Genomic DNA, 72,089 nt, shown 5'->3' on the forward strand with positions numbered 1-72,089 from the left:
GCATTTGCTGCTCAGCCACCGGTGCTGTCTCAGAGACTCCGTCCTCCCCACTTGCTGGCTCTTTTGCCTTATTGTACTCAGTATTATTATTTTTTTGAGGGCAAGCCATATCTTACCATATCTTAATAGGTCATTAATAATCAACTCATCTTTAATGAAAGGCGGGACATTTGAAAGGATAACTTTAGTAACAGGGGAAGCTAAAGGTAAAACGCTGACAAAACTTTCTTTGATATACAAACCTTCTTCAACAATCCTGTTCCCTAACAGTTCACTACTAAGAAAAACAACGATGGCTTTATTCATTCTTGCAGCAGAGTTTATATTTCCATACCCTATTTTCTCCCCGACAGCTAACAAACACTCCTCCACTGTTACTGAACTGTCTGGAATACATTTAAATCCGTTCCTGCGGGTCAGCGACCCAAAACTTCCTGATTTGGAACCCATGGCGGCTCCAAACCAGGAGAAAAAACTCAAATTAAATAATACAAATAAATAAATAAAACTGAACGTGTACAAAATGAATATAACTTCACGCACAGTACACACCACTCACTCTACATAAGCCCCTCCCACGATCCCACAGTCCTGAGAGAGAGAGAGAGAGAGAGAGAGAGAGAGAGAGAGAGAGAGAGAGAGAGAGAGAGAGAGAGAGAGAGAGAGAGAGAGAGAGAGTGTTTTAGTGGGAAATGTTCTTGACTCACTCTGATAAGGCCGAGTCTCAGGCAGTAATTGTGTGTGCTGCGCTTATTCTTCAAATAATGTATAGAAAATACGCAATGCAAACATTTTTAAATATCATGTTTACACAGATAACCATGAATAAAGTAAAATAAAAGAGCACAGATTGCGTCTCGTTTTGTTTCAATTTGGCAAATGGAAAGAAAATGGATTCGGAACTAAATCTACTACGGTGGCAAATGCTGTTCTTTTACCTTCGGCGAAATCTATTTAGATGATGTTTCCCTTGTCTGTAATGTAATTTTAAATTAGTGGACTATATATAACAGCACACACGCGTGAATAGAATTATATATATATAATATATATATATATATATATATATATATTAATATATTTAATTACATGATTTATACATAAAAATACTCCTAAAATGTGATGAAATAAAATATGTTGGAGAGACTGGAACAACTTTATATAAAATAATTCAGAACCACCTTTCATTAATTAGAAATAAAAAAAATGAATGAACCAATAGTACAGCACTTCACCAGTCAAGGACATGACATAAATGATGTAAAGTTTGTAGTATTAGAACAGCTAAAATTAGATAATGCGACGTATAGAAGAATAAAAGAAAGTAAATGGATAAATAGACTGAACACAATTATGCCAGCGGGACTCAACAGAAAAGAATGAACTAATTCCAATAAATACATAGCAGTTAAAAATAATTAAATAAACAAAATTAATTCAAAAGTTGTGCATGCTGATGCGCTGGGGAGACCATATCAAGGCTGATCCTAAGAGCCAGCATTGCATGATAATATAAATATAGGTTTATATAAAATAATGTTAATTAAAATTAATATAGATTTATAGATATAAGTAAAGGTGATGTCACATATAGAACACCATTACATCATGTAAGAATAAATCATGGATTTGAATATAAACAATAACAAGTAGTTGTCATGCCGTCAAACACCTATAAATACCTCCAATGTTTTGATTCAAACACAGGCTCCCTTGAGAAAGATATGTACAACATATCGAAACGTTGGGCAGCTGGCTCTTTATATATATATATATATATATATATATATATATATATATATATATATATATATATATATATATATAATGGGAATTAAATTCTTAATACTGAAGTGTATTATTTTTCTCAGTAACAGTCGGCGAAATTCACTGCTTAACCTGTTCACGAATGATTGGACAGCTGTCAGATCTTTCACTTTCCCATTGGCTACTCACTCACCTTCATTTTCATGAAGAATACCGTGAACAGCCTGTGCTTGCTTATGATTGGACAGCTGCGTAAAACCTGGCAGATATTTGACTTTCCTACTGGTTAAACTTACTGTCTGTACCAGCAACTGTAACAGACACAGTTTATGTCCCACCCAGCTAATTTATGATTGGGCTACCGCAGAGAAAATGCAGCTATTCAATATAGTCTACAAGCACAGCATACGGGAGCAGCACGTTTAACAGACTGTTGACGCTTTTGTTGGAAAACGCGTTTAAAGCTGCACATTCTGTGAATGTTTTTAACCCAAAGCTTAAAAGTAAGGCATGTTTGCATTATATTGAACATAACACGAAATAATAAGCAAATAGTTCCCATGTCTGTGTACAGAATGATGCAGTCATCGCACCACTTGTAAAGAAGCATTGCAGTTGATTGGAGCACAGACACTACAGCGTGTTCAAACTCTTCTAATTTCATTCCTAACTTGTTGATATGCGAGCTACACTGCATGTGTGTGCCATCCGCGTCACGGTGACTGTCTGTGCATGTCTCTTTAAGAAACTGCAGCCTGACTCACTTCCACCGTCAGACAGGAAGTACATCTTAAGTGATAGCGTAGCTGCTTTGTGACAACAGTTACAGTTTATTGTTGATGGATTTTCACGCTTCAATGTTTTGCCGTCCACGTATGTCGCAGAGTATTTTGGTTTAGCAACCTGATGCAAATTGGGGTAAGTAGCTTAAAACCGCATTTCATACCAAAGGCTGCTCCTGGTCGTTTTTTGCACATTAATTCAACCTTTAGACAAACAGAATCGATGACAAAGATGATGTATTGACTATTGTATTGAATACACGTTTAATAACATCAAGGAATGCTGAGCATAGAGATATAAACACTGTAGTGTTGTAACAACATCCGAATGTCAGCTACCCTGTGCTATTCGGAGGCTAATGTCAACCCCACGCTCAGAACTTTACACAGCAGTACTATTACACATATGTCAATCTGGAATTTGCAGATCGTTCTACACCTCTGTTATAAACGCTACACAATACAAAGAGGTGTATTCTGTGATAATATGGGATGGTTCACGCTGTGTACTACAAACTTTAATCAGTACTTTTATAGTTTCTTATTAATATTATTTGGGACTATTTGGAATATTCCTAGCGCTGTGATACACACTAATGTCACAGCAGCTCGACTGAGCTTCCAGAGTGAGCGGATGGTCAGTGTACTATCCGCAGAGCGTTGTACTTTCACGCTGCGATCTGGACTCGGGTTTAAATATAGTTTAATTGTATCGGACAAATCCGCCTTGGCATAGTTTAATGCGGGGTACGGCACACTTCTCACACACTCAAACACAATTCTACCAAATTTCTCATCCTTGACCGTTGTTATATTAATATAACAATTCGAAACTTATTTACAAAAATATAGTAAAACAAAATACACCTGTACCGTTATAATACATACAACTACGGTTCACGTTGCGCTCGCGCAGTTTCTTTTTTATCCCCCCCCCCCCAAAAAAAAACATAAAGGAAAAAAACTATTCTTAAACGGGATGCCTTTGGCAAATGTGGCAGATCATATTTTAAAAACTTTTTCCCCTTCAACAGAACTAATTGAACTAAACGGCATCATTCACGCCTCTTTTACTAACACCATTTCTGTCCATACGCAACTTCAGTCCGTGCCACGTCATGTGCGACATATACATAACTCTTAAACTTAACCCCTACACCAAACCCTACCCCTAAACATAACACATACAAATTTGGTAATCTATTTGTATGTATAATCAAGCAGGTATTACTAACAATTAATCAACTCCCTACACACAAGTACTTAGTACACAAGTATCGACTGATGATATATAGCTAAACTTTTAACACCAACAGTTAAGGTAATGGGATGCTATAATTAAATGTACCAGATGCCAAACTTTGAAAATTATCAAAGAATACAATTCAGTACAACTTTGACACATTACAGAACTTTAGGAATCATTAAACTTAAAAAATTCAGTAAAATGATTTTATACTCTGACGCTTGCTGTTAAGGCATTGTAATAATGTGCCATTGAAATGAATACAAGTTCTTAGCTGCTCAGTAACAGACAGGATCTCCAGCCCTTACTGACGAAATAGAAGACAATTAAAGAATGAGGTGACTTTGTTTTAATTTGTTTAACTTCAACAATTTAAAGCACAGAATGCTCCTTCTAAAGTTTTGGTGGTCTGAATAAAGCTGTAAGCTTCATTTGCCTCCGTCTGCTCGTCCTTTTGTCAGCTAAATAACGTAATACACCACAGGTGCGTTTGGTTGATTAGGCAGTACCGTTGATCAAAGATAGGATAATTATCTGTACTGTACTAGAAAACGATTGAGGGCGAACTAGATCTAGCGGGTTTCTATTTTGCATAGATGCCCGCTGGAACCTTGAAGTGCTTAACTGTGAATTACATTTTAAAATCAATCCGCGTATAAATACTGGCTTTTTCCCTTAACATTTTAATCTACAACTAATCTGATAACATAAAAAGCTACTTAAACATTGACGCTGGTCTACAGACAAGCGAAGTCATGTCTGTGACAGGAGACGATAATGAAGGTCCAATTTGCAGCTACTGGACAGCAAATCAACAGGGAAGACACGACTGGTCCACAATTCTGTCATCGGCTGGATCCAAACAACACCCTCCCTCAAAACCAGCCAGTCAACCTCCCAACCCTATTTCCGTTCTTTCGCACCAGCAAATCCACTCCCTGCCAGCTTGAATGACGCCCCGCCTCCAACAAGAAGTTTCAAGTCAAACTCAATACTACACGGAATATCAACAATTCTACATGTCCAGATACGTTATATTAAGAAAGCGTAAGACCCCAATAAATAAATATGTTGGCAATAATAACGTTTTCTCTACGCGTGTGTCGTTTTTCTGTTTTAATTAATGGTAGGGACTATTTTCCTCAGCAGAGTGTTACCTGAAGAAATATCAGAAGTTCAAGGTAAATATAGTTTTTTTTTTTTTTTTTTTTTTAAAAAGAGAAAATAAATAAATAAATCATTTTCTAATAGCGATAAAGCCCTCTCGATGTTGGCTCTACGGTGTGGCAGGTTACCTTGACTTTCGTTAACGCCCTCTTCTATGGCTCGGGACGCATAACTCCAGTCGCGGTCATCTACCACACGGCAGAGCCCGCATCGACGGGCTCTATCGCTTAATTCTAACCGTTTGTTTCATGCCTTCTAAAGGCTACTACAGCCAATGTTCACCACCTGAACTGAAAGGTAATATGCAGTAATATTTTAACCTATATTTCATAAATAAATACATGATTTCTATGTTTTCCTCACTTTTTAAAAATGACTTATTAAAGCTTAACGACAAAATGTTGCAGAATTTTCTATTTAAGGGTACCATAACCGTGTGGTGTTTGAAGATGTTCGTCTTGAAATAATTCTGGGTGTATTGGACCATTGCTGAAACATTTGCACACATGCTGTGAAAATACTTACTTTGACTTGTTGATGTTGCGCAACATACTGTGTTTTTTGTTAACACTGTTTAGACAAAGTAAAGGCTGTAAACGTAACAGTCTACATAAGCAATGTAACCTGTCAAAATATAATTGCAAGAAATCCTTCTTTAATGGCTCTTGAATGAAAGGTTTGGAAGTAGGACATGCTGGCTGGTTCTAAATGTTTATGGACTGGAAATAGACGCTCAGTGGCTTCACACTGATAGCTTTTAAGGCTGAGGCATGTCGATAGTCAGTCCTGTGCATTGTTTTTGTGTAAAGGGTTTAAGCAAAGGAAAGCTCTTTTTTTAAAATTTAAATTTAGAAGCTGCAATTCTTTTTTTTTTTTTTTTTTTTTTTTTTTTTTTTTTTTTGCATTAAGCGCAGAGTCTGCATGCGATTGAGCTGACCTTCTTCCATCTGCCCCCACCCCCTTTGAGTGTTTACTGATGGGATTGGATCTGTGCAGGAGTCTTCAAAGTAACAGAGCAAGTTAAGAGCGTTGTTCTAGAATTACATAAGAACATAAGAAAGTTTACAAACGCGAGGAGGCCATTCGGCCCATCTTGCTCCTTTGGTTGTTAGTAGCTTATTGATCCCAGAATCTCATCAAGCAGCTTCTTGAAGGATCCCAGGGTGTCAGTTTCACAGCATTACTGGGGAGTTGGTTCCAGACCCTTGCAATTCTCTGTGTAAAAAAGTGCCCATTTTCTGTTCTGAATGCCCCTTTGTCTAATCTCCATTTGTGATGCCTGGTCCTTGTTTCTTTTTTCAGGTCGAAAAAGTCCCTTGAGTCGACATTGTCAATACCTTTTAGAATTTTGATTACTTGAATTAGGTCGCCACGTAGTCGTCTTTGTTCAAGACTGAACAGATTCAATTCTTTTAGCCTGTCTGCATATGACATGCCTTTTAAACCCAGAATGATTCTGGTCGCTCTTCTTTGCACTCTTTCTAGAAGCAATATCCTTTTTGTAGCGAGGTGACCAGAACTGAACACAATATTCAAGGTGAGGTCTTAACAATGCATTGTACAGTTTTAACATTAATTCCTTTGATTTTAAATTCCACACTTTTCAAAATATATCCAAGCATCTTCTTGGCCTTTTTTATAGCTTCCCCACATTGTCTAGATGAAGACATTTCTTAGTCAACATAAACTCCTAGGTCTTTTTCATAGATTCCTTCTTCAATTTCAGTATCTCCCATTTGATATTTATAATACACATTTTTATTGCCTGCGTGTAGTACCTTACACTTTTCTCTATTAAATGTCATTTGCCATGTGTCTGCCCAGTTCTGAATCGTGTCTAGATCATTTTGAATGATCTTTGCTGCTACTACAGTGTTTGCCACTCCTCCTATTTTTGTCATCTGCAAATTTAACAAGTTTGCTTACTATACCAGAATCTAAGCCATTAATGTAGATTAGTAATAGCAGAGGACCCAATACTGATCCCTGTGGTACCCCACTGGTTACTTCACTTAATTTTGAGTTTTTTCCTCTAATCAGTACTTTCTGTTTTCTACATGTTAACCACTCCCTAATCCAGTGGTTCGCAAAGTAATTTGGGCACGGGCATAAATTGGTCTTATTTATCTGTTTGCGGGCTCGCTGACTATTGCACTGCCTTCTCTAGACATACACAGTGTGTGTAATTATATATATATATATATATATATATTATATAATTTAGTTTTTTGTTTTAGCATTCTTGGCTCACTCTGATAAAGCCAAGTCCCAGGCAGTAAGTGTGCGTGCTGCGCTTATTAATTAAATAATTTACATAAAATACGCAATGCAAATATATTTAAATAGCATGTTTGCACAGATAACCATGAATAAACTAAAATAAGAGGATAGATAGCATCTCGCTTTGTTTCAATTTGTCAACAACACTGTTTTAAAGATCGCTCATCTCCAGAGGCTAATAAGAACATAAGAAAGTTTACAAACGAGAGGAGGCCATTTGGCCCATCTTGCTCGTTTGGTTGTTAGTAGCTTATTGATCCCAAAATCTCATCAAGCAGCTTCTTGAAGGATCCCAGGGTGTCAGCTTCAACAACATTACTGGGGAGTTGATTCCAGACCCTCACAATTCTCTGTGTAAAAAAGTGTCTCCTATTTTCTGTTCTGAATGCCCCTTTTTCTAAACTCCATTTGTGACCCCTGGTCCTTGTTTCTTTTTTCAGGCTGAAAAAGTCCCTTGGGTCAACACTGTCAATACCTTTTAGAATTTTGAATGCTTGAATTAGGTCGCCACGTAGTCTTCTTTGTTCAAGACTGAACAGATTCAATTCTTTTAGCCTGGCTGCATATGACATGCCTTTTAAGCCCAGAATAATTCTGGTCGCTCTTCTTTGCACTCTTTCTAGAGCAGCAATATTTTTTTTATAGCGAGGTGACCAGAACTGCACACAATATTCAAGATGAGGTCTTACTAGTGCATTGTACAGTTTTAACATTACTTCCCTTGATTTAAATTCAACACTTTTCACAATGTATCCGAGCATCTTGTTAGCCTTTTTTATAGCTTCCCCACATTGTCTAGATGAAGACATTTCTGAGTCAACAAAAACTCCTAGGTCTTTTTCATAGATTCCTTCTCCAATTTCAATATCTCCCATATGATATTTATAATGTACATTTTTATTTCCTGCATGCAGTACCTTACACTTTTCTCTATTAAATGTCATTTGCCATGTGTCTGCCCAGTTCTGAATCTTGTCTAGATCATTTTGAATGACCTTTGCTGCTGCAGCAGTGTTTGCCACTCCTCCTACTTTTGTGTCGTCTGCAAATTTAACAAGTTTGCTTACTATACCAGAATCTAAATCATTAATGTAGATTAGGAATAGCAGAGGACCTAATACTGATCCCTGTGGTACACCGCTGGTTACCACACTCCATTCTGAGGTTTTTCCTCTAATCAGTACTTTCTGTTTTCTACATGTTAACCACTCCCTAATCCATGTACATGTGTTTCCTTGAATCCCAACTGCGTTCAGTTTGAGAATTAATCTTTTGTGCAGGACTTTGTCAAAAGCTTTCTGGAAATCTAAATAAACCATGTCATATGCTTTGCAATTATCCATTATCGATGTTGCATCCTCAAAAAAATCAAGCAAGTTAGTTAGACACGATCTCCCTTTCCTAAAACCATGTTGACTGTCTCCCAGTACCCTGTTACCATATAGGTAATTTTCCATTTTGGATCTTATTATAGTTTCCATAAGTTTGCATATAATAGAAGTCAGGCTTACTGGTCTGTAGTTACCTGGTTCAGTTTTGTTTCCCTTTTTGTGGATCGGTATTACGTTTGCAATTTTCCAGTCTGTCGGTACCACCCCTGTGTCAAGAGACTGCTGCATGATCTTGGTTAGCAGTTTGTAAATTACTTCTTTCATTTCTTTGAGTACTACTGGGAGGATCTCATCCGGCCCAGGGGATTTGTTTATTTTAAGAGCTCCTAGTCCCTTTAACACTTCTGCCTCAGTTATGCTAAAGTTATTTAAAACTGGATAGGAACTGGATGACATGTGGGGCATGTTGTCAGTATCTTCCTTTGTAAAAACTTGTGAAAAGTAATCATTTAACATATTTGCTATTTTTTTTTCTTCATCTACTATTTTGCCATTTGTATCTCTTAAACATTTAATCTCCTCTTTGAATGTTCTCTTGCTGTTGTAATATTGGAAAAACATTTTGGAATTGGTTTTAGCTCCCTTAGCAATGTTTATTTCTATTTCTCTCTTGGCCTTTCTAACTTCCTTTTTGACTTGCGTTTGCAGTTCTGTGTACTCTTTCTGTGTACTTTCTTTTTGGTCCTTTTTTAATGCTCTGTAAAGTGCCTTTTTTCGCTGAATATTTTTTTTAATTGATCTATTAAACCATTTTGGCAATTTAGTTTTACATTTAGATTTGTCTACTTTAGGGATATAATTGTTTTGCGCCTCTAGTACTACATTTTTGAAGAACAACCATCCTTCTTCTGTGGGTGTTTTCTCTATTTTACTCCAGTCTACTTCTGTTAGTCTCTGTTTCATACCTTCATAGTTTGCTTTTCTAAAATTGTAAACCTTAGCTTTAGTCATTACTTTTGGGGATTTAAAAAACACTTCAAATGAGACCATGTTGTGGTCTGAGTTTGCCAGTGGTTCTCTGACCTCTGTTTTAGTTATTCTATCTTCGTTATTTGAAAAGACTAAATCAAGGCATGCCTCCCCTCTAGTGGGTGCCTTGACAAATTGTGTTAGGAAGCAGTCATTTGTCATTTCCACCATTTCTATTTCATCCTTCGCGCTACCCACCGGGTTTTCCCATTTTATTTGGGGGAAGTTGAAATCCCCCATTAGTATGGCTTCTCCTTTGCTACACACATTTCTAATGTCATTGTATAACAGATTATTGTGCTCACCGTCTGAATCTGGCGGTCTATAGCATGCTCCTATTATTATGCCTTTTGAATTTTTGTCTGTTATTCTGACCCATATTGATTCGGTTTTATTTTCTTTGTCCAGGTTTAACACCTGGGCTTCAAGACTGTTTCTTATGTATAGCGCTACCCCTCCTCCTCTTCTGTCCTGCCTGTCTTTCCTATACAGTGTATACCCACAAATATTATATTCGTCCCCATCACTCTCAGACAACCAAGTTTCTGTAACACCTATCACATCATAGTTACCTGTTAGTGCAGTAGCTTCAAGTTCTAGAATTTTGTTTCTGATACTTCTAGCATTTAGATAAATACATTTAATGGTTGTCTTACCTGAGTTGTTGTTCTTGTTTTGATGCGGTCTCCCTTCTGTTTTTTTGTTGATTTCTCCCCCCTTCCTTTCTAGTTTAAATGCTTCTGAACCTGCTCGAGGATCTTTTCTCCGAGTAGACTAGTTCCCTTGTTATTTAAATGCAGTCCATCCCGTCTATACAGATAGTCCTCGTTGTAGAATGTGGTCCAATGATCAAGATAGGTGAAGCCTTCCCGTGTGCACCACGTCTTCAGCCATTCGTTTTGATTAATTATTTCCAGCTGTCCATATGGTCCTTTGCAAGGTGCGGGTAGTATACCAGAAAATACCACAGTTTTGGTTTTCTCTTTTAATTTCCTTCCTAGCTCTCTGAATTTGTTTTGCAGGGATTTTGGTCTGTCTCTTCCAATGTTGTTTGTACCGATGTGGACGACTACTACCGGGTCGTCTCCTGTTCGTTCTAGGAGCCTGTCCACGTTCTCAGTGATGTGCTTGACCGAGGCTCCCGGAAGGCAGCACACTGTTGTAGTAAGGGGGTCCAAACTGCGAATTGAACTTGCTGTGTTTCTCAATATGGAGTCCCCAACAATCATGACCTCCCTTCTTTTTGCTGTCTGGTCACCACTGTCAATAGGGTCCTGGATGTTGTTCCTTTCATTCTCTTGTTGTTGGTTCTGCTCATCAAAATTCTGAAGTGACTCAAATCTGTTGGTTGTTTTGATTTCTGGTGGTTGTGTTTGACGAAGTTTCTTTTTTTCCCTGCTTCTGCCTACCTGAACCCAGCTGTTCTGACCTTCTATCTCCCTGGTGGCTTTCAGTCTGTTAGGGGTGATGCAGACTTCCATGAATTGTGGGTGTGCCAGTTCCTCAAGATCCTGTTGCTGTCTCACTTCTTCCAGCTCCATTTCTAGCATACTTACTAGTTTATGCAAATCCTGGATCGCGCGGCACTTTACGCACACTTGGTTTAGCTCCGCTGGGTTTTCTCGGATTTCCCACATCAAGCAGGTGTCACAGATTACTGGCTTGAAGACCATGTTGAGGTTTTTTTTTTTTTTTGAAGTTGAGTTTCTTCTGCAGCCGTCAACCTGCTTTCAAACTGCTTCGAAACTGCTCTGTACTTTTCCACGCTGTACTTCTCCCACTCGCTGTCGCTTCCACTCGCTGTCGCTGGGAAGACTGCCTCGTTTAACTGCGTTGTTCTGCTGTGCTGTCGGCTCCTCCCCTCGCCCGTGTCTCAAAACGGCGCTGAATTTGAATCAGCTGCTCCGAGTTTCAGCTTGTTTGTTATCAGAAAAACACACGCGGCTGTGTTTCCCCAATGTCCTCTGTTTTCTGATTAAAGCAATTCAAGATGCAATTTCTCCTTTCTGCTTCGAAACTGCTCTGTACTTTTCCACGCCTGTACTTCTCCCACTCGCTGTCGCTGGGAAGACTGCCTCGTTTAACTGCGTTGTTCTGCTGTGCTGTCGGCTCCTCCCCTCGCCCGTGTCTCAAAACGGCGCTGAATTTGAATCAGCTGCTCCGAGTTTCAGCTTGTTTGTTATCAGAAAAACACACGCGGCTGTGTTTCCCCAATGTCCTCTGTTTTCTGATTAAAGCAATTCAAGATGCAATTTCTCCTTTCTGCTTCGAAACTGCTCTGTACTTTTCCACGCTGTACTTCTCCCACTCGCTGTCGCTTCCATATATATATATATATATATAATGTGTACACACATGTGTATTTATTTTTATATAATATATATTATATATATAGTGTGTGTGTATATATATATATGTGTATGTGTGTGTGTGTGTGTGTGTGTGTGTGTGTGTGTGTATGTATGGCATGCATGCATAGACTGATGTAATCAATTTAATATGCATAATAGTTTAAGTTTACTAGCAATGTTACACAGTAATGCACAGCTACACATGTATTTTTGTTTTTTTAACCTTCCATAACGTCAGTGAATCGATGCAATGGCTTTTTTGGAGAACGATATATTGATAAAAAAATTAGGCATCACCCCAGCCTTAATACCTTTGAAAATGCACTGGAGTGGAAATCCTTCCTCATCTGTCAAACCAGAGGGGAAGTGTCTTTGCACAGAGCTCCATGCAGGGGTGTAACGTATTGAGAGGAACAGTAGTTCCTTGTACAAGTTAGAAAAACTTGTTTGAAACTACTGAGAGTCTCTTTACAGCTCCAAGAGTTTTGCTGTTTTCACCATGTTGCAGCAGCAAAACTAAATCACTTAGACCATCTGTACCAGTACCAAAAGTCTGAAACTTTCTTACATTAAATGTGAAAAAAAAAACGTAAATACGTCTTATATACAATGAGATATAAGTCGTCAAACTAAGGTAACGTTATTCTTCCTCTTCCGTTTACTTTTTTAAGAATGACTATTCAAGACTATTCAAACAGAAAAGCTAAATAACTTGACATCTACCAGTCACATGATTCCACATGTTGGTCAACGTCAAAATAAACCAGGGAATGCAAGCAGTTTGATATCCACACCATTTATATTTAACAATGAATTTATGTTTTAAAACACATATCGCACAAAAATTACCATTTGAACTTGCAACATGACGTCTTTGAAGAGTACACAGCCTTAACCTGCTGCGCCACTGCACTGTTGTTGAAATGCGTACATTTTTTAAGCTTACAGCCTTGCCTGACCAGCTTTTGTTGAAAACCTGAAGGTTCTGCTCAATTTCAAGAATTGCTTTATTTCCTGTTTGAAAATATCTAGTTTCCTGTTTGGTAGATACCATAGAATGGAATTGTACACAAAAGTGGCATGTAGCTTCCTTGTCTAAATCTCTGTAAGGAATACTTTGTTGGGTAGTAATATATAATATATAAATTATTAAATGCATAGAGGAATAAATATATTTCAAAATAAATATTTTTAAATAAATAAATGTAGAAATTAATGTTTATATTATAAATGTATAAATAAATTAATAAATAGCAAGCCAGAAAAAAATGTAATTAATTGATTTGGCTGATGCTTTTATCCAGAGCAATTGACATTTGTAAACCTATACAAAAGTATGTTTCATGTCAAAAAAAAAAAAAAAAAAAAAGCTACGAGACATTAGCGCTTCTTCACTTGTAGCATATGTGGAATAGTGGTTAGAGCACTGTGCTCCTGACTGGATGGCTGCGAGTTCCATCCCAGGTCGGAGACACACTGCTGCTTAAAACAAACAAAAAAAAAAGACCAGCAAAGAAAAAAAACTGACAAAATGCTGTGGCAAAGTGGTAATTATTCAAACAGGTGTATAGCAGGTGCGGTGCTGGTGCAGTAATCCCAAGAAACAGACAACAAAGTACAGGTGAAATGGTTTGTTTTTAATGGTTTTATAATCCAATGCCCAGTACTGAAAAGGGTTGCAGTCCCGCAAATAATAAGCACAGTACTAACACACACAGGATCAAAGTGAGTGCTCTCAGTGCTTGTGGTGAAGTACAATATAAATACGTGCTACAGTGGTGAAGTGTTGTCCGGGTTTATTGCTGGCCTATAGTAACCGCTCCGGAATGTGTTAGCCGTCTATAAACACACAAGTAACAATTATAGACAAGGCAGACAAAACAAACACGATTATTTATTTTGCACACTGCACGGGTCCTTCCAGGTTAGGTTTCGTAACCAAAGCGAAGGAACAGACTACGAGTCTCTTATTTATAGACAGTAACACGTTTAAAGCTTGGGACTCCCTGTCTGTAGCTTGGTGTTGTTTACATTATCTTCAGCATATTTTAAGTGATTGAAAGCTGAAATTACTTTTTTAAAAACACACTTTTCTTATACCAATACAGTATTGGTGAGCGATAATCAGTTTGTTTGAAAACCAGCCTTTAATCACTGATAATGGGTGCACAGGCGGCAATTCCACGAGTGCTGTGGGGCTCAAGCACCAATGGGAGAAAATAAGGTCCTGCACAGTGCAAATAAATCACCTGTTCTGTCAAATTATAGTGTGGATGCTTCACAAGCATCTATATAATTTAGTGGCGAGAGAGAATGTATGCATGTTTCCAGTCATACGTGGCTTTAGAAGACATCATCTTCTAGCCAGATTTGTGCCATAGCCTTATGTTTTCGCATACTGTCATTGATTTGCCCCATTGCCGTTGTGCTTTTATGCATCCAGAGCAGGTTAAACATTAGAAAAAAATCACTAATTTTGCTTCCCTTCCAGCGATTTCAGTTGGGCAGTGTGATGCCTGCTCGCAAAGATTATTATTTTTTTTTTTTTGTGGGCAGTGTGTTCCGGACTTAGTTGTTGTGTGTGGTGTGTGTTTTTTTTTTTTTTTTTTTAAAAAACCTGTTTCTTGTCTGAAATTAAAGTTATCCCGAAGGTGATTGGCTACTCTTGTAATTCTGCTGCAGGCCTGTAAAATGGTCAGATGTATGTACTACTGTAAAATGACCAGCCACTATGTAGAAAATGCATAATTAATTTACATTTATTTAGAACACATACTATTTTATGTATCCTGATTGGTCCAAATGAATACATCTTCAGCGATTTTGGACTTTTTTAGATTCAAATTGAATGATTCTGACAAAGTACCATTCTGTGTAAACATATTTATCAGCTGAGACACCATCATCCCAATGACTACAGTAAGTGTGGTGAAAAACAACCATCCGACAAGCCTGCTAAACATTCAGCCATTGAAAACCAAAAACAAATCTATCTCGCAATCATTTTCTAATGTTGCACCCTATCAGCCAGAAAGGACACGACTGAAACGAATTACCGATGCAGTAAACTCATTGCAAAATATATGGTTCCTATCAACACTAGTTGAAAATGATTGTCAGGAAATACCAACTCCCAAGTCAGAAAAAAGCAAATAGCCAAAGAGTTAACCTACATGCAATTATTTTCAAATACCCTTGGCCTGTTGTCAAGCCAAACCACTGAGCCATACATTAGCCTAACTGTACACTACTTTGATCTTGATTAGAACTTATGCAGCCTTTACAAATATTGTGGTTTCCTGATGACCACAGTGGGGAGCAATCGCACTGATGCTCAGTCTGCCTGGGGCCTGAGCGAAGAGCAGCAAATCTGCATCACCATAGATAGTGGATCCAAATGTCCTTATTCAAATTATGAAGAGATGTTAATATAAACTGTCTACCTGCAGCAAAGTGTGCTATGAGCTCCCGAAAATGCTGTTGGCTTATAGTGCTGAGACTGCCAATGCTTTTTTACTGTACAAAACAACATTGGTTTGAGAAAATCATAACCACTGCGTCCTTAACTGAAATAATAAAATAATAGCTCAAATACCACCATCCTACTTGGGGTACGTGATAAGAAATACTACTTGGTGTTTGGTTTTCAGTGGTCCAATGGTCTGAGTGTGCTTGTCCCTTTTCTCTCACTCCAGACTGCCGTTCGGTTTGTTTTTTTTTGTCTTTTTTTGTAATTAAATTTTTATTGAAAAATTCATATACAAAATAAACAGAACTGTTCGGTTTGTTTTTTAATTTTAAATTGTTTCTTCTAGAAGGGCAAGACTGGGGGAATAGCAGAACGATAGTTTTATTGATTGACCATCCGCCCAAGACCTCCCGACCACTTAGAGAGGGAGAGATGTGACGCACTCTCTCAGCCAACCTCTCTGTGTCATTTCCGTGATTAGCGGGTCCTCCAGGCTTTTGATCACCCCCTGCAGGAGCACGCATGTGGCCGATAGCCAGCATAGACCTCCCCTGCTACACGGGCATTGCATTTCAGGGAGCCAATAAAACACTATCTGTTGCTATTAACATACCAACCTTATTGCTGTTTCTTAAATGTTTTTAATATTCTCCTGTCCTGCAGATGTTAAACCAGCAACAGTCTGTGTACTAATCTGATTTTCCATTCATCCCTAGGTTACAGCCTGTTTTTGCTGACTCAGGATTTGAAAATGCATGAGAAATAGGATTCTGTGCACAACTTGACCCTGCCAAGCCATTCACTGCCCGCCACTCTGGGGCATGGTAGCTATGAACATAATTGAAATGAGATTGTGTTGAAATTCAGTGTTTACCGTGGCCATACAAGAATTATTGGATTTGTCATTATGGAAATAAACCCCAGAGTTTGAACTTGAATGAGCTACAGCATTATCATGAAAAACCTCAAGAAAGCCAAGAAGAATTGTTACTTTGACCAAAATGAATGCTGTTTATATCTGTGGAATGGGAATGTAAAGTAAGACTGACAATAAAATGTGAACCAACAAACTCTAATTTTCAGTTTGTTGATATAATGCTTCCATCGTGCACTACTCTTCCTTGGAATATTAATTTCGGATTGTCCTATATTATTGCACTATTATATAGCATAGGTACTGGTGTATTATGAAGTAATAACTACCAGTATAAATACCAGAAAAGTGATATAGTTCATGCCAGTTTCCTACATGTGTATTGTTTCAAATGCAGTATAGTAGATGCTTCCCTAATGTTCTGCAGTGTATAATTACTACTTTTAGAATCCAAATGATTCTCACTCTAGTCTCTGCTGCACAACAATATGGTGAGACAGCTGTATAGTATTATATAGTGATTCATTTGGAATTGAAGGCAGTCCCCACACTCAGATGACACTTCCCTTTGTCCTATGAAACCCTAAGCCTCCACCATGCCTAGAAGAGGCTTGCCCTTGCAAGCCCGGACTCGCTGGCTGCTCCTGGGCATTTCCTTGCTGCTCAGCCTGGTGCTGCTCACTTACCTACTGGAGTGCGCTCCTCCTCCTGACAGCAGCCCGGCTCTGCCTGGGCCGGCCGGGGAGCTTGTTGGAAAGGAGTATTACCAGGCCCTGCTGCAGGAGCAGGAGGAGCGCTACCAGAACCGAGCTGCCAGCCTTAAGCGGCAGATTGGCCAGCTCAAGCAGGAGCTCCAGGACATGAGTGAGAAGCTCAAGGTTCTGCAGGACAAGAAGGGTCTGGCCGGGGGAGGGGCCAGGGAGCAAGAGCCCAACGACCTTCTTGAGTACCTGCACTCGCAGATTGACAAGGCAGAGGTAGGCACAGGCGCCAGGCTGCCCAGCGAATACGCAGTGGTGCCTTTCGAGAGTTTTACCGCCACCAAGGTGTACCAGCTGGAGACGGGCCTGACCCGGCACCCTGAGGAGAAGCCTGTGAGGAAGGACCGCCGTGATGAGCTGAGCGAAGTCATCGAGGCCGGGCTGGAGGTCATCAATAATCCAGACGAGGAGGAGGAGGGGCAGGACAAGGAGCAGAGACTGACCTACAACGATGTGGACTTCGTGGAAGGTAGGGTCACTGCATTTTCAGAGTTTCAAACACACAAGTGAATGTATTTAGTGTTAGAACTAAGAAGGAGGGGGGGAACATGATTCAAGTTCAAGGGTAGGAGACATCTCCAAACTGGATTGTAGCAGAGTACACTTTACATAGTAGAACTAAGAGATACAGAGAAAGCAGCTTCCATCACAGGTAGAGAGACAGAGAACACAACTTCCATCACGGGTAGAAACAATAAGAGAACACAGCTTTCATCATGGGTAGAGCTGAACCGCAGTCTTAGCCTAGGAGGTGTCACCACTGTCTGTTAATGGATGCTGGTCTCATCCTTCAAACACACAACTGTCCTCCTTTACTAAGCCGCCTTTAGTCACGTGTAAGGTACTGCACGCAGGAAATAAAAATGTACATTATAAATATCATATGGGAGATATTGAAATTGGAGAAGGAATCTATGAAAAAGACCTAGGAGTTTTTGTTGACTCAGAAATGTCTTCATCTAGGCAATGTGGGGAAGCTATAAAAAAAGCTAACAAGATACTCGGATACATTGTGAAAAGTGTTGAATTTAAATCAAGGGAAGTAATGTTAAAACTGTACAATGCACTTGTAAGACCTCATCTTGAATATTGTGTGCAGTTCTGGTCACCTCGCTATAAACAAGATATTGCTGCTCTAGAAAGAGTGCAAAGAAGAGCGACCAGAATTATTCTGGGCTTAAAAGGCATGTCATATGCAGACAGGCTAAAAGAATTTAATCTGTTCAGTCTTGAACAAAGAAGACTACGTGGCGACCTAATTCAAGCATTCAAAATTCTAAAAGGTATTGACAGTGTCAACCCAAGGGACTTTTTCAGCCTGAAAAAAGAAACAAGGACCAGGGGTCACAAATGGAGTTTAGACAAAGGGGCATTCAGAACAGAAAATAGGAGGCACTTTTTTACACAGAGAATCATGAGGGTGTGGAATCAACTCCCCAGTAATGTTGTTGAAGCTGACACCCTGGGATCCTTCAAGAAGCTGCTTGATGAGATTTGGGGATCAATAAGCTACTAACAACCAAACAAGCAAGATGGGCCGAATGGCCTCCTCTCGTTTGTAAACTTTCTTATGTTCTTATGTTCTTATGTCAATGGGGTCCTGGATGTTGTTCCTTTCATTCTCTTGTTGTTGGTTCTGCTTATCAAAATTCTGAAGTGACTCAAATTTGTTGGTTGTTTTGATTTCTGGTGGTTGTGTTTGATGAAGTTTCTTTTTTTCCCTGCTTCTGCCTACCTTAACCCAGCTGTTCTGACCTTCTATCTCCCTGGTGGCTTTCAGTCTGTTAGGGGTGATGCAGACTTCCATGAATTGTGGGTGTGCCAGTTCCTCAAGATCCTGTTGCTGTCTCACTTCTTCCAGCTCCATTTCTAGCATACTTACTAGTTTATGCAAATCCTGGATCGCGCGGCACTTTACGCACACTTGGTTTAGCTCCGCTGGGTTTTCTCGGATTTCCCACATCAAGCAGGTGTCTCAGGTTACTGGCTTGAAGACCATGTTGAGGGTTTTTTTTTTTTTGAAGTTTAGTTTCTTCTGCAGCCGTCAACCTGCTTTCAAACTGCTTCTAAACTGCTCTGTACTTTTCCACGCCTGTACTTCTCCCACTCGCTGTCGCTTCCACTCGCTGTCGCTGGGAAGACTTCCTCGTTTAACTGCGTTGTTCTGCTGTGCTGTTGACTAGTTTGTCAAGCACTAGTCATTGACTAGTGCTTGACAAACATCTGCACAATACATGTATTTTCTTTTTTTGTATGTTTCTTCGGCATTGAAATGGAAAGGACCTTTTCTTTGTTTGTCTTTGTTTCTTATACCACCCAGTCGACCAAGTGAAAAAAAGATAGTGCTTGTACAAAGTCAAAAAACATTACAGCCCCTTGCACGAATTTGCAGCATCCTTGCCCACGAGATTCAAAGAATGTCTAAAGCAAGGCGAGTTCATTCTGGTTACCTGTTCTAGTCTGCATGCCCTTGTAGCAACCAGAAATGTTACTCGCATTGTCATAACTATCGCAACGGCATTCCTGTATGTCGAGCCCAACACCTTGAATAAATGTAAGAAATGCATTTGTCATTTCTTCTCCCTTGTGCCCTGTTGATTTAGGAAAAGCTACAAAGTGCTCCACAGGGCGATTTCCTTTGAGGTATCGCAAAACAACAGTGAGTCGATCAATGTGAGCATTGTCTTCACGTGAGTCTACAGATATTGAATAGTATTTTTCCATTTTAACTCAGTCCATCGGAACATCTAAAACTTTTGTCCATGATCTGAATTGGCTCCTCGCACACACTTGCTGACAAACAGTTGGTATGTCCCTTGCTTTTGTTAGTTTTAGTCTGAATGTGCTGTTCTAAGAATGCATCATACTCAGTAATCAATTCCAATAGACCAAGGTAGTTACTATTGTGTGCAGACCTAATTGTTTGATCATCACCTCTGAAAGCCAGCCCTCGCTCTGCAAGAAATGTTATCAAACTAACCAAAAGCTTCACTACATTTTGCTAGTAGTTTGTCAGCTCATCAATTTGATTCTGAATAGCATGGTTAGTGCAGCCTTCTGTTTTTGCTTACTCCGCTACATCTATCACTTGTGTGCCAGAATTCTTTCACTAGCATGCTTCCAGTCACTGAAGCCGGCGTTCGCAAATGCATTACTGGCAGCACCAAACTGTTTACATTCAAAGCAGTGCACCCGGCCAGTAATTGTTGAGTAACACAACCACTTACGCTCAATCTTTTCATCACTTTCACATTTACAAATTAACATGTCCACAGTGCAGCCTCACCCATCCTTGACTAATGTAAAAAATCCATCCTTCCATAGTGTTTTGTGAATTGCTACACATCCTTTCATGGCCCAATTCTCCTGCATTTCCACAATAGGCAAGTGGGGCCACATGCCCAATAGCATTTTTTTCCTCCAGTTCCCACACAAATGTAAAACCCCCCTAGCAGGGTTGTTCTGTCTTTAATTTATTTAAACACCACTCACACAGGTCGGGTTCTTTTCAGGGTCTCTGTTTATTCAACAAATATAGTAGGCAGGAAAGGTTTAATAATCTTATTAGGAGCAAGAGGGTTGCGTGGCCTCTAAGTAACAGACAAACATTATCATCAGGCCCTGAAGCCTCCCCACGTGCTACATCGTATCTTAGCAAATCAGTATAATTTAGCACATTCTGTACTTAACATAAAACACAGTATTTTACTTAATCAACAAAAACTAAATCCTTCTTCTTCTATTATGTGAAAGTATATATACACATGCTATTTTGCTTTTCAGTATTCCAGTCAATCTGTGCAACAGGTGCACCGACACACAGCTCTCTCTTTATCAGGAGATTTTCTCCCTCTGTCGAACCTGGTCTGATGTAACCTTTATTAACTCAGTGCCTTAAAGGGATAGCCCTGCATTTGGCATTTGAGGTAATATATATATTCCTTCCTGTGGTATACCCTTCCTATGGTGTCTCATTTTGTGAAATTACAAAATGATGCGTACACATTTTTTTAAAAACTTAATATTTTATTCAAAACTTGAATGCTTAAACTGAAGACTAAGGGTAAGATAAGTTAAAGTAAAGCAAAAACTGAAAAGAAAAAAACTGAAATATGTTGATTGCATAAGTATTCAGACCCGTCAACTCAGTATTTGGTGGAAGCACCTTTTTGGCAGCAATTGCAGCTGTAGGTCTTTTTGGGTAAGTTTCTACCAACTTTGCACACTGGCTTTGTGCAATTTGTGCCCATTCTTTTTGGCGGATTTACTCAAGCTGTCTCAAGATGCTTGGGGATCGCTTATGGACAGCAGTTTTCAAGTCTTTTTCAAGATTCAAGTCAGGACTTTGACTGGGCCATTCAAGGACATTCACTTTCAGATTCTTAAGTTGTTGAAAGGCACAGATCAGGGGATGGGCATGCTGTCCACCAGTCTTTCACATTGATGTTGGGTGACTTTATGCCACTCCTGGCGCAAAAATTCAAGCAGCTCGGCTTTGTTTGATGGCTTGTGACCATCCATCTTCCTCTTGATCACATTCCAGAGGTTTTCAATGGGGTTCAGGTCTGGAGATTGGGCTGGCCATGACAGGGTCTTGATCTGGTGGTCCTCTATCTACACCTTGATTGACCTGGCTGTGTGGCATGGAGCATTGTCCTGCTGGAAAAACCAATCCTCAGAGTTGGGGAACATTGTCAGAGCAGTAGGAAGCAAGTTTTCTTCCAGGACAAACTTGTACTTGGCTTGATTCATGCCAAAGCTGCCCAATTCCAGCCTTGCTGAAGCACCCCCAGATCATCACCGATCCTCCACCACATTTCACAATGGGTGCGAGACACTGTGGCTTGTAGGCCTCTCCAGGTCTCTGTCTAACCATTAGACGACCAGGTGTTGGGCAAAGCTGAAAATTGGACTCATCTGGGGTGCGTCAGCAAGGCTGGAATCGGGCAGATTTGTCTGTGTGAAGGGCGCATGAATCAAGCTAAGTACAAGGTTGTCCTGGAAGAAAACTTGCTTCCTTCTGCTCTGACAATGTTCCCCAACTCTGAGGATTGGTTTTGCTCCATGCCACACAGCCAGGTCAATCAAGGTGAGGATGGAGGACCACCAGATCAAGACCCTGTCATGGCCAGCCCAATTTCCAGACCTGAACCCCATTGAAAACCTCTGGAATGTGATCAAGAGGAAGATGGATGGTCACAAGCCATCAAATAAAGCCGAGCTGCTCACCCAACATCAATGTGAAAGACTGGTGGAGAGCATGCCAAGACGCATGAAAGCTGTGCTTGAAAATCACGGTTATTCCACCAAATATTGATTTCTGAACTCTTCCTAAGTTAAAACATTAGTATTGTGTTGTTTAAAAGTGAATCTGAACTTATTTTCTTTGCATTATTCGAGGTCTGACAACACTGCATCTTTTTTGTTATTTTGACCAGTTGTCATTTTGTGCAAATAAATGCTCTAAATGACAATATTTTTATTTGGAATTTGGGAGAAATGTTGTCAGTAGTTTATAGAATAAAACAAAACTGTTCATTTTACCCAAACACATACCTATAAATAGTAAAACCAGAGAAACTGATAATTTTGCAGTGGTCTCTTAATTTTTTCCAGAGCTGTGTGTGTGTGTGTGTGTGTGTATATATATATATATATATATAAGTCAAAAAAGCACAGGCACCTAGCTGCCAGATCAGTGGAGAAAAATGCATTTAAAAACCATGATCTGCATTCGTAGAAAATACTTTTGTGAAATACTAATGAAATAATTTATATTTAACAATTTAGTATAAATAATTTCTACAAAGTGTCATTACCAAAACAAAATTAATTGTTATGGTAATAAAAATTCTAAGCATTTTTATGAGTTTATAAAAATCTGAAGCCTACACACTAACCTTGCCTAACTTTGAACATGTAAATCGTGAAATAATTCTAACCTGTAATCATTTGTTTTGTAAAACATTTAATCATAGCAGAATAGCATGTAATAACGCAGAATAAACCTAATCAATGTTTTTCAAACACTTGAAGTGATTTATTTATTTTTTTTAAGAAATGTTTGAAACTGATCTACTCACCAGGTAGCCATGATGGAATTGATACAATATCTTTTCATGATCACTGATCAAAGGTGTGGCTTAAGGTATATTTTCACTAGAGGGTAATGCACTGTCTGTTACTGTAATGACATTGAAAACGGGATAGGTTTTCAATGGCTTTTTATTGAAAAATAAAAAATTAATTAAATAGTTCAACATTATACTGGGACACTGAACTTTTAGAAATAATAAATTACCCTTAAAGGTTAGTAGTACGTAAAAATAATTCTGCATATTTGTTCAATTTTAATGAAAACAGCTAAAGAAATATATGTTGACTGCATCCGACAAAACTTTTTTTTATATTTAAATACACTTTACTTTGAGGTGGGGACTTCTTAACGAGTCCCATTTCTGTAGACTGACCATATTATTATTATTATTATTATTATTATTATTATTATTATTATTATTATTTATTATTATTATTATTATTATTATTATTATCTTGGCAGCTTAAACAATTAACATGAAATAGATCATGGTGCCGCATTGACAAGTTAGGATACTTACAGGAGGACAGTCAAATCTCATTGATACGAATTTCAAGGGACCAGCAACAAATGTTGTATAATGCCACTAATTCGTATTATCATGAGTAACCTATGAGCCAATTGTATACTGTCTGTTTTTCATTTAAGTTAGTCAGTGGTGCAGTGCTAAAAGATGCTCAGAATGAGCTGAACAAGTTAGTGGCACATGTGTGCTGTCTATTGCTTCCAGCGCATAGGGGCAACCAGAAATGTCAAAGAACATTGTTTTCAAGGCTTCTAAGCACACCCTGCTTAGGGAAAAATAAGTATTTGACTGTTCGCCTCTAAAATGCATTGAGCACAACTGGCAATGCACGAGAAAAGACTGGGAAATCGGCAACAATTGCGACTGTTTAAAACATGCTTTCAAAAGTTCTTAACAAATTGATGCAATTGTAAGTGTCGCAATTATCTGCAGCTTTCATACATCTCATTATGATATTTGAGAATCCTAATTTGCATTAGCTCTGCCCCCTATTTGCAAATTTATGCAGGAACACCCATAATTCATCTACACTTGAACCGCAAACAGAAACTGCAACCGCAAAGCATTCCCTAAAAAGTCTCAAATAGCATTGCGCCTGTCTAGTGCATTTCAGCCAAGACTTCTCACTTGTTTGCGACTTTTGTGACGGACGCAACACTTTAGTAAACCTACCCCTTAGTATTTATATTGTAGTATGTGCATAGTGTGAGCCAATTTTTTTCATATTCAGTATTTCTCTGTCACAAATGCATTCTTGTACAGAGATACATGTTGCGCTAATTTAAAGTTCTTATGATGTCTTTTCTGATTGGTAACAAACATATGTGTTTAATGCTACAGTTTAAATGCTTTGGTGTGTTTCAGGTCTGTACCGCACTGAGCGAGACAAAGGCACACAGTACGAGTTGTTCTACCACAAGGAGGGCGTGGCCGGGTTCCGGCAAGTCACTCTGTTCCGCCCATTTGGCCCACTCATGAGAGTGAGGAGCAGCACGCTGGAAGCCACCGGCACCGTCCTCAACATCATCGTCCCACTGGCAGGGAGGACTGAGGCCTTCGCACAGTTCATGCGCAACTTCAGGTGAAGTCAATGACTGTTGAAATGAGTGTTGAGTCGTGTTCTTCTATTGCTGGATGATGTGGATTCCACTCCCACAGGTGCTCATAATGCACCATGTGTGCGAGTGCTGATTTTTAATAGGGTAAACATTAACCTTGTAGAGGTTTCATAAACAGGGAAAATCAGACTTGACAAATTAATATAAAAAACGTAATGTTAGAAAAAGAAATATGAGTCCATGTGAGAATTGTAGATTTGTTGATATCGTAAGTGGGAACTATTTTCTGGTACAATGATGCTATTTTGTTAGTTGTGGATGTGCTATCTGGTATCACTGTCACTCCCTCTCTATGTTGTAATATGTACTATTCAAAGTCAGTTTAATTTAAAGTTTTGACTGGCTTTTTCAACTTAGTTGAATAATTATGACGTCAGGGTTCATCTCATACTTGCACTGATCCAGTTGCTCCTCCAATTAGTGACTGGTTGTTCTCATGTACATCTATGTCATGAACATGTAGTAAGTGATCACTTAAGGATGTTGTGGACTTTTGCAAAGCATAGCTTTTTATTTTATTGATATGTGCAGTTGCCTGTCCCTTGGCATACAATTCTAAGCAAAGCTACAGAAGTGCCTTGTGTCATCCAGAATCAAAGATGATAATGTCCTGGTGTCAGTCAGATGGTGTTTCCTTTTACCTGAATGGCTTTTGTATGTACATTACCACATTCCAAACAGCTGACTTACTACTCCCTTGAAGTCTATATTTAGGTACTATGTACACATTTGATAGTTCAGACCTTTCATTGTGAGTAAGTGCTAACGAACTTACTTGTTTTGTTTTTTCCTGGAACTTGACATGCTAAGCTGTAGAGCCCTACACCTCCCTGCTGGCTGCAACTGCTCAAAATCTATCTGAAAACAATGCATACATTTATTTTAATAAAAGGCAGCTAGTACACAACACTCTTCAGAATTACCTTAAAAAAATCAGAATAAGGCAACCCACATGAAGCTTTCTTAAACATTTGTTGCCCTTTTAATATAAAATATTGTTTTGTGAGCAACCTACAAAAATGGCAATTATTTGCAGTTCTTGCACAAAGACTAAAACCAACCCAATCTAAGAATATTTTAAGTAGTAGTAAGTACGTGAAGTGGCTGTAAAGAAAGCTGTTGCTTTATGTTCACTACTTGTTCAAGTAGAACTAATTTCTTAAGGCGTTTTTCTAATTTATTCATAGATAAAAGTATTTTAGTAAGTTGCAGTCCATCAGTGTGCTTTTAACACTTAGCAGTTCATGTATTCAGCACTTGTCAGGGGCATCATCCAGTTTATTTTCACACACGCTGTTTATTTTACACGCGCTGTTTAAATTTTTTTTTTTCAGAGTAAAACAGGTTTAAAAGACCCTACATAGCAAAAGAACATCAGTACGGCATCTCCAGCCAAGCCCCACCCCTTGTTCGCTGTATTTCACATACCGCTTTATAAAACAATAATAACAATATTTTTATATAGCACCTTTCATAGTGGACCACCATCACAAAGAGCTTTACAAGATACGAGACTCTGCGTGAACTATGCATCACTGCAGAGTCACTTACAACATCTCGCCCGAAAGACAGAACACAAGGAGGTGAAGTGACTTGCTCAGGGTCACACGAGTCAGTGGCTGAGCTGGCGGATGCTTACACTCGGCAAGAACAATGACAATACGAAAACACAAAACAGACAGAGAATGAATGTTCGACCCAGGGCTTAAACAGTGAGGTTAATTGATAGATTGCCGTGGTTAACTATGGGGAAGCACCTGCTCCTGCTCCCTCAACAACACCTTAAAAGGTTATATTAGTCCCATTTTCTACCAGATGTTCAACAAATACTGCACCTGATAGGGGAAACAAGTCCAATAAATCACTGAGGAACTCAAACAATAGTTTAATGGGTGATCACTTGTTTTATCACCAAACTCCTCAATAATGCGATCCAAGTCATTATTTTATTACAATAACATCTCAAAGAGCTCTGCAAATGTCTGTGATATTCTTTGATCGCTGGATGTGGAAGCAGCTATCTCCTTTGTTTTTGTCTGTGTTATCTCTCTGGTGCAGAAAGCTTTTGACAATGTCCCGCACAAAAGATTAATTCTCAAACTGAACGCAGTTGGGATTCAAGGAAACACATGTACATGGATTAGGGAGTGGTTAACATGTAGAAAACAGAAAGTACTGATTTAGAGGAAAAAACTCAGAATGGAGTGTGGTAACCAGTGGTGTACCACAGGGATCAGTATTAGGTCCTCTGCTATTCCTAATCTACATTAATGATTTAGATTCTGGTATAGTAAGCAAACTTATTAAATTTGCAGATGACACAAAAGTAGGAGGAGTGGCAAACACTGTTGCAGCAGCAAAGGTCATTCAAAATGATCTAGACAAGATTCAGAACTGGGCAGACACATGGCAAATGACATTTAATAGAGAAAAGTGTAAGGTACTGCACGCAGGAAATAAAAATGTACATTATAAATATCATATGGGAGATACTGAAATTGGAGAAGGAATCTATGAAAAAGACCTAGGAGTTTTTGTTGACTCAGAAATGTCTTCATCTAGACAATAAGCTATAAAAAAGGCTAACAAGATGCTCGGATACATTGTGAAAAGTGTTGAATTTAAATCAAGGGAAGTAATGTTAAAACTGTACAATGCACTAGTAAGACCTCATCTTGAATATTGTGTTCAGTTCTGGTCACCTCGCTATAAAAAAGATATTGCTGCTCTAGAAAGAGTGCAAAGAAGAGCGACCAGAATTATTCTGGGCTTAAAAGCATGTCATATGCAGACAGGCTAAAATAATTGAATCTGTTCAGTCTTGAACAAAGAAGACTATGTGGCGACCTAATTCAAGTGTTCAAAATTCTAAAAGGTATTGACAGGTCGACCCAAGGGACTTTTTCAGCCTGAAAAAAGAAACAAGGACCAGGGGTCACAAATGGAGATTAGACAAAGGGGCATTCAGAACAGAAAATAGGAGGCACTTTTTTACACAGAGAATTGTGAGGGTCTGGAATCAACTCCCCAGTAATGTTGTTGAAGCTGACACCCTGGGATCCTTCAAGAAGCTGCTTGATGAGATTCTGGGATCAATAAGCTACTAACAACCAAACGAGCAAGATGGACCGAATGGCCTCCTCTCGTTTGTAAACTTTCTTATGTTCTTATACAGTGCCTTAAGAAAGTCCACACCCCCTTTCAAAATTTTCACCTTCTGTTGTCTTATAGCCTGGAATTAAAATGCATTAAAATATTTTTATTTATTTATTTATTTATTTTTATTTATCTACACATCCTACCCCACAACCTCCAAGTGAAAAAAAATATATAGAAATTTGTAGAAAATTAATTTAAAATAAAAACTGAAATAGCGTGGTTGGATAAATGTCGTCGTCCCGTCCCCCCCCCCCCTTGTAATAGCAATCCTAAATTAGCTCAGGTGTAACCAGTCACCTTCAAAATCACACACCAAGTGGCCTCCACCTGTGTTAAATTGTAGTGATTCACATGATTTCAGGATAAATTCAGCAGTTCCTGTAGGTTCCCTCTACTGAGTAGTGCATTTCAAAGCAAATATTCAACCATGAACACCAAGGCACTTTCAAAAGAACTCCGGGACAAAGTTTTTAAAAGGCACAGATCAGAGGGGGTGGGTATAAAAAAAAAAAATCAAAGGTCTTGAATATCCTTCGAAGCACAGTCAAGACAGTTATTAAGAAGTGGAAGATTTATGGCATCACCAAGACCCTGCCTAGATCAGACCGTCCCTCAAATTGGATGACCGAGCAAGAAGGAGACTGATCAAAGAGGCTACCAAGAGGCCAATGGCAACTTTGCAAGAGCTACAGGCTTTTATGGCTAAGACTGGTCAAAGTGTGCTTGTGACAGCAATATCCCAAGCACTCCATAAATCTGGCCTGTATGATAGGGTGGCAAGAAGGAATCCTTTACTCAAGAAAGCCCACCTTGAATCCTGTTTTGAAGTATGCAAAAAAAAAAAAACACTCAGGAGATTCTGTATCCACGTGACAAAAGTTTTGTGGAAAATAAAATGGAACTTTTTGGCCTAAATGCAAAGCCTTATGTTTGGTGCAAAGAACACCATCTTGAAGAACTCCTTGAAGAAAACCTGCTTCCCTCTGCAAGAAAGCTGAAACTGGGACAGAAGTTTATCTTTCAGCATGACAACCATCCAAAGCACACAGCCAAAGCTACACTGGAATGACTAAGGAACAAAAAAGGTAAATGTCCTTGAGTGGCCCAGTCAGAGCCCTAACCTAAATCCAATCAAAAATTTGTGGCATGACTTGAAGGTTGCTGTCGATCAACACTCCCCAAGGAACTTGACAGCTTGAACAGTTTTGTAAAGAGTGGTCAAATATTGTCAAATCTAGGTGTGCAAAGTTGGTAGAGATCTCAACAGACTCACAGCTGTAATTGCTGCCAAAGGTGCTTCCACCAAGTATTAACTCGGGGGGGGGGTGGAGACTTATTATGATCTTTCAGTTTAGTATTTTTAATATATACGTTTTTTTTCTCAAAAACGTATTTCCCCTTAAGTGTGGAGTATGGTGTGTAGATAAATGAGGATTTTTTTTTCCACTTAACTGCATGATACTCTAAGGCACTGACGCAACAAAATGTGAAAAAAGTTCAAGGGGGTGTAGACTTTCTATAGGCACTGCATGTATTGCTCAGATACGCCCCCTTTTTATTTATTTATTTATTTTGCTTCATTAGGCTCCTATCGGTCTCACTTGGCCATTGAAAGGTTTTCTCTGCTTTTTCTGGAGAAAAAACAAGGCCTGTGCTTTATGTCTCTTTGATGTCGGACATCAGACTGAAAAGGGAAAATTGTAATGTTGGACCTGGTTGGACCTATAGGACCGCAAAGAGTTAAATTTGAAGTTTTTGTTTAGGGGGTTTATATAAGTGGGGGAAAAAAAAAGACATTTTGAATAATACTTTTTAAATTTTAAATCCTACCTTTTCAAAACACGACATGTAAAACCATCGAGGCAGCGGCTAGGAAATTGAAGACACCTATAGGTGTTTCATAAAACACATTTTAAGAGGATTATTAAAACTACAGAAACATTAATAATAACATGTAGAAACGTAGTTTATAATGATAGTACCTACTCTGCTTTTGCATGCCACCAAATCCCTTCACCATGCTGTAAAAAAACTACGACTCCCAAGATTCCCAGCGCACTTGGATGAAACGTCACTCTAAGAGGCGTGGTCACAGATCTTGCCTGCTAGTACAGACTCGGAATGAGTCCTGCAGCTGTCGTTATTGGTTTCTTCATTTTATCAGTCAGACAATTCCAACTGACGACTTACGACGGAGGCTTCTGGATATAGTATGTTACCGGAAGCAGCAGCGGCAGCTTTTCATTTTGTAGTGTTATATCGAATGTTGTGCATGTTCTGAATTAGTGTAAGAATAAAACAACCAAAATATATTCATCACCAAAAGGTGTCTTGTCTAGGAAGACAACACTTTTGGGTGGGTGGCGGGGTGGGGGAATTAGGTATTTTACAGTGGCTCTCAAAGTATTCACCCCCCTTGGACTTTTCCACATTTTATTGTGTTACAACATGGAACCAAAATGGATTTAATTAGGAGTTTTTGATCAACACAAAAATCTACAACTGTTCTAAATTAATTACAAATACAAAACAGAAAATAATTGATTCCTTAAGTATTCACCCCCTTGAGTCAATATTTGGTAGAGGCACCTTTGGCAGCAATTACAGCCATGAGTCTATTTGGAAAAGTCTCTTCCAGCTTTGCACATCTGTACACTGTAATTTTTGCCCATTCTTCTTTACAAAATTGCTCAAGCTCCATCAAGTTGGATGGGGATCTTTGGTGAACAGTGCTGGAAGATGAATCTTCTCCTAAGCCCCAGGTCTCTTGCAGACTTCAGCAGGTTTTCCTCCAAGTTTTCTTTGTACTTTGCTACATCCATTTTGCCCTCTATCTTCACGAGCTTTCCAGGCCCTGACGCAGAGAAGCATCCCCATAGCATAAGAACATAAGAACATAAGAAAGTTTACAAACGAGAGGAGGCCATTCGGCCCATCTTGCTCGTTTGGTTGTTAGTAGCTTATTGATCCCAAAATCTCATCAAGCAGCTTCTTGAAGGATCCCAGGGTGTCAGCTTCCAACATTACTGGGGAGTTGATTCCAGACCCTCACAATTCTCTGTGTAAAAAAGTGTCTCCTATTTTCTGTTCTGAATGCCCCTTTTTCTAAACTCCATTTGTGACCCCTGGTCCTTGTTTCTTTTTTCAGGCTGAAAAAGTCCCTTGCGTCGACACTGTCAATACCTTTTAGAATTTTGAATGCTTGAATTAGGTCGCCACGTAGTCTTCTTTGTTCAAGACTGAACAGATTCAATTCTTTTAGCCTGTCTGCATATGACATGCCTTTTAAGCCCGGAATAATTCTGGTCGCTCTTCTTTGCACTCTTTCTAGAGCAGCAATATCTTTTTTATAGCGAGGTGACCAGAACTGCACACAATATTCAAGATGAGGTCTTACAAGTGCATTGTACAGTTTTAACATTACTTCCCTTGATTTAAATTCAACACTTTTCACAATGTATCTGAGTATCTTGTTAGCCTTTTTTATAGCTTCCCCACATTGCCTAGATGAAGACATTTCTGAGTCATGATGCTGCCACCACCATGCTTCACGGTAGGGATGGTGTTCTCAGGATGATGTGTGGTGTTAGGCTTGCACCAAACATATCGCTTAGCCTTGAGGCCAAAATACTCTACTTTCGTCTCATCAGACCATAGAATCTTCTTCCACTTGGTCTCAGAGTCTCCCACATGCCTTCTGGCAAACTCTAGCCGAGATTTGATGTGAGTTTTTTTCAACAATGGCTTTCTTTTTGCCACTCTCCCATAAAGGCCGGTTTTGTGAAGCACCCAGGCTCTTGTTACCATATCCACAGTGTCTCCCAGCTCACCCGTGGAAGACTGTAACTCCTTTAGAGTTGCCATAGGACTCTTGGTGGCCTCCCTGCCTAGTGCCCTTCTCACCCGAATACTCAGTTTTTGAGGACAGCCTGTTCTAGACAGATTCACAATTGTGCCATATTCTCTCCATTTCTTAATAATAGACTTTACTGTGCTCCGGGGGGGATATTAAATGCCTTGGAAATGTTCTTATATCCTACCCCTGTTTGGTGCTTTTGAAGAACCTTATTCTGGATTTGGTTTGAGTGTTCCTTCATCTTCATGATGTAGTTTTTGTTAGGAAATGTACTAACCAACTGTGAGACCTCCCAGAGACAGGTGTATTTAACTTGAAATCATGTGAAACACCTTAATTGCACACAGATGGACTCCATTCAACTAATTACGTGACTTCTAAAGACAATTGGTTGCACTATGATTTATTTAGGTGTGTCATAGCAAAGGGGGTGAATACTTATGCAATCAATTATTTTCTGTTTTATATTTGTAATTAATTTAGAATAATTTGTAGATTTTATTTTTCACTTTGACATTATGGACTTTTTTTGTGTTGATCAGTGGCAAAAACTCCTAATTAAATCAATTTTGTTTCCATCTTGTAACACAATAAAATGTAGAAAAGTCCAAGGGGTTGAATACTTTTGAGAGCCACTGTAGCTGTTTCTGCACTTACTGGATGTTATAATCTGTGATTATAAAGATATTTAGTAAGCAAAAAGTCTGATTGGGGTGGTGTGTCTGTGGGCGTTGCTGACATGCTTGTTTTTTGCCCTGTGCAGGGATGTGTGTATACTGCAAGACAGACTTGTCCATCTCACTGTGGTATATTTTGGACAGGAAGGCTGGACAGAAGTGAAAACCATCTTGGAAACTGTAGCAAGGTTTGTACACTACTATCAAGAAATATTAGAAATGTGGGTTAAAATAAATAAAAAATACTAAATATGATGCCTAAAGCAATAAAGTGTTTCACTGTAATGATCAGTTTGACACTCCAGTGATCAGATTGACACTCAAGTGTCTCTTTCCACAGTTTCACATGCTGAACACTAGAAAGCAGACCTGTTAATTTACATTCTGCATTGCACTTTTAGGGCCCTTTTTATACCTAGTCAGTTTATAAAGGTCTGATTTAGAATACACTTGAAAAGGAACTACAATATTGCTATTTTGCTTAGATTGGTTTCACCCCAGAAAATAGCCTCCAAATGAATTCAAGTTCACTTTACTGGGTTTGCTTTGCAGTGAACCTGATTGTCTGGAGGTGTGCACTTGACCAAAATGTTGCCCAGACAAGTTAGAGGCAACAATTGTGTGAATGTTGGGCCCCAGCACCTTTCCAATTGTGCCCATTTGCTTGATGCTTGACAAGGCTGCCCCAATTGCTTCTCCTAACTTGGGCTTTTGTGTTTGATATCAACATTTTAAACGGCTGTTACTTTTTTCTTTCTTTTTTTTTAACCCTGGTTTTCTCCTCAATTTAGTGTGCCCAATTATTGTCTGTATCCCCCACCCCTGCCGACTCGGGGGAGCGGAGGCTGGAGCGCGCGTCCTCTGAAATGTGCTCCTGCCAATCCGTCATTTTTCGCACTGTGGATCCACAGCGAGGCCACCAGACCTATAGTGCCAGAGAACAACACAGATCTGACGGCTCCACTGCAAAGTCATAGGCGCCCTATCAAACACAGGGGTCGTGAGCCGTGGATTCCCCTGCCAACCTAAGCCCTCCCTACCCTGGCAGCACTCGGCCAATTGTGCGCCACCCCTTAGGAATTCCCGGTCATAATCGCTATTGCGTTTTTCTAACTTGTTTTTCTACATTTACAATGTTTTTGATATCGCTTCTTTTTTTACTTCATCAAATATGAATAAAGTGAGGGAAAGATTCCAGAATGTGTGTGGTAAATAGACAGATAAGACAAGAGAGTAATAAGTAGAGTAATATAACAGAAATGAGAAAATACTTTAAAGTACAATAATGGCAGAAGGGACTTTTGGACAGTATTGAAAGTGAAAAAAACACTGTATTCTTTTAGTTGCAAATGTACATCCATGAGTGGTGAAAACAATATGTATTTTGGTAGGTATTGATATTTGCGTAGGTACAAAAGTTAAAAATGTACATATGCATGTCAGTGCTAAAGGGCAGTATACTAGCACATTTTAATGCTGAAAAAAAATCTCCTTGTTATAGAGGTGTTATGAACTTAGGCCAATGTAAGGCATTTGTAAAGCATTCTGTCTCTTCATAAAAGGCCATATCCATGTCCTTTGCATTTGTTGGCAATGGTCTGACTTCAATGAGTGCATCATTTGCATGCACTCATTTTCCAGTAGCACCCACAGCAAGAAGAGACTCATAGTGTCCTGAAGTAACCCTGTTCTTGGTGTATGATAATGGAAGATAATTGGTTATTCCTGTTGTCCACAGTATTTTTGCTCTTCTGCACAGAAGTAAACTTGGCATTGTGTCGCTTTGTAACAGTTCTGTCTGGTTTGGACTGCAGTCATTCTTCCTGCTGACTGAATAAGTTCACGTTTCATGTTTGGAGAAGTTCTGCATTGCCTACATTTGCTACCAAGAATCATTGCCCATTTGTCATTTCTGTAAATGAGTTCTTCCGAACAAATGGAGTCTGTACCAGCAGGTACATGTAGAGGGTAAACATACAACACCTGTCTGTTTGATGGGTTCTCTTAAGAAGTGACAAATATCCACAGTAGTTAGAGATGCAGTGGATGGCAAGTGATCATACAACGAAGCTCCTGGTAGCCTCTTGTTGACTGTTTTGTAATGAATTCTTCAGGGGTTGCAATTGAAGAAGGCACTGCAATGTTGGATTTGCATAGCATGAGGTGAAATTTGGATTGCTCAAGCCTCTGAATGGATGTGTAACTGCAAGTGTTCTCTTAGAAGATTGAGGCTTTTGCTCTTCATGAACATTAGGGATGGCTCGGTAAATGAAATGCACTCAATCTTTTACCTTGTGTTCCTTATGTGTGTTGGTCTCCTTCAAGCTTATCAACTTAGGGCAATAAATCCCTCTGAGCCTATTGTACTCTGCACCTGCAGTTTGAGGTGCATTAATGCAGGTGGGGGTCAAACAGTTGATAAGGTGGACACCGCTTAAGGATGTAACTCTGGAAAGTGTAACGAAACTTTGTCCATAGGAGGAAATGGAGTTAACAAGATCCAGCCTGACTCTTTTTAGAGTCATACCCTGGCATTTGTGAATGATGATTGCATGAGCACCAATGACTGGGAACTGCTCTCAAACAATGTAGACTGTGTCCCTGATTTCATACTTTGAGCGTAAACATTCAAAGGTATGGATGACTCCATTGACCATACTTGTGTTTTCCAGATAGTAGGTAGAAACAGCTTGAAGCTTCCCTATTGCCCCATTGATGGGATCAGTGGTAGTGTCAATGTTCTTGCGAAGCACCAGTTTGCAGCCTATTTTGACTCGTATGGTAGTTTGCACTCCAGCTGTATGACTGCAGTCAGCCTTGTAGTCATTAATTTTTTTTTCAGCACATTTCTCTGGAAGTTACAAGGGCAGTCCACAGTCCATAAGATGAATGTCCTCTCCAGGCATACGATCAAGCACAGCAGTCTGGATCTGGTTATAGGCATCTACAGTAGGCATGATGCAGGTTGAGCTTGCATCTTTGTCATCTAAGTCTTTCATGTGTTTGATAATTAGTTTTTTGTAGCTGGAAATATCTCTTATTCCATAGGTATCAAGCGTAAAGTCAACAAACTGCGATCAGCTTGATTGGTGGCTCAGAGTCAGTCATGGTTAAGGAGGTTACCAAAAGTTCTGACCTGTTTCTGGCACATATTATGTGTCAGTTCAGCATATGCAAACAAATTTCACAGATCCCATGGAGTCAGTCAGTTTGTGCAATTCCTCTTGAGTAACTGGCACATATGGTGGTTTCTGATGCACAGGTGGAAGCTGTAGCAAATCCCCCAGAAGTAAGATGTTGATTTTTCCAAAGCAGACATCATCTGTATTAGCAGTCTGGAAAAATCTCACACAGACAAAGGTGACATTGGAAATCATGGACACCTCGTCAATAATGAGGAGGGTCACATCTCACATGTCTGTATAAAGGCATTGCAGTACCTCATCAGAGAGATTACAATACCGGTGTTTTTCCATGTTCCACTGGAAGCATTAGTAGTCTGAGAATTGTCATCCCATTGATATTGTAAGCTGCTGCCAGTTAGTGCTGTGATTGCCACGTCTTTTCCTACGCTTTGTTTCACCCATGCTGTGACAGTTTGAATAAGAAAAGTCTTCCCTGTGCCTCCAGTGCCACTCAAAAACATGCAGCGGATGGGGGCGTTTGTTTCAGTTTGTTGCAAAGTTTTTGCAATGTGGTCAAACACTCTCTGCTGATCTTTCTTAAGGCGCTTAAGCATGTCTTCCCAGCGACAGCGAGTGAAAGAGACAGCGAGTGGGAGAAGTACAGGCGTGGAAAAGTGCAGAGCAGTTAACAGCAGTAAGGAGAAATTACATCTTTAATTGCTTTAATCAGAAACACAGGAAATTGGGAAAACACTGCAGCTCAAAGTCAAGCAGCTGCCTGTGTTTTTCTGATAACAAGCTGTGAAAAGCTGTGATTAAAAATCAGGGTTATTCCACCAAATATTGATTTCTGAACTCTTCCTAAGTTAAAACATTAGTATTGTGTTTACAAATGAATATGAACTTATTCTTTGCATTATTCGAGGTCTGACAACACTGCATCTTTTTTCTTATTTTGACCAGTTGTCACTTTCTGCAAATAAATGCTCTAAATGACAATATTTTTATTTGGAATTTGGGAGAAATGTTGTCAGTAGTTTATAGAATAAAACAAAAATGTGCATTTTACCCAAACACATACCTATAAATAGTAAAACCAGAGAAACTGATAATTTTGCAGTGGTCTCTTAATTTTTTCCAGAGCTCTGTGTGTGTGTGTGTGGTGTGTGTGTGTGTGTGTGTGTGTGTGTGTGTATGTGTGTATATATATATATATATATATATATATATATATATATATATATATATATATATATATATATATATATATATTAGTGCCAATTTTCTCATATTACCGAATTACAAATGGTACATTGAAATTTCGTTCTGTTTGATATTTTATTTTTAAACACTGAAACTCAGAATCAATTATTGTAAGGTGACATTGGTTTTATGTTGGGAAATATTTTTAAGAAAAATAAAAAACTGAAATATCTTGCTTGCATAAGTATTCAACCCTGTGCTGTGGAAGCTCCCAGTTTGCACAGATGAAAGAAATTGCCCTAACGAGGACACAATTACCTTACCGTTGGCCTCCACCTGTGAACCATTAAAGTTGCTGTCACATTTTCTGGATAAAAACCCCACTGTTGAAGGATCATTGGTAAGGCTGTGAATCTGAAGGAAAATGAAGACCAAAGAGCATTCTACACAAGTTAGAGAGAAAGTAATACAAATGCATAGATTAGGGAAAGGGTACAAAATAATATCCAAGTGTTTGGATATCCCAGTGAGCACATTTGGATCAATAATCAGGAAGTGGAAGCTGCATCACACCACCCAGGCACTGCCAAGAAAAGGCTGTCCCTCAAAACTCAGCGCTCAAACAAGGAGACTTGTAAGAGAAGCCACAGAGAGGCCAACAATCACTTTGAAGGAGCTACAGAGTTCAGTGGCTTGGAGTGGAGTAATGGTGCACCAGTCAACCATATCAAGAGCTCTGCATAACACTGGCCTGTATGGGAGGGTGGCAAGAAAGAAGCAGTTACTCAAAAAGTACCATCTGAAAGCACGTCTGGAGTTTGCCAGAAAGCATGGGAGTGACCCAGCTGCATTGTGGGAAAAGGTTTTTTGGTCAGATGAGACCAAGATAGAGCTTTTTGGCCAAAACTGAAAGCACTATGTGTGGCGCAAACCTAACACTGCCCATGCCTCAAGACACACCATCCCTACAGTGAAGTATGGTGGCAGAATCATGCTGTGAGGATGCTTCTCATCAGCAGGGACTGGGCATCTTGTTACAATTGAAGGAAGAATGGATGGAGCAAAATACAGGAAAATACTGCAAGAGAATCTGCTTCAGTCTGCTAAAAAACTGAAGCTTGGGAGGAAATTCACCTTTCAGCAGGACAATGATCCCAAGCACAAGGCCAAAGCAACACTGGAGTGGCTCAAGAACAAAAAGGTGAATGTCCTACAGTGGCCCAGTCAAAGTCATGATCTCATCCCATTGAGAGTCTGTGGCACTATTTGAAAATTAAGGTCCACAAGTGTCGTCCAACCAACCTGAACAACCTGGAGAAAATCTGCCAAGAAGAAAGGGCCAAAATTACTCTGACACTGTGTGCAAAGCTGGTACATACTTACCCCAAAAGACGTAAAGACAGGCTAAAAGAATTGAATCTGTTCAGTCCTGAACAAAGAAGACTACGTGGCGACCTAATTCAAGCATTCAAAATTCTAAAAGGTATTGACAGTGTCGACCCAAGGGACTTTTTCAGCCTGAAAAAAGAAGCAAGGACCAGGGGTCACAAATGGAGTTTAGAAAAAGGGGCATTCAGAACAGAAAATAGGAGACACTTTTTTACACAGAGAATTGTGAGGGTCTGGAATCAACTCCCCAGTAATGTTGTTGAAGCTGACACCCTGGGATCCTTCAAGAAGCTGCTTGATGAGATTTTGGGATCAATAAGCTACTAACAACCAAACAAGCAAGATGGGCCGAATGGCCTCCTCTCGTTTGTAAACTTTCTTATGTTCTTATGTTCTTATATATATATATATATATATGAGTTCTGATTGGAAATCTCCCTACCGACCAGTGGGGGCACTAAGAAGTGAAAGGGAAAGCTTTTGGGCAGGCTGGCCGGATAGACAGTTCATTTCCAGGGTCGGGAAGTCGGTTAGCCTGGACGAAGGCGAGACTCCGTTGCAGGAACATATTGACCTGGAATGTAAACGAGGTAGCGGCTGCAAGCAATAAAAGCAGGTGCAATCGTTTACCAAGGGGTCATAAGTGACAGCATAAAGGGGCCGGAGAATTGTTAATCTTTTCCTTCGCTTGGGTTTGTGGTTATAAACTGGAAGGACCGTGTGAGATGCAGAGAAAAGCATACTTGAAATATTGTTTTGTTTGTTTGTTCGTGTCTGTTTAAGTAACTGTCTGTGTTTGCATATTGCATATTGCTGGACGGCTAAAGTATCCGGAGCCGTCACCTTGGGCCTGTAGTTAAACCTGGATCAACACTGCACTACAGTCACTGTTTAAAATTGTTAACACCACAAGCACTACAGCACGCACCTGGACTGTTGACTGTGTATTGTATTATTGTGGGGCAGATAACGTGTTATTATTAATGGTTTGCAAAAACATTTACAATATTTACCTCAGTGCTTTACACATTGGTGTGTATTGCAGGGGGCTTTCTTATTTGGTCGCCAGACCGGGAATACAAAATAAAGCACCCTTTTCTAAAGTGGATTATAATTGTCTGCCTGTGATTATTCCTGCACTACCTCACCTCTGCAACATTTGACTATCAGCAGCCACTTTGCCACAACATGTCATATGCTTTGCAAGTAACCATTGTCAATGTTGCATTCTCAAAAAAATCAAGCAGGTTAAGAACATAAGAAAGTTTACAAATGAGAGGAGGCCATTCGGCCCATCTTGCTCGTTTGGTTGTTAGTAGCTTATTGATCCCAGAATCTCATCAAGCAACTTCTTGATGAGATTCACGATCTCCCTTTCCTAAAACCATGCTGCTATATAGGTAATTTTCCATTTTGGATTATTATACTTTTATACTATAATTGTTATACTATATTCCTTATTATACTTTCCATAAGTTTACATATAATAGAAGTCAGGCTTATTGGTCTGTAGTGTCCTTGTTCAGTTCCCTTTCAATTTGAAGGTGGCCACCAAAACATCGTTATGAGATATACGGTGTCACTGAGCTCTTTCTATCAAAGCTGCCGATAGGACTCCTCGGTCCCACCTACTGAGGGTTCATAACCGTCGCGCAGGGGAGCCTCACCCTCTTTTCATACTTAAAAAGCACCACATTGAGTTACTGCTAGTTCCCCTGCACTGCCGCTTTCCCGGAATCAGTAGCTCTTAATTCGTAGCCTTTTTTTTTTGCTTCCTCTACCTGCTCACTCCACGTGTCAGGCTGCTTCTCTTGTCTGTCGTCTTTTAGTCGACTGCCGGTAAGTATTATTGTTAAGAACTGTGTGTTCTTAACTGTGTGAATTGTGAGGGTCTGGAATCAACTCCCCAGTAATGTTGTTGAAGCTGACACCCTGGGATCCTTCAAGAAGCTGCTTGATGAGATTTTGGGATCAATAAGCTACTAACAACCAAACGAGCAAGATGGGCCGAATGGCCTCCTCTCGTTTGTAAACTTTCTTATGTTCTTATGTTCTTAAGTTCTTAGTTGGGAGAGCACTGTTGCTCCATGGGGCTGGGCCTGCCTTGTCCCCGCTGTCGAGTTAGCCCACCAGCCGCTTGTGGGCCGTTGGTCGGCCCTTGTTTTAATTGTAGCTGTGTGTCCCCGTGCTTGTGCAGAGGACTAGCAGCAGCGCGGCTGCTTACAGCCGGACCAGCCGTGTACTCCTTCCCCGAGGCTTTCCCCGTTGTTGAGTCTAGACATACGCAGGCTGCGTTGACCTTTCACCACGTGTGTAGGCCTTACAATCAAACAGACAGTGTGCTCTCCCCCATCTGTACTGTAATATATACTGTCTTTGCATATTGTATTGTATTTATTGTGTTGTAACAAGTCAATCGCCCGCCATGGCTTCGGCCCTGTCCCCCTGTTGTACGCTACGTGCTGCTCAGATTTGTGATCATGCGGTCAGAGTAGGCACATGGCCTATCTGCCCCGGTGTTTTTTTATAAATACCGCGGTGCGTGAGACTCAGCCCATGCTACTTCCATACCACTGCAGGTACACGCGGCACGCAGTGCACATTATACCAGTGCTGCACGGCATGCGGTGCGCACGGTGCGCACGGTATCTGTTGCCCTGTGCTTAGTGCACTTGGTGCGCAAGGGACTCGGTGCGCATTATACCCGGTGCTGCACGGCAATCGGTGCACACGGTCCGCTCGGTAGCTTGCATTGCATGGTACACATTGCATACGGTGTATGCAGTCGCAGGGAGAGAGTCGCACGGGGGCATTCTTTTTCCCCCGCAGTGGGCCCCTTCCAGCCACGCCTCCCGATGCCATCACAGGCCCCTCCGGGGGAGATCCCTTCTGCGCAGGCGTCTGTGTCCCGGCAGGCGCGGGATATTATGGACATGATCGGCCGGATCATGGAGCTTTCAGAGAGGCAACAGGCCCCACCGGCTCCAGCTGTGGGCCCCCATGTGGCGCCCCCCTCACCCACTGTGCCTACCGGAGTCGCTGTACCACCCTCTGACCTCTCTGTGGGAGAGCATGACATTCAGGTTGACCGGGCACTTTGATTGGACAAGGAGGCACTCTCCATCGCCGCTTTGTGGGGGGAATCTGCTTTTCCAGCGGAGATTGAGGTCGAGGCGGAGCCTGAGTTCCCTATGGGCGCAGTCCCTACTTCTGAGGTTTCCGCGATCACTAGAGCACTGCCGCTGTCAGGGTCGGTGCCCGCGCTCACGGGGCACGCAGCAGCGTACCTGCAGGTCCCCTGAACAGCAGAGGCAGAGCAACGTCGCTCCCCGACCCCAACCCTTCCCCGCTTTCCCTTATTTTATGGAGGAGGTGCGCGCCTTCTAGAACCACCCAGCCACCGTGCCGGCTCAGTTGATACGCTGTTCTAAACTGGCCTCTCTGCAGGGGTCCAGGTTTCCCCCTGTAGACTCCACCATTGCAGCCTTGGTGAGATATGCCCAGGGATCCTATGTGCCCGAGTCTGCAATGCAGGGTTACAGAGACACACGTCGAGAGGGCTTACTTGGCAGGGGCCCAGAGTACCTGCTTGGCTAATACATCCAGTATCCTGGTTGTATACATGGGTGGTGTTTTGCGTGATGCCCCGCTTCCAGAGCCGGTAGACACAGAGTTGCGATTATTATTGTACACATTGCTCCAGATCTCTGGCCTGCAGGGGCAGGCCCTGAGCCGGAGCCAGGCGGGCCTAGTGGTTGTGCGCAGACAGCTGTGACTGTTGTAGGTGCAGGTGCCTGATGCCAATAAAGCCGCGCTTTTGGACACACCTATATTGCCAGGCCATTCCTTTGGTCCAGCAGTGGAGGAGATCCTGCAGCAGTCTCTTCTAGAACACTAGGCATCTAGGCAGGTAGCCGCCTTGCTCCCTGCCCTCGCTCCGAGGGGCAGGACTCTCCCGCAACGTGGAGGGCGCAGCTGTGGCCAGTCAATGCAGCAGCACCCTAGAAGGCGGTTCTAGGTCACCCGCCTTAGGCAACTGCCACAGCCAGCCCCGCCTCAGCCCCAGCTGCCCCAGCAGGGCCTCTGAGGGCTTGCGGTCTCAGACCCAGTTCACGTCACAACAGCTGCACTACTGGCACGCTTGCACATCCAATGCGTGGGTGCAGTTTGCCAGTGGTTCTCTGACCTCTGTTTTAATTATTCTGTCTTTTGTTATTTGAAAAGACTAAATCAAGGCATGCCTCCTCTCTGGTCGGGGCCTTCACAAATTGCGTTAAGAAGCAGTCATTTGTCATTTCCACCATTTCAATTTTGTCTGTCGCGCTCCCCACCGGGTTTTCCCATTTTATATAGGGGAAGTTGAAATCCCCCATTAGTATGGTTTCTCCTTTGCTACACTCATGTCTAATGTTATTGTATAATAGGTTATTTTGTTCTGCGTCAGAGATTTGTGCATGTGCATTAAAGGTGATTTTCTGCTTTTTTCACATCTACCAATATCGTGTGCCACCGGTATATATAGTCCTCCTTTCTTTTAATAACTTGGCTCATGTGGACTGTGGGTTATGAATTACATCACCACTGGTAAGTTTGTTTTCTGCTGAATTCTAACTGTATGACTGAGAGGGAAATTAGTCGTCATCGTCATCGTCCCCGCCCCCCCCCCCTCAATTGAAACAACAACCCTTTTCAAGTTAATCCGAGAAACAAATATTTGACTTTCACACTTGCCAAAACAATCTAAACTTGGGTGTTAAAGAAGTCTAGTGCGAATCATCCTCTCCAAACGAACTAGGAATGAAAGGGCCTTAGTTGTGAAGACACAAACGTTGAACCCACGTTTATTTACTGTAGCAATTCCAAAAGTTAAAACTGAATTACAAGCATTTCAAAACAAATATACAAGTGTACTCTAGTAATCATAGCCCCTGTTGTACCATATGCAGATGCACAGTGTGTTGAAAGTGCAATATGCTGCCCTGCAATCTGGAAGCTCTGCATGCACCACTGACTGACCACACTGGCTCAAATTCACTGTGAAAATAGAAAACAAACTTCCTCTTTGGCAGTCTTCTGCGGCCTCCAGAGATCTGTTAAATTGAGGAAGTTGCACAACGCCAGAGTTTTTAAATTTTACTAAGAAAGCCCTTGCTCAAAGTAGCTCATTATTCCAGCAGAAATGAAACCTCAAGTAAAATATCAACAATAGTAATGTATTTTTTTTTAATTTGCAGCACACAGAGGGTCCTTGTAATCCCATAACAAGAGTAGAGTGCAATGTATTCTGAAACTTAAATAATAGGCCAGGAGAAAAGAAAAGATTGTTTTAGATTTGCAAAATCAATCGTTATCATGTTCACAATGTCAAGTATGACAGATCAACACATGGTTGGTTAAATAGCTCAATGAAATATATAATTCAAATGTTTGTAATATAGAACATACTAGATGCTGCACTTTATTGAACACATATTTTATCAGTTTATTAATACAGTCTAACTTGATATAATAAACCCCTTTTTTTAACGCTTCAAGCAGCAAGAACTATTTTTTTTTCCCCAATGGAAATTAGCCCTATTAGAACGATTTACAAAATCTACCCGGATAAAACGATCTCGGTAGTGACTGACACTGAACTTTCTCCAGTGTGAACGTGTTGTTCTCTCAGTGAAAACAAAGACCTTGGTAGGCTAATTCGAAGACAAGAATGACTCCATAGATAATCTATTGTAGTGTGAGTCATGTGTGTATCTGATATTGCTCTTGAAGGCTAGATGTGTTATCCAAATCTTTATTGTACTCTTATCAATTCCTTGGAGAACTGTTGTCTAGCTGTTTACATGAGCATATAGTCTGCTGTCTTACAATATTACTATTACAAGAATTTTTCGAGAAATCTTAATATTTTTTGTTTTGATTTGAGAGCAACTACAGATATACCATCTGCACAAAACTTAGTTCTTCATGAAAGCAATCACCTGTGTCCAGTTGCTGTATTTTACTGGACATGGCAGCCGTCAATTTCTTCGTTTTGTACAATGTATGTACAGGGGAAAATATCATCTTTTGATGCTAGCCATGGAGCTTTGGCAGAAACATTTCAATCAGAAAGCTGCAAAGCGGCAGGGAAACACAGCTCAACCTGGATACAGTGCATATCAAGTGACACACCCAACAGAAAACAATGGCAATATAACAAGGAGATTTTTTTTTCAGCATTAAAATGTGTTAGTATACTGCTCTTTAGCACTGACATACATATGTACCATTCATAACATTTGTGTTTTGTACCTATATAAATATCAATATACTAATACCTACCAAAATAGACATTGTTTTCACCACATACCTACTGTCCAAAAGTCCCTTCTACCATTATTTTACTTTCAAATCTTTTTTTCATTTCTCTTACAATACTCTACTTACTACCCTCTTGCCTTTTCTGTGTGTCTGTTTACCATACACATTCTCAAATAGCTTTCCCTCACTTTATTCATTATTTGATGAAGTAAAAAAAGAAGTATATAACAAACATAGTCAATGTAAAAAAAAAAAAAAAAAAAAAAAAAAAGTTTAGAAAAACACAATGGTTGTTTAAAGTGGTGATATCAAACACAAAAACCAAGTTAGGAGAAGCAATTGGGGCAACCTTGTCAAGCATCAAGCAAATAGGCACAATTGGAAAGGTGCTGGGGCCCAACATTCACACAATTGTAGCTTCTAAACTGGCTTTTTTCATTACTCCACTTTACAGTGAAATGCTCTTTGTACAACTTCAAGGGGATTGTGACCATCCCCTTATCAGCTCAAAAGTCACATCTGCAACAAAAAACATTGGCAATGCACAAGCAAAAAAAAAAAAGGCTCCAACACCCCAGCCCTGGATCTACAATGCCTGCCCCATTAACTATCACTTCCAATACGCTTACCTTTCATTCTCATTCCTTGCACTCGTTGCCATTATTAGTCTTGTTCATCATCTTCATTGTTGGAAATGTATTGCTTCAAGCTCTTTCAGGTATGCTTGTATGTATGTTAAAATGTCTGTCCAGGTGTGCCCTGATCTACCTGTGCCTTACCTGCATGTTGTCCATGTGTCTTCCCAAAGCATACTTGTCTGCGCCTGTGATGACGCCTGTCCCATTCCCTGTCTGTCTTTCTGTCTGTAGTAGTGTTTGTAAGGATAACCAAGCACACTCCGGCCTGTGTTGAGCACTTTCCTTGGCACATTGTCTTAGCATCTTTATTCTGGTTACAACCCAGCTGATAAGGGAATGAGCATTTCAATGTAAAGTGGAGTGATCCAAAAGCCAAGTTAGAAGCAACAATTGTGTGAATGTTGGGCCCCAGCACCTTATATATATCTATAACAAAAGCCAGTGGAGTGCGTGGGAGAAGTGAGGCAGAGAGAACGGATGGGTGGTGGACAGAGGCCGGCTAGGAGTTGCAGTAGTCAAGACGGGAGATTACCAGGGCCTAGACGAGGAGTTGTGTGGAGTAGTTGATGAGGAAGGGTCAGATTCTTCGTATATGTTGCTCAGGAAGAATCGACAGTTGCGTGCGAGAGTGGAGATGTAAACATTAGTGTTATTACTACCCGCGTTCTATTGAACTCATGGTTCTTGCTAATTCTGCATTTTTGTCCTTTGCTAATCTTAGAAAGAGTGCGTCTCCATGCAAAATGTATCTGTTTTCAGAAACAAGTCATGTGTACAGTGCTGAAGTGACTACATCTTCCTTAGGGGAGAGGGAAGTAAACTGTTTTTTTTTTTTTTTTTTTTTTTTCCAAGGAATGTGTAGCTAATTTGATTTGAACCAGGAACCTCTGAGTTAACCACTGGACCACCAACAGTAGCGCTGTTTCAAATGCTCCTGTTATAACCAGGGGTGGTGACGCCCATCCATTTTGCTTATGGGCCCACCCAGTTATGGAGTGATTTGACAAATAAAAACATTTTATGCCAAACCATATCAGACTGTAATACGCTGAGGTGAGTCTAGGTAATCGTCATGGTTAAAAAAATATATCTGTCCCGCCTACCTCAGTACCGTTGGTGATTGGACAGCTGAGATATGAGATCTTGCATCTTCGTTAGTATAGTATTGAAATTAAGCACTTCAGCAGCAAACAGAGGAACTTTTCTTTCATTGCAAGGCACGTAAGAAACCAGCTTTATCTAGCTGCTGTTTAGTTATTTATACTGTATAAATGGGCAACTGTATGTACAAAATAATGTGATATCTTGTAACAATTGTAAGTCGCCCTGGATAAGGGTGTCTGCTAAGTAATATAATAATACAGAATGTTTTGCCAACTTTGCAGTAAACCGGAGCTATATTTGTGTCTTACACATTAGCTATGTCCCGACAAATTTTGTAAAAAGAAAACGAACCGACGGTCAACAAATGTGCCAGTAATGTAAGTACTCTCTATTCCTGTTTTGTTTTGTGCCCATATAACTGACGCTTTTCTAAAGCTCAAAGAGAAGTATTGACTTTCACTTTTAGTCACCGTATGAGAGCTTTTTAAATTTAAGCTCACTTTGGGAAGTCGAATACACGTTTGAGATCTTTTGTCAGAAATCTTTTGTCATTTTGAGATCTTTTATCATTTTCTTTGTGTGGTAGTGACTTGTAGCTCGCTAACATTACGGAATTTGTGCTGCTTTGCCTGTTGGTGGTAAATTGGATGTCCGACTGTCAAAATGTTTTGGTAGAGTGTGCTTTCTTGGAGAATATGGTGCTATTTCTGACACTATAGAATGTCCTCAGTGCGCATGTTGGTAATTACGTCATTACGCTTACGTCATTAAGTCATAAAAGGCCCGTCCTTGAAAATTTGGGGCCCAGCCAGGAATTAAATCCTGCCACCGCCAATGGTTATAACGTTGCAACCATGTTTGGCAGGAAAAGGCTAACATTGACAACAGTGAAATCGTATTGGTTTTGGCCCTTACTAGCTTCCACGGCTTTTTACTTTGAGAAGTAGTCTGCTCTGTGTATTTCATGTACAATACTCAATAACTTTTACTTTGCACCTCCACGTAACTTGAATTCACTGACCGCTCTCCAGTCTCTACAGTGTGTTTTTGTGCACATGCATTTGGCGGATGCAGGTAAAGTGATGCGTAATGCGTTTGTACTGCTTAAAGTAAGAAAGTGCCAGGTTACTTGAGTACCAGGGTTGAATGCCACGATATTAGATTACTGGGACACAGGGGCCGAATGGAAGGCAGAAAAACAGGAGTACCACATAGGGTTGCACACTTTTATTTTTAAACAAACAAGGTGCAGAACTCTACTGTCCCCTCGTTCCTCTCTGAACTAACCTGCTCACTCAGGTTTTTATGCATGTGGCCAGGTTGAATTGCAATTTAATCCATATCCATATTCCAATTGAATTAAAGTGCAGCTAAATAAATAGTACCCTGTCTGTCAAACTATTTCTAGACAGGTTTTAGGGTTATATTATAATAACAATATAGGGTATAATGCTGCTCAAAGGCAAGAGACAGTGATGCTAAATATAGAACGAACTCGACAGCTTGAAACCTAGACCATTCAGCATGCCTGTCTGGTGTTGGATCACCCCTAAGGGCAGTAACACAAATAGACTGTGTCCTGCAACACCATTCCCTTTGTGCTGCCCTTTTTTACAGCCCTGTTTTCTCTTTTGCCAGTGAAGCGAGTTTCTCCAACTACACACTGGTGCCTGTGGATGAGGAGTTCTCCCGGGGACGTGGCCTGGATATCGGAGCCCGCGCCTGGAAGAGGGGTGACGTGCTCATGTTCTTCTGTGACGTCGATATTTATTTCACTGCGGAGTTCCTCAACACCTGCCGCCTCAACGCCCGGCCAAGTACGTCTGTGTTTCATAGCTGTATATAGCTTTTTTTTAATTTTTCAAACCTTTAGCCAAGTTTAAAGCCCTTAAGCAGAATTCTTTCACATATTGATACCGGAAGAGTGGGCACACAGTAAGACCTTGATTATTCCAATGCCTCAGTTATCCAAACAGACCCTTGTGTCCTGATGTTGTAGAAAATGTGGCATTCAGGCCTCATTTTGTGATACTTACAGAAAGTTTGGTACTGTATGTTGTATATTTACAGGTAAAGGGGTTAAATTCTATATTTTTTTTGACTGATTTAAATAGTTTCACAGCAGTTTGATTATCTAAGCAACCCCAGTCTCAAATAGTTTGGATAATGCAGGTGTCACCACTTAAATTAAAGTTGCTCTGAGTCACGTGACATGTCACTCAGGAAGTTCACTGCCGCAGTATGATCTTCTTGTGTCGTTGAGATTTCCATGTGCTTTTCTTTGTGCAGATAAGAGAGTGTTCTACCCAGTGGTGTTCAGTTTGTACAACCCTGCAATCGTATATGGTAACCTGGAGATAGCGCCCCCTATGGAGCAGCAGCTGGTGAGTGCTGGAGCAAGCTGACTGGCTTCATGACTGTAGAATACAGTAGATTACAATTGAAATGTTATGAAAACATTAAGAATAAGTGTTTAAATTATGACTGCACAGTAGCAAGTGAACAGAGTAGTCTGACTTATTTCATATTCAGTATTTCTTTACAGTCTTTTTTCTATGCAATTAAATGTTGTACACATCTTATTTACAAACACATGATGCAGTAGTTTACTGATGGAGGGCTTCTTTGATCACTTTTCTGACTGGCTACACATATCCCAATATGGTAAAGTTTAAACGTTTATTAGAAAATGGATCTGAGATTTCCTTTAACCTGATTGGTTAATACAAGGGCTTTAAAATCTCTTTTCTTGTACATGCCCTCTGAATATTTTCTGTCAATGTAGACTAATTCTGCTTACTCGCTGTCTTATCCATCTACATTTATTTGCTATACTAAATTTAAATAAAGTGAAAAATCAAGAATAGTGTTTACTGTCACAGACATACAGTAGCCACAATAACAACTCGTCTCCTGGTTTGAATGACGAGTCGAAGAAATCAAACAACTTTCAGCAACTTTAAGCCTATCGCAGTAACAAGAAGTTGAGGCTCTCTTCTCTAACAAAGAGGCTTTGAATAAGCTTTGTCAACACAGTTACTGAACAAAGAGCACGATCAGCATTAACACAGACTGCTAGATATTTAATTATTAAAATTAGTTTTGATCTATTTCGCTAATACATTTAGGACCTAACTGTAATTTGAATACTAGAACTTACACAAATACATGAACCTGCACTCAAATCTTAATGTAAAATAATAAAAGTACAGCTGATTTATTTTTAATTTTGTAGTGTTTTACAAACAGTTCAAACCATGTTTGTTTTTCTCTGAGGTGCCTGAACTGAAGAACAGCTTTTTAGTATTGAAGTGTTATTTGGCAATCGTAAATACACACGAAGCGTCCACTGCTGGGATAGTGAAGCCTGAGTGAAGGCTACCAGACCACTGAGCAAACATTAGGTTATTATGATAACCCTGGTTCCCTGATATAGAAATGTTTACCTCCTAAAGACCCCGAACCTGAATAGGTATACCAAACTGCTTGCCAGTGCCTGTGACACAGTCATGCCTGCCCCCCGAGGGCATAAGAGGTTGCATAGAGCTGTACGAGCCAAAATCAGCAGCAGTTTGATTTATTTATTTATTTATTTTTTTAATCAGTATTTAATCGTATAATGAAGGTCTATAGCGATGATGTAAATAGTATATCTACTCGGCTGACGGTTTGGACCCGAGACTGTTGCTGCACTCGGTACTGTACTTTACAGGCAAGCGCCATACAATTAAAATAAAATTACCAGTACATTTTATTAATCGCATTAAAGAAATGAAAAACATGCTATGTGCTAAATCTCTGAGTCAGTGATAATAACTACCATTTTCGATTTTTAATTTTAATTTTTTCTGGTTTGGGAAATAACGTTAACGATTTAATAAAGGTGACGACAAGATAACAAAATGTTAATCTTGGTGAATCTTTGTTTAAAAATTATAGCCTTCATTATTAAAGTATATACTTTGGCTGTCGTAGTGCCCATTTTACCCTTCGTTTTTCTGGAGCAGACACAGTCATGTGACATATACAAGCGCGCTGACTAGATAGGATTGCTTGAGTAGTCAGGTGAGTTACACGGGGCAATCCTCGCGGGATTTGGTCACAAGCAATGTGTACATGTACGTCTCCCCGGAAATCACTCAAGCATTACCAATGAAAAACATTGATCCCAAACGTGTTTTACCGGGATGATCTGTGAACGGAATCTCTATTGAGAAACCGCTGTTTGATTAAAGCACAGAACGTTATCTTGTTATAGAATAAAAAATCGGATTGCCTGTTGGGCACGCAGCCAAAAAAAACACGTTGTCCGACAGATTTTTTTGGTTTTCCCGGAACGTCGGGCTAGCGATTTTTTGCAAGCCCTGATTTGGCTGGGTCAGAGTGGGGCTGGGTCAGAGCGGGGATGGGCACGTGCCACTACTGGACAATTATGATTATGTTTAAAAAAAACAAACACCCCTGATGTAGGTTAAGAGTCATAGTGGACACACTGTGAAAATGTTGTTTCAATATTCAACTAACATGGTCAATTTACAGATTGGTATGTGCTTCCAAAACAGGGCTGAGTATAACTGTGGAATACAAACTTTTGAGCAACTGCATCTTTTGAAATACAACGGGCCAGTATTTACCTCAGCAAGTTACTTGCACTCTCAGGTGCTGTGCTGTATTGAAAGATTTCTTATTTCTTTAAGGCTCATAAAAAAGATGCTGGTTTCTGGCGAGATTTTGGATTTGGGATGACTTGTCAGTACCGAACTGACTTCCTCAATATTGGTAAGTTATGTGAGCTTTATTAATTTATTTATTTATTACATTTATATAGTGCTTTTTTATCAAAAGTAACGCAAAGCGCTGTAGAGTAGATAGCAGAAAAAAAAATACCAAACCACAATGCATTTGTATAGCGTGTCACACATACAACTGCCACAGTCAGACCATTTAAATAACAGTATACACATAATACAAAAGCAGCAATTTTAAAGTCACATTAACCCTTAACGGTTAATTTATTCAGTGCTTGTCAGGCATGTCAGGTCCAGTTTATTTTCACGCGCGCTGTTTAAAATATTTTTTTTCAGAGTACAACAGATTTAAAAGGCACTGAATCGCAAAAGGAAACTCAGTAGGGTACCTCCAGCCTAGCCCCACCCCTTGTTCGCTGTATTTTTCACATACCTCATAGACGTGCATACGGATAACTCCTCTCCTGATCACTCGTTTATCACCAAACTCCTCAATAATGCGATCCAAGTCATTATCTTTTTTTATTATAACATCTCAAAAAGCTCTGTAAATGTCTATGATATTCTTTGAACGCTGGATGCAGAAGCAGCTATCTCTTTTGTTTATGCCTGTGTTATCACTGTGGTGCATGGGGCTATCAGATACGCCCTTTTTTTCATTCAGCTCCTATCAGGAAAATTGTAATGTTGGACCTGGTCCGACACAGGACGGCAAAGGGTTAAAATCCACTAAGATAGAAAGCCATTTTGTAAAAGTGCGTTTTCAGTCTTCACTTGAAAACTGTAATGGGCCCAGCTTCCCTGACAGATGAAAGCAGAGCATTCCAAAATTTAGGAGCTCTAGAAGAAAAGCCCTACCTCCCGTGTTGCTTTGGTTAACCCTAAAAATAACCAGCAGCCCTGCATCCTGTGATCTCAGAGTACAGTTTGTAAGATACAGGGTCAGTAACTCCTGCAAATAGCTAGGTGCTGATCCATTTAGAGCCTTGTAAGTTAAGAGGAAAATCTTAAAATCAATTCTATAATGCACTGGAAGCCAGTGTAAAAAGGACAAAACAGGGGTAATATGTTCACTTTTTCTTGTTTTAGTCAGAATTCTAGCAGCGGTATTCTGAACAAGCTGCAAGCTGGGTGCCATGCCTTTTGGGACACCAGAAAAAAGTGCATTACAATAATCAATTCTAGATGAAACAAAGGCATGCATTAGTCTCTCGGCATCAGATACATAAATAATTTGTCTAAGTTTGTCTATTTCTCGAATGGTAAAAAGATGCTTTAGTAACTTCCCGAATGTCAGTCTCAAATGATAGATCAGAATCAAAGATGACCCCCTGTGACAAGGTAGCTGAGTGGATACAGGTGCAGAGGTGATGCAGTGCAGGAATGAAACAAACAGAAACTTAGTCCGGTTTGGAAAAGGGGTCTTTTATTTGTAATCACAGGTCTGGTGACCAGTAATAATAATAACAAATAACGGGTTTTGCACACCCAAACAATAATGAACCACACATATCCGCCTCACAATAATACATACACTGTCATTAGGCCTGGGTGAGTGCAGTAGTGCTGTTGGTGGGTGATACAGTTTAGTTTCTGTGACAGTTAGTGCAATGATGTTCCGGCTTTAGTACTGGCCTTTGGCGACCGCCCCGGAAACATGTTAGCCATCTAGTGTACAAACAGACAATTATTACACAGACAAATAAACACACAATACTCACAATACTTGTTACTTTTTGTTTTTGGGTATTTCACTGGTTCGTCTCAGTCCTTCTCTGTTCGTCACGTAAACCAATGTGAAGGAACAGATTACTATGCTCCGTCCCCTTTTACGCTGTCACGCATGACCCCTTAGTAAATGAGTGCAGCCGCCTCTCCAATCTGCGGGTGCCATGTCGTTTCCATTCCGGGTCAATACGTTCTTGCAACAGAGTCTCGCCTTCTTCCAGACTAGTCAACTTCCCGAACCTGGGAAAGAACTGTCAGACCAGCCCGTCCAAAGAACTCGCTGTTTTCGCTGTTTAGCACCCTCACAGGTTGGGAGGGAGATTTACCACCAAAAATCATTGTATTTCTGTCACACAATTTCTATTTTAAGTTTTGATGAGAGACTGCAAGGGTTGAGCTCATGTAATCCCACATTTCCTTTTAGTTGGTTCTGTGATCCCAGTAGCATAACCTCTGTTATCTGAGTTCAATATTAAAACATTCTGTGACATCCAATGTTTGGTGCCTGTAAGGCAAGTAGAAATTCCTGGCTTTAGGGACAAACATAGCTGTGGAAGTTCACTCCGTATCTGCGGATAATGTCACCTAACAGTAGCGTATATAATGAAAACAACAAGTAACCTATAATGGAGCCCTGTGGAACAACACAGACAACTTCTGATTTAATGACGATTTATCCTCCTCAATAGGGATGAACTGAAACCTATCAGAAAGAGAATATTTGAACCAGAACAGGATAAGGGCAAACAGTCCTTCTGTGCTTTCAATGTGATTCAGTAGGATAGAATGGTCTACAGTATCAAAGGCAGCACTTTGATCTAGAAGAATTAAAAACAGTGGAAAGCCAGAGTCAGAGATCATCAGCAAAATCGTTCACAACTCTGACAATGGCCGTCTCGGTGCTATGTGCAGCATGAAAACCAGACTTTTCGAATATACTATTAAGAGTTAGACATTTTTTTAATTGAATTGCAACAACTGTGTCTAGAACCTTATCTAAAATGGTAGGTTGGAGCCTATAGTTATTGAGGACTTGAGGGTCTAAATTACTTTTAAGCAAAGGCTTTACCACAGCTACCTTAAGTGCTAAGGGAACTATATCCTGAGTAAGTGAACCGTTTATAATTAAATGAGGGTATTAATAACACCAATAATATCTTTTAATAGTTTTGTAGGAATAGGATCAAGTGAACATGAAGTAGCTCTCATGTGTTGAACTAGCTCTGTCAGTTCCTGCAAGGTAATCAAAGAAAAAGCCCCCATAGTAGCCTTAATAGCTGTAGTTGGTAAAATTGTGCTGGAGTGCTCCTTAATAGAAGGTGTCTGTGGAATCTCATTTTGTGTGTCTAGTATTTTATTTTTAAAGAAATGTAAGAAGTCATTGCAGCTGTGAGAGGAGCCAATCTCAAGCGTAGGACTACACTACCGGTCAAAAGTTTTAGAACACCTCCATTTTTCCAGTTTTTATTGAAATGTACGCAGTTTAATGTCTCAATGTACTCTGAAATTAAAGCATAGAACAAATAAACAATTGGAGATAAAGAAATCATGGAATCGTTTTGTTTAACAAAATGTAATCTAAATTTTTGACTCCTCAAAGTAGCCACCTTTTGCAGATATAACAGCCGAACACACTAGTGGCATTCTTTCTACAATGGAAATCAAATATTGTTAAGAAAATTCTTCCCAACACTTGCAGAAGTTCCCACAAATGTGTTGCACTTGTAGGTTGCTTTGCTTTCACCCTTCTGTCCAGTTCATCCCAAACCAGCTCGATGGTTTAAGTCTGGAGACTGTGCTGGCCATTCCATGGTTTGAAGCCTACCATCTTGTTCTTTTCTTCTAAGGTAGTTCTGACATAGCCTGGAGGTACATTTTGGGTCATTATCTTGCTGTAGGATGAACCCCTGACCAACCAGGCGTATACCAGAGTATTGCATGGCACTGCAAAATGCTGTGGTAGCCGTTTTGGTTCAGTGTGCCACTCACTGTATGCAAGTCGCCGACCTGAAAAAAGAAACAAGGACCGGGGGTCACACATGGAGATTAGACAAAGGGGCATTCAGAACAGAAAATAGGAGGCACTTTTTTACACAGAGAATTGTGAGGGTCTGGAATCAACTCCCCAGTAATGTTGTTGAAGCTGACACCCTGGGATCCTTCAAGAAGCTGCTTGATGAGATTCTGGGATCAATAAGCTACTAACAACCAAACGAGCAAGATGGGCCGAATGGCCTCCTCTCGTTTGTAAACTTTCTTATGTTCTTATGACTCTGGATCCAGCAAAAGAGCCCCAGACCATCACACTTCCTCCTCCATGTTTGACAGCGTACTCGACGGCGTACAAAAGCCCTGCGTGATGAACCGAAGATTTAAAATTTTGACCACCTTCCAGTCTTCAGTAGTCCACTGGCGGTGCTTCATGGCCCAGGCAAGCCTCTTTTTCTTATTTTGCCATCTTAGCAATGGCTTTTTTACTGCCACTCGACCTGTCAAACCTGCAGCTCGAAGTCTTCTGTTCACAGTTGAAACTCAGACTTGCTTACTTCGACCAGTGTTAAGCTGTGCTTGAAGCTGTTGTCCTGTGAGCCGCCTATCTCGCAAGCTGTTGACTCTCAGAAACTTGTCTTCTGATTCTGTTGTGGCTTTGGGTCTGCCAGACCTCTTCCTGTCAGAGTTTCCTCCAGTTTCCAAGTGCCTTTTGATGGTGTAGGAAACTGTACTCACTGACACCTTGGCTTTCTTTGACCTAGGACCTCTGACATGCAGGATATAATCTAAGGAATTCAGTACCCTCAAAAATTCCAAGGAGGTAGAATCAGAATCAATGTCAACATGTCACCCAATCAAATAAATCACCCAATAAAAAATCCCATCATATTTGACTATCAATGGAGATAGCAGATCCCCAAATTCAGTCAGAAATTGCTGGTTTGACTCATGTGGTAGATTTAAATAATTACAATATGAACAGGTAATGAATGAATGGACTGTTTAATATCAAGGTTAAAACTTCAAAAGATAAATAACCTTCAACAGTTTCCTGTCTGATTCTAAGTTCACTACGGAAAACAATAGCAAGTCCACCTTCCAGCCCACTAGAGCGAGATTTCTGGTAAAAAGAATAGTTAGGTAGAGAAGCCTCAATCAAGGAAACATTATCATTTGGTCCAAGCCATGTTTCAGTTAAAGATAAAATATTAATGTTGCAATCCTGAATAAAATCACTAATTAACGGAGCCTTATAAGACAGAGACTTTACATTAAATAAACCTAGGCGTATATTGGTCCTTTCAAGGGGTAATAGGAATTTGACGAAGGTTACTGTAGCACACACCTCTGTGTTTACTCAGTGGGTAGCGAGAATGGCAGGATACTTTAACCTGAATTTTCATACCTCTTTAGTTTCCCTCCCCTCTGGGGAGAAGGTGAAAATTTGAGAACATGGTCAGGAGTCAGTCTTAAATGCCTGTTCCCTTTCCACGATCTACAGACACACATTCTAGTTATCCAGTTGTTTTCTTGCCAAATAAGGGGATTTGAAAGATAAATATTTTTGCAGACCATGAAGATTTTTGAACACGGGAGATTTGGCAGTTTTATTTGGTGTAACCCCTTTTTTTTAATATAAATCCGCAGTTTATCTATCAAGCACATCTAGTCAAAAATCTGCAGTTTATCTATCAAGTGCATCTAGTCAAGAATCTGCAGTGTATCTGTCAAGCACATCTAGTCAATCTGGTGCAACCAGTGACCCTTTAAACACTAAGGAAACTTGTAACAAAATCTCATGTGCTGCAAAACCACAACCTCCAAAAATGAAAAACCTGTGCTATGTGTATAGTCGGGGATGGATCGTTTATTGCCAATCTTACCCTGCTTGCTCACTGAATGTCATGGTATCCCTGAATAGGGAATTGTCCCCTCTTCAAAACAGGCAGAATAATTTAATAAACAAGATGTGTTGGAAATTTCAGGAAGTGATTCATGACAGAAAGCAACATGTTGTTGTATTAAAAAGATGTGCAGTATGTGGAAAGGGAGGCAACTAAAATGATCCCAGACCCTGAACTGTTGCTGCTTGCTCTAACCCCGTCTGCTTTCTTCTTAGGAGGCTTCGACCTGGAAGTGAAAGGCTGGGGAGTGGAGGATGTGCACCTGTACAGGAAGTACCTGCACAGTGACCTGATTGTGGTGCGCACACCGGTCGCAGGCCTCTTTCACTTGTGGCACGAGAAACAGTGTGCAGATGAGTTGACCCCCGAGCAGTATCGCATGTGCATCCAGTCCAAGGCCATGAACGAGGCCTCCCAGTCCCACCTGGGCATGCTGGTGTTCAGAGAGGAGATTGAGTCCCACCTGCGTAAGCAAGCCTTCCAGACACACAGCAACAGCAAGCCAGGAGAGTGAAAGGAGGCAGCCCAGAAGACACTCCCTCTCTGCCAAAGAACAGAACCGAGCCAAGTGTTCCAATACAATAATGGTATCCTGCCAATACAAGAACAGTTGCAGCAGTGTATCATTATTCCTTAAAGTATACATCGCAACATAATGTGATTATGCTAGTCAATGATTATTTTGTTAAGTCTTAAATAAGATTGCATAGTATATCATTAATTCAGTAATTCAACAACCATTTGGTACCAGACCACACATTCATATGGGGCACAATGAATCTTTCTGATGTTAGTAAGAAGTGAATTTATAATCACCCCTTGACATGATTTAAACCAGAAATGCCTAACAGAGGAATTTTTCCTTTTCTTTGTTTAACATTTTTCCTCTGTGCTCTGCAGGGTTTGCCATGGCTACTTCTCACTATTAGGATCCTGCCTGTTTAGTTGACCAAGTGGCAAACAGCTTTAATGAGGGACGAAGCTTGTGTGTCTGCAGCTGAAGTCTAAGTAACTTAAACAAACAAAGTCAACCAGGTGCGATTTCTGATGCATGAAAGGGTGTAGTATAGCATTTTTACAAGACAAAAAAAGGACAAAACCATTGGTCTGCTTGTTCTAGCTGTGTCATCTTTGACCTGATGTGTGCTGCACATTGATGTGACACACAAGCAATCCTTGCACATGCTACTGGAGAAGCAGCATGTCTTGTCTGTAGGTATTGCTTTGTAGACATTACATTGAGCTTCTTTCACCTGCCTTTTGAAATTGCTGCAACAGAGGTCTGGGGCGCAGGTAAGAGGAGTTTGGTGAGCTCAACTTGAACGGCAGTAGACATTTCTCCACATTACAAAACCACCAAACAATGTGGCACAATTGCTTGTAAGAGACCCAAGACTGACTGGAGGGCAGGCAAGGACGTTCACCTGCGTCGACCAGTAACTGAATACAGTATTTTTAAATGTATGGATAAAAAACAAACTGTACTGGTTTATTTACTATAGTTTTGCTTGAATGAAAAAAAAACGGATTGTGCTGCATTACATTTTATTTTCGCAATCATTTTCAAATCGTGTTTTGGAAGACGCAAATCGCTGTTTCATGTTATAGCCTTGGATATTTTTTAATGTTCTTTATTCTCTAACAAAATGCATAACCATCTAAAGAAGATTGCAAGGACAGGTTTGTTTTTCTTTTTAAGTCAGGATGTGAGAATTTGCTTGGTGTTTACACTGGTAGTCAATATTTTGGGAACTACAAATTATTAATTCAGTTTACATTCCTGATCTGAGACGTCCAATCACTTCCAGGGAGATATTTTTCTTTCTGTTTTGTTTCACTGAGTAGAGTGTGTTTGAGTGGTGACTGTACTTAGGGTGTTGTTTCAGGCTGTGGTCAGTGGGTCAGTGTTAAGCTCTCACTGACATCTGCTATCAGTTTTGTTAAAGGGAAGACAAATGTACAATTTAAAATCCAGTTATATTCCTGCTTTCTGATGGCGTCAAACACTGTCTAAGTTACTTCTGCACTAAACATGGCAAGCGCACAGGCATCTTGTTGTTCACAGCATTGATGGACTATTTTTCAAATGTGTGTGGTTTATTTTTTACCGTTTACAAATATAAATAAAATTATACAACATGATTTAGTTGTGGCAAGATTTTTTTTTTTGTTTTTAATCATTATGGATATATAGTGCCTATAGAAAGTCTACACCTCCTTTCAAAATGTTCAACTTTTGTTGCCTTATAGCCTGGAATTAAAAACCTTTCAGCATGACAACAACCCAAAGCACACAGCCAAAGCTACACTGGGTGGCTAAGGAACAAAAAGGTAAATGTCCTTGAATGACCCAGTCAGAGCCCTGACCTAAAGCCAATCAAATTTGTGGCATGACTTTAAGATTGCTGTCTGTCCCCAAGGAACTTGACAGAGCTTGAACAGTTTTTTAAAGAAGAATGGTCAACTATTGCCAAATCTAGGTGTGCACAGACCTATCCCAACAGACTCACAGCTGTAATTATGCCAAAGTTGCTTCCACCAAGCATTGTAGATAAGTGGGAAAAGAATCCTCATTTAAATGCATGAAACTCTGAGGCACTGACACAACAAAATGTGAAAAAAGGTTCAATGGGGTGTAGACATTTTCTATAGGCACTGTATCTGTTAAACAGGGTAGGAAAAGTATGATAATGTAAATGATGACATATTGGTCAAAATCATGTGTGGTTAAAGTGAGTGTAAAGTAATAGGCAGGATTTAGCAAACACAATGTCCCAAAGGGTTCAAACCAGAGGAAATAATCATTTCAGAAGCAATTGATAAACAGAAAGCAAAACACAACAGACAACATACTGAGGTGGGTTTAAATGTACTGGCTTTGTTAGTATTGCCTACCAGCTGATAGCTAAAAGATTGTAGTAGAAGGTTACCCCCACATTTCTGTTCAGTTTTGTTTTCAGTTGCCCCTGTCATTTTCTATAGACTTGCCTGTCTATAAGTTTTCATTGCAAATTGATGCTTAGGAATAGACTGATTTGTAGATTTAAGTGTTGTAACCATTTTTAATGTATTATAATCTACCATTAAATTATCTGAGTAATGTCTGCAATTTTAATCAAACTATAGCTTGTTCACAAGGTGGTGCTGTTAAACTGCTAAGACCTCCACAGACTCCAACCCTTTGGCTGCTCCTGTCACATTTACGACGAATTTCACAGACCCCTAGTTAGCTCTGATATTGCACTTGTTCAAGATTAGTGTGAAGCTGGATGTGTGAAACCAGCTAGAAAAACTGAAAACGTGTGTAATATGAATAACTAATACTGTAAAAATAGCAATGTTTATGGAATAGCCTGTGAAAAATGTGATGAAATAAAATATGTTAGAGACTAGAACAACTTATATAAAATAATTCAGAACCACTTTTCATTAATTAGAAATAAAAACAAAATGAATGAATGAACCAATAGTACAGCACTTCACCAGTCAAGGACATGACATAAATGATGTAATGTTTGTAGTATTAGAGAACAGCTGAAATTAGACAAAGCGACATAGTAAATGGAAAAAGACTGAACACGATTATGCCAGTGGGACTCAACGGTAAAGAATGAACTAATTAATACCAACAAATATATAACATTTAAATAAATAAATAAACAAAATTAATTCAAGTGCTGGGGAGGCCAAATCAAGGCTGATCCTCAATATAAATATAAGTTCATATAAAATAATGTTAATTAGAATTAATACAGATTTAAAGATATAAGTAAAAATGCCACAATATATAGAACACCATTACATCATATAAGAATAAATCATGGATTTGAATATAAACAATAACAAGTAGTTGTTATGCCGTCAAAAGCCTATAAAAACCTCCATTTTTTTTATTCAAACACATGTACGAGGTATCCCTCCTATACTAGAATACTGTACACGGGTGTTATTACTGTTGTTGTACAATTTCTTGGTTGTAAACGCTCCCTTCCGACCTTTTAGAGGGAAGGCTGGAACTCCCCGCGTCTGACAGTTCTCAAACAGTTCTCAGGGTTGGCCAGCCAGGAAGGGGGGCGAGACTCCGTTGTAATAACGCATTGACCCAGAAGGGAAATGACGTGGCAGCCGCAGATTGGAGAGGCGGTTGCACTCGTTTACCAGGGTCATGTGTGACAGCATAAAAGGGGACGGAGAATCTAATCTGTTCCTTCACATTTGGTTTATCATTAAAAACTGAGAAGGACTGTGAGAGACCGTGTTAACCAGTGAAAGCAGTGTTTGTTTGTTTGTCTGTGTGTAATCGTCTTGTTTGTTATACCACACTAGACAGCTAACACAATTCCGGAGCTGTCACCAAGGGCTAGCACTAAAACCGGAACAGCACTGCACAACGATAATCTCCTTTAAACGTATAGAACGGTGGGGGCTGGCTGAGTGGTGGTGATCGTGATGGGGACGATAGTAGTGTGTATTTGCTCACTGACACAACATAGTGAGGATTCAACAACCCGTTCTAATGCCCAACCCAAATTACAAAATCACAAACCCAGATTCAGTTTGGGTCAATAACAAATTGACCCATCACAACAACCAGTGTTCTGACCTATGTTTTTTTATTTAGCTTTACCGTGGAAAAGGTTTTGAGAGACAACAAGTAATGGCGTGACGTCGTGGGGTGGGGCGTGAACCTAGGTGAGGTCGGTGAAAGTGTTGTTGCATAGCTTTTGCAACCCGTCGACCGAACAAATATGAATGATTTAGATTCTGGTATAGTAAGCAAACTTGTTCAATTTGCAGATGACACAAAAGTAGGAGGAGTGGCAAACACTGTTGCAGCAGCAAAGGTCATTCAAAATGATCTAGACAAGATTCAGAACTGGGCAGACACATGGCAAATGACATTTAATAGAGAAAAGTGTAAGGTACTGCACGCAGGAAATAAAAATGTACATTATAAATATCATATGGGAGATACTGAAATTGGAGAAGGAATCTATGAAAAAGACCTAGGAGTTTTTGTTGACTCAGAAATGTCTTCATCTAGACAATGTGGGGAAGCTATAAAAAAGGCTAACAAGATGCTCGGATACATTGTGAAAAGTGTTGAATTTAAATCAAGGGAAGTAATGTTAAAACTGTACAATGCACTAGTAAGACCTCATCTTGAATATTGTGTGCAGTTCTGGTCACCTCGCTATAAAAAAGATATTGCTGCTCTAGAAAGAGTGCAAAGAAGAGCGACCAGAATTATTCCGGGCTTAAAAGGCATGTCATATGCAGACAGGCTAAAAGAATTGAATCTGTTCAGTCTTGAACAAAGAAGACTACGTGGCGACCTAATTCAAGCATTCAAAATTCTAAAAGGTATTGACAGTGTCGACCCAAGGGACTTTTTCAGCCTGAAAAAAGAAGCAAGGAGCAGGGGTCACAAATGGAGATTAGACAAAGGGGCATTCAGAACAGAAAATAGGAGGCACTTTTTTACACAGAGAATTGTGAGGGTCTGGAATCAACTCCCCAGTAATGTTGTTGAAGCTGACACCCTGGGATCCTTCAAGAAGCTGCTTGATGAGATTTTGGGATCAATAAGCTACTAACAACCAAACGAGCAAGATGGGCCGAATGGCCTCCTCTCTTTTTTTGTTCTTATGTTCTTAACTTTCTTATGTATATATATATATTATATATATATATATTATATATATATATATATATATATATATATATATATATATATATATATAATTATTATGCATAGTGAGTATACTATATCTGTATAGTATCAGATATGTGCAAAAGTTTTAGGCAGGTGTGAAAAAAATGCTGTAAAGTAAGAATGCTTTCAAAAATAGACATGTTAATAGTTTACATTTATCAATTAACAAAATGCAAAGTGAGTGAACAGAAGAAAAATCTAAATCAAATCCATATTTGGTGTGACCACTCTTTGCCTTCAAAACAGCATCAATTCTTCTAGGTACACTTGTATTTACAGTATAATCGTAAATCCCGAAAAACTACTCACTTCTAAATCTTTTGTAGTCATTTTTGTATTACTTTAGTATAAATACATGTTAATTTGGATTCATATGTTGTTTTTTTCTGACTTTATGTGAACGAAAAGACACACATTTGCCCATTTTCCCATTGGAAATAGTGATATTTTGAAATATCACTGTCCTGGTCACAAAAGCAAAGTTTGTGGGGAATAATAGCCATTTTCTATACTTTTGAGGCATAAGCAATTAGGAAATAACACATACTACCCAGGAACAAAAATGGTGTTACATAGTGTCATCAATTCAATATGTAGGTTGAAACACAATCATTAACTGAAACAGAAACAACTGTGTAGGAGGAATAAAACTGGGTGAGGAACAGACAAACTCAGCTAACAAGGTGAGGTTGCTGAAGACAGTTTACTGTCAAAAGTCATACACCATGGCAAGACTGAGCACAGCAACAAGACACAAGGTAGTTGTATTGCATCAGCAAGGTCTCTCCCAGGCAGAAATTTGAAGGCAGACAGGGGTTTCCAGATTTTTTTGAAGAAGTCTTTTGAAGAAGCACAAAGAAACAGGCAACTTTGAGGACCGTAGACGCAGTGGTTGGCCAAGGAAACTTACTGCAGCAGATGAAAGACACATCATGATTATTTCCCTTCGTAATCAGACGATGTCCAGCAATGCCATCAGCTCAGAATTTGCAGAAAACAGTGGGACCTTGGTACACCCATCTACTGCCATACCGCTGACATGGAAACAAGACCAAGCGACTCAACTATGCCCGAAAACACAGGAACTATAAATAGTTAGCTGTAGCAGAAGGCAGTTTGTTCGCCGAAGGGCTAGAGAGCGGTACACGAATGAGTGTCTGCAGTCAACAGTGAAGCATGGTGGAGGTTCCTTGCAAGTTTGGGGCTGCATTTCTACAAATGGAGTTGGGGATTTGGTCAGAATGAATGGTCTCCTCAATGTTGAGAAGTACAGGCAGATACTTATCCATCATGCAATACCATCAGGGAGGCATCTGATTGTCCCCAAATTTATTCTGCAGCATGACAATGACCCCAAACATACAGCGAAAGTCATTAAGAACTATCTTCAGCGTAAAGAAGAACAAGGAGTCCTGGAAGTGATGGTATAGCCCCCACAGAGGCCTGATCTCAACTTCATCGAGTCTATCTGGGATTACATGAAGAGAGAGAAGCAACTGAGGCTGCCTAAATCCACAGAAGAACTGTGGTTAGTTTTTCCAAGATGTTTGGGCCAACCTACCTGCCGAGTTCCTTCAAAAACTGTGTGCAAGTGTACCTAGAAAAAGTGATGCTGTTTTGAAGGCAAAGGGTGGTCACACCAAATATTGATTTGATGTAGATTTTTCTTCTGTTCACTCACTTTGCATTTTGTTTATTAAATATAAACTATTAATATGTCTACTTTTAAGAACATAAGAACATAAGAAAGTTTACAAACGAGAGGAGGCCATTCGGCCCATTTTGCTCGTTTGGTTGTTAGTAGCTTATTGATCTGTAAAGTATTGATCTGAAAGCATTCTTACTTTACAGCATTCTTATTTTCAAGCATTTTTTCACACCTGCCAGTAAACTTATATACTGTATATATATATATATATATATATATATAATATATATATATATAATATATTAAGCATGACATCAGGTAAAAGAATTCAGAGTCGGTTATAGGCCTTCTAGGAACCGAGTTACACTACGAACTAATGTGCACGTGTTTGTTGCTGTAGGTCGAAATAATCAAGTTTGAAGGTCGTTGTACAGTAGCTCTCAAAAGTATTCACCCCCCCTTGGACTTTTCCACATTTTATTGTGTTACAATATGGAATCAAAATGGATTTAATTAGGAGTTTTTGCCACTGATCAACACAAAAAAAGTCCATAATGTCAAATTTAAAAATAAAATCTACAAATTGTTCTAAATTAATTACAAATATAAAACAGAAAATAATTGATTGCATAAGTATTCACCCCCTTTGCTATGACACACCTAAATAAGCTCTGGTGCAACTAATTGTCTTTAGAAGTCACATAATTATTTGAATGGCGTCCACCTGTGTGCAATTAAGGTGTTTTATATGATTTCAGGTTAAATATACCTATCTCTGGGAGGTCCCACAGTTGGTTAGTACATTTCCTAACAAAACCAACATCATGAAGACAAAGGAACATTCAAAGCAAATCCAGAAAAAGGTTCTTCAAAAGCAACAATCAGGTAGATATAAGAACTATTGAATATCCCCCCAAAGCACAGTAAAGTCCATTATTAAGAAATGGAGAGAATGTGTCCGGGCGAGAAGGGCACTAGTCAGGGAGGCCACCAAGAGACCTATGGCAACTCTAAAGGAGTTACAGTTTTCCACAGAGTCGGCATTGATTGAGTCGGAATTGTTGCATTCGGCAACAATAGCCCGAGTGCTTCACAAAACTGGCCTTTATGGAAGAGTGGCAAAAAGAAAGCCATTGTTGAAAAAAATTCACACTAAATCTTGGCTAGAGTTTGCCAGAAGGCATGAGGGAGACTCTGAGACCAAGCGGAAGAAGATTCTATGGTCTGATGAGACGAAAGTAGAGCTTTTTGGCCTCAATGCTAAGTATTATGTTTGGCGCACGCTTAACACCGCACATCATCCCAAGAACACCCAATGGGTAGGTGTTGTGTGCAGTCTATGAAAGCCCCTGCTGGAACGAGTCAGACTTGGCAGGCTGTTATCATAATGCCTTGTTAGCATATTCCAGTTTTGAGAAAAAGTAGCCAGTTATTTTGGTTACTTTACTTTCATTGCTTTCAGATAACAAAAGGTAGGAGTATTAGTAAATGCTTACGGTTGTGTCTCTACTAATCAACACCAAACAAATTGACAAATGGCTAGATGTCTTAAAACCTGCTTCAACTGGATTTTGTATGAACAGAGAACAGGGTTAGACTTAATTCAGTAAAATAATATTAGCAACTGTTATACTGAAGTAACTGAATTAGAAATACATGTTATAAAATCATTTAAAGTTAAACTGTTATACAAATAACAGTATTATTGTTGAAAGAACATATTACAGTTAAAAAATAAAGAAGTTCAGTACTAACTGACACTGTCAGAATACTGTAATAATTGTATTGTGTTTTAAAAATATATAAAACCAGCATGAATAATATTGCAGCAAATTATGAACAGGTTACAATGATTTGAACTAAGAAAACAGAACAAATCTTAATAATAGAAAAATAGGTTGTCTATGTGCCTTTGTTATTCATGCACATATACTTTGGAGGACGGCCAGAATATTGCGCGTGGAAGCCTGTAACCTTGAAAGAAGCAGGAATTACAAATTAGCAAAAACAAAAGGGTAACCCTTTTTTAGGCAGAACGATATTTGAAACTAAAAAGACCTATTTGATTTTATTTGATTGTGTTGTTAATAAGCATAGAGGTTTTAAATAAAAAGTATTCTGATCTAATGAGTGACAAAACTCTCAGAAGAGAAATAATATGTTTAAGTATATTGATCTAATAAGAAACATAATATTTAAACTAACAAGGGTTTTTGCTTGTTTAAGGCTCTACTGTAATACGAATAGACTGTAAAAGCAGCGCGAGCATTTAATTTAATCAATTTAAAAATTAGTTCAATTTCTTTTTCCAACTAAACAAAAAATATTTGAGACATTACAATATCCATTAAATTAAATAATATAAATGTTTACTTTATATAAAGGTTTTATTACAATAAAAAACAGTAACTGTTAGGTCAGAATATTAGACAAATAAAGTGTAAACTATATTCAATAATTTTAGTACACAAAAAACCTACAGAAAAGTAGCCTTGTCTTACAAGCAGAGTGGTGTTAGATATGGAAGGTTCTTTTTGGCAGTTTTTACTTGTAGTTCGCATTTGGCAGAATCCAGGGTCGTTCTATGATAAGAGGATCTGGCAGTCATACAGAGAATTCTACGAATTAAGGGAGTTGTGTCCAGTATCAGTTATTATCGAATAAGTAGCAACTTTCTTTGGGCAAAAAACGATGAATTTGGAAAAATGCTTACAATTACAGAGCAGAACATGGCCACATCGGACATTCCCACACTATATGAAAAAGGTGCCCGTTGCTCCCTGGGGACACAATGTGCCCACTGGCGTATCAGTGAGTCCCATTAGAAACCATCTCCGAGGGGTTAAGTATATTCTATGAATAAAATTAAAATGGATCAACTGATAATTAGAATTTTTAGACGCACAGATCAAATTGTTCCAAACAGTATCCCAAGAAATGTCCTCATCAACAGGAGGTAAATCCTTAATCCTAATGTCATTAATTATTAGTTTATAATAATAAACTAATAAGTATATTGTGTAAAGTGTGAGACGGTAGTTCCGTGCCCCAGGGAACACCATAAGCACGCATAGCAGACCGAAGGCGTAAATAAAAAATAAAAAAAACGATGTGCCAGCAAATTATACCGTGATTGGAGGTCCTGGAATGTGCAGAGGTAGTTGTCTATGATAACATCTGCTATAGTGTGAATTCCCATATTAGACCACTGAGGAAAAGCAAAAGTGCGACCGCCAGATAGAAGTGCAGCATTGTGAAAAATTGTCGAGTGCAAATACCACTTCATTCCAACTTTAATATGCCTTTCCACCATTCGCCATACTGTGATCAAATAGGAGATATTAGGACCAAGTCGTAATTTATATTGCTTAAGGGAAATACCAGAATAAAGCAGGTCTTATAATCTATGAGGGAAGACTAGATTTTCTTCTAGTTGTTTCCAGGAGACAGGCGCATCGGCTTCAAGCCATACTGCAGCCAGGCACAATACAAATGACCAAAAATAAAGTTTGAAATTCGGTAAAGATAATCCTCCTGTTGATTTTTCACGATGCAGAATATGGGGTTTAGAGATTACAGAGTGCAATTTAGTCCAATAACCAATAGGGGGCGGAAGTGGAAGCATCGAGCTGAAAAATTTGATCTCATTTTTATTATGGAAATGCGGGCTTGAAGCGTGTTAGGAAGTAGCATCTATCTGTTTAAATCTATATCAATTGTACCAAGTATTTTATTAAAGTTAAATAATACAGTCGTGTGTAAAGATGGATAAATTTCCACTCCAAGATACCTAAAATGCTTAACCACTGGTATGTTTGCAGGTAAAGTCAAATCTCTCCAACATTTAAAGGTAGCAAAGCCAACTTAGACCAGTTAATCTTATATCCTGATAGTGAGCTGAAATCATTGAAAAGAGAGAGTAAGGCAGGGAGTGACTGGGGATTTAGTATATCATCACCATAGAGCGAAATGCGATGTTGCGTATTTTTAAGGATAATAGGAATAAAATCAATAGATTGATGGAGTGCTTGTGTAAGGGGCTCCAGTGATATGGCAAACAGGAGTGGAGAAAGAGGGCACCCCTGTGGAGTGCCCATAGAGATAGAAAACTGTGGGAAACATTTGGGATCGCATATAGAATTTTAATCATTTTAATGAACTCACTCCCCAGTCCCATATGCTCCAACACCGACCAGAGATATTCCCATTCTACACGGTCGAAAGCCTTCTCAGCATCTAAAAGAGAGAACTGCGTATGAAGTTTTGGTAGTCATGGCAGCACTGATAATGTGCAGGACAAGGCGAACATTGTCGTAGCCAATAGGATTCTAATAAATCCTGTTTGGTCATGGTGAATTAATTTAGTCCTATGACCTTCCAGTATACGTGCAAGCACCTTGGCATACAGTTTAACATCAGAAGTGTCCTTATCTTTCTTCAGTAATAATTAAATAATAGCCGTGTTAACACTTCTGCTGTAGGAGCCCATCTCTAAGGCTGTCTGCACCAGCTCCGATAGTAAGGATCCCAGAAGGTGAGAAAAAACTTGGGATATCCCATCAAACCCAGGCGCTCTACCCTTATTCATACTTCACAATGCATCTTTTAATTCAGACAAAAAGATCGGAGAGCACAGGGCGACTGCTTTCGAGAAATTGTTTACAATTGTCACAATCAAATGGGATATCAGATTGATACAATTTAGAGTAAAAGGAACAAAATTCAGAATTAATTAGAGCGGGATCAAAAATTGAATTACCGCTCTCATTTTTAATAGAAGAAATGTTAGCAAAGCTCTAATTTTTGCAAAGCCGTAAGGTAAGAAGATGGCTTGGCCTGCTGCCATTAAAATAATAATTCTGACTGGCTCTGTGAATAAAGAACTCTGCACGCCCCCTAAGCAAAATATTCGGCCCATCTTGCTCGTTTGGTTGTTAGTAGCTTATTGATCCCAAAATCTCATCAAGCAGCTTCTTGAAGGATCCCAGGGTGTCAGCTTCAACAACATTACTGGGGAGTTGACTCCAGACCCTCAAAATTCTCTGTGTAAAAAAATGCCTCCTATTTTCTGTTCTGAATGCCCCTTTGTCTAATCTCCATTTGTGACCCCTGCTCCTTGTTTCTTTTTTCAGGCTGAAAAAGTCCCTTTGGTCGACAATGTCAATACCTTTTAGAATTTTGAATGCTTGAATTAGGTCGCCACGTAGTCTTCTTTGTTCAAGACTGAACAGATTCAATTCTTTTAGCCTGTCTGCATATGACATGCCTTTTAAGCCCGGAATAATTCTGGTCGCTCTTCTTTGCACTCTTTCTAGAGCAGCAATATCTTTTTTATAGCGAGGTGACCAGAACTGCACACAATATTCAAGATGAGGTCTTACTAGTGCATTGTACAGTTTTAACATTACTTCCCTTGATTTAAATTCAACACTTTTCACAATGTATCCAAGCGTCTTGTTAGCCTTTTTTATAGCTTCCCCACATTGTCTAGATGAAGACATTTCTGAGTCAACAAAAACTCCTAGGTCTTTTTCATAGATTCCTTCTCCAATTTCAATATCTCCCATATGATATTTATAATGTACATTTTTATTTCCTGCGTGCAGTACCTTACACTTTTCTCTATTAAATGTCATTTGCCATGTGTCTGCCCAGTTCTGAATCTTGTCTAGATCATTTTGAATGACATTTGCTGCTGCAACAGTGTTTGCCACTCCTCCTACTTTTGTGTTGTCTGCAAATTTAACAAGTTTGCTTACTATACCAGAATCTAAATCATTAATGTAGATTAGGAATAGCAGAGGACCTAATACTGATCCCTGTGGTACACCACTGGTTACCACACTCCATTCTGAGGTTTTTCCTCTAATCAGTACTTTCTGTTTTCTACATGTTAACCACTCCCTAATCCATGTACATGTGTTTCCTTGAATCCCAACTGCGTTCAGTTTGAGAATTAATCTTTTGTGCGGGACTTTGTCAAAAGCTTTCTGGAAATCTAAATAAACCATGTCATATGCTTTGCAATTATCCATTATCGATGTTGCATCCTCAAAAAAATCAAGCAAGTTAGTTAGACACGATCTCCCTTTCCTAAAACCATGTTGACTGTCTCCCAGGACACTGTTACCATATATTTAATTTTCCATTTTGGATCTTATTATAGTTTCCATAAGTTTGCATATAATAGAAGTCAGGCTTACTGGTCTGTAGTTACCTGGTTCAGTTTTGTTTCCCTTTTTGTGGATCGGTATTACGTTTGCAATTTTCCAGTCTGTCGGTACCACCCCTGTGTCAAGAGACTGCTGCATGATCTTGGTTAGCGGTTTGTAAATTACTTCTTTCATTTCTTTGAGTACTACTGGGAGGATCTCATCCGGCCCAGGGGATTTGTTTATTTTAAGAGCTCCTAGTCCCTTTAACTGCCTCAGTTATGCTAAAGTTATTTAAAACTGGATAGGAACTGGATGACATGTGAGGCATGCTGTCAATATCTTCCTTTGTAAAAACTTCTGAAAAGTAAGTAATTTATTTGCTATTTTTTTTTCTTCATCTACGATTTTGCCATTTATATCTCTTAAACATTTAATCTCCTCTTTGAATGTTCTCTTGCTGTTGTAATATTGGAAAAACATTTTGGAATTGGTTTTAGCTCCCTTAGCAATGTTCATTTCTATTTCTCTCTTGGCCTTTCTAACTTCCTTTTTGACTTGCGTTTGCAGTTCTGTGTACTCTTTCTGCGTACTTTCTTTTTGGTCCTTTTTTAATGCTCTGTAAAGTGCCTTTTTTCGCTGAATATTTTTTTTAATTGATCTATTAAACCATTTTGGCAATTTAGTTTTACATTTAGATTTGTCTACTTTAGGGATGTAATTGTTTTGCGCCTCTAGTACTACATTTTTGAAGAACAACCATCCTTCTTCTGTGGGTGTTTTCTCTATTTTACTCCAATCTACTTCTGTTAGTCTCTGTTTCATACCTTCATAGTTTGCTTTTCTAAAATTGTAAACCTTAGCTTTAGTCATTACTTTTGGGGTTTTAAAAAACACTTCAAATGAGACCATGTTGTGGTCTGAGTTTGCCAGTGGTTCTCTGACCTCTGTTTTAGTTATTCTATCTTCGTTATTTGAAAAGACTAAATCAAGGCATGCCTCCCCTCTAGTCGGTGCCTTGACAAATTGTGTTAGGAAGCAGTCATTTGTCATTTCCACCATTTCTATTTCATCTTTCGTGCTACCCACCGGGTTATCCCATTTTATTTGGGGGAAGTTGAAATCCCCCATTAGTATGGCTTCTCCTTTGCTACACGCATTTCTAATGTCATTGTATAACAGATTATTGTGCTCACCGTCTGAATCTGGCGGTCTATAGCATGTGTTGTGTTTGACGAAGTTTCATTTTTTTCCCTGCTTCTGCCTACCTGAACCCAGCTGTTCTGACCTTCTATCTCCCTGGTGGCTTTCAGTCTGTTAGGGGTGATGCAGACTTCCATGAATTGTGGGTGTGCCAGTTCCTCAAGATCCTGTTGCTGTCTCACTTCTTCCAGCTCCATTTCTAGCATATTTACTAGTTTATGCAAATCCTGGATCGCGCGGCACTTTACGCACACTTGGTTTAGCTCCGCTGGGTTTTCTCGGATTTCCCACATCAAGCAGGTGTCACAGATTATTGGCTTGAAGACCATGTTGAGATTTTTTTTTTTTAAGTTTAGTTTCTTCTGCAGCCGTCAACCTGCTTTCAACCTGCTTCTAAACTGCTCTGTACTTTTCCACGCCTGTACTTCTTCCACTCGCTGTCGCTGGGAAGACTGCCTCGTTTAACTGTGTTGTTCTGCTGTGCTGTCGGCTCCTCCCCTCGCCCGTGTCTCAGAACGGCGCTGAATTGGAATCAGCTGCTCCAAGTTTCAGCTTGTTTGTTATCAGAAAAACACACGCGGCTGTTTGACTTTGAGCTGCTACTGTGTTTCCCCAATGTCCTCTGTTTTCTGATTAAGGCAATTCAAGATGCAATTTCTCCTTACTGCTTCTAAACTGCTCTGTACTTTTCCAGGCCTGTACTTCTCCCACTCGCTGTCGCTTCCACTCGCCGTCGCTGGGAAGACTGC

General features: G+C 39.7%; 1 protein-coding gene across 1 annotated transcript; it reads left to right on the forward strand.

The window, feature by feature from the left end:
* The first annotated feature begins 2,551 nt into the window (after positions 1–2,551).
* On the forward strand, positions 2,552–58,763 carry csgalnact2 (chondroitin sulfate N-acetylgalactosaminyltransferase 2). The gene is made up of 8 exons (XM_041268598.1): positions 2,552–2,685; positions 16,139–17,526; positions 24,545–24,761; positions 32,577–32,678; positions 47,888–48,066; positions 48,539–48,633; positions 50,947–51,028; positions 56,837–58,763. The coding sequence occupies exons 2-8, from the start codon at positions 16,893–16,895 to the stop codon at positions 57,133–57,135; spliced, it is 1,608 nt and encodes a 535-aa protein (XP_041124532.1). The 5' UTR covers positions 2,552–2,685; positions 16,139–16,892; the 3' UTR covers positions 57,136–58,763.
* The last annotated feature ends 13,326 nt before the right edge of the window (positions 58,764–72,089 follow it).

Source organism: Polyodon spathula, chromosome 13 (assembly GCF_017654505.1).
Source record: "Polyodon spathula isolate WHYD16114869_AA chromosome 13, ASM1765450v1, whole genome shotgun sequence".
Lineage (NCBI taxonomy): Eukaryota > Metazoa > Chordata > Actinopteri > Acipenseriformes > Polyodontidae > Polyodon > Polyodon spathula.

Bases quoted from the DNA above. Each gene is read 5' to 3' on its own strand.
- csgalnact2 (XM_041268598.1), top strand. From the start codon at position 16,893: ATGCCTAGAAGAGGCTTGCCCTTGCAAGCCCGGACTCGCTGGCTGCTC. The intron at 32,679-47,887 runs GTTTGTACACTA...CTCTTTTGCCAG, and splicing joins ATCTTGGAAACTGTAGCAAG to TGAAGCGAGTTTCTCCAACT. The intron at 48,067-48,538 runs GTACGTCTGTGT...TTCTTTGTGCAG, and splicing joins CCGCCTCAACGCCCGGCCAA to ATAAGAGAGTGTTCTACCCA.